The 71,445-nt window shown below is 36.8% G+C and overlaps 4 protein-coding genes and 3 long non-coding RNA genes across 14 annotated transcripts in view; 4 read left to right on the top strand and 3 right to left on the bottom strand.

The window, feature by feature from the left end:
* Positions 1-4,017, top strand: part of LOC130734510 (uncharacterized) — a 12,684-nt gene extending 8,667 nt beyond the window's left edge. For 2 of the 6 annotated variants that reach the window (XR_009017982.1, XR_009017977.1), the window contains 4 exons: positions 1-1,929; positions 2,019-2,106; positions 2,384-2,493; positions 3,568-4,017. The exon at positions 1-1,929 is cut by the window's left edge and continues 4,152 nt beyond it. This is a non-coding gene — a long non-coding RNA (uncharacterized LOC130734510). The remainder of the gene's footprint in view (positions 1,930-2,018; positions 2,107-2,383; positions 2,494-3,567) is intronic. The other 4 variants (XR_009017979.1, XR_009017978.1, XR_009017981.1 and 1 more) reach the window with 3 other exon arrangements.
* A 2,747-nt stretch (positions 4,018-6,764) lies between these two features.
* LOC130734512 (uncharacterized) lies at positions 6,765-9,184 on the bottom strand. The gene is made up of 3 exons (XR_009017983.1): positions 8,364-9,184; positions 7,895-7,924; positions 6,765-7,161 (listed from the first exon to the last, which is right to left on the bottom strand). It is a non-coding gene; the product is annotated as an uncharacterized LOC130734512 (long non-coding RNA).
* An 8,146-nt stretch (positions 9,185-17,330) lies between these two features.
* LOC130734513 (uncharacterized) lies at positions 17,331-19,415 on the top strand. Its single transcript, XM_057586957.1, has 3 exons — positions 17,331-17,700; positions 17,989-18,043; positions 19,007-19,415. The coding sequence occupies exons 1-3, from the start codon at positions 17,391-17,393 to the stop codon at positions 19,143-19,145; spliced, it is 504 nt and encodes a 167-aa protein (XP_057442940.1). The 5' UTR covers positions 17,331-17,390; the 3' UTR covers positions 19,146-19,415.
* Positions 19,416-23,304: 3,889 nt separating this feature from the next.
* LOC130734514 (pantothenate kinase 2-like) lies at positions 23,305-49,849 on the top strand. Of its 3 annotated transcripts, none has more exons than XM_057586959.1 (23): positions 23,305-23,673; positions 23,993-24,347; positions 25,249-25,461; positions 35,816-35,868; positions 36,264-36,380; positions 36,880-36,999; positions 37,106-37,200; positions 37,288-37,381; positions 37,744-37,875; positions 39,099-39,211; positions 39,310-39,502; positions 40,266-40,477; positions 40,890-40,934; positions 41,017-41,065; positions 42,028-42,110; positions 43,062-43,178; positions 43,624-43,687; positions 44,313-44,459; positions 44,568-44,729; positions 45,035-45,118; positions 45,447-45,641; positions 48,970-49,041; positions 49,515-49,849. In XM_057586959.1, exons 2-23 carry the CDS (start codon positions 24,077-24,079, stop codon positions 49,605-49,607), a joined length of 2,724 nt encoding a protein of 907 aa, XP_057442942.1. In that variant the 5' UTR covers positions 23,305-23,673; positions 23,993-24,076; the 3' UTR covers positions 49,608-49,849. The 3 variants fall into 3 exon arrangements, with proteins under 3 accessions (XP_057442942.1, XP_057442944.1, XP_057442943.1); XM_057586960.1 differs by having other exon boundaries at positions 23,627-23,850; XM_057586961.1 differs by lacking the exon at positions 45,447-45,641.
* LOC130734515 (uncharacterized) lies at positions 45,648-48,963 on the top strand. Its single transcript, XM_057586962.1, has 2 exons — positions 45,648-47,446; positions 47,528-48,963. Exons 1-2 carry the CDS (start codon positions 45,993-45,995, stop codon positions 48,411-48,413), a joined length of 2,340 nt encoding a protein of 779 aa, XP_057442945.1. The 5' UTR covers positions 45,648-45,992; the 3' UTR covers positions 48,414-48,963.
* Positions 49,850-51,251: 1,402 nt separating the features above from the next.
* On the bottom strand, positions 51,252-52,915 carry LOC130734516 (uncharacterized). The gene is made up of 2 exons (XR_009017984.1): positions 52,279-52,915; positions 51,252-51,589 (listed from the first exon to the last, which is right to left on the bottom strand). It is a non-coding gene; the product is annotated as an uncharacterized LOC130734516 (long non-coding RNA).
* Positions 52,916-56,912: 3,997 nt separating this feature from the next.
* Positions 56,913-59,241, bottom strand: LOC130734517 (dof zinc finger protein DOF5.6). The gene is made up of 2 exons (XM_057586963.1): positions 58,929-59,241; positions 56,913-58,307 (listed from the first exon to the last, which is right to left on the bottom strand). Exons 1-2 carry the CDS (start codon positions 58,980-58,982, stop codon positions 57,330-57,332), a joined length of 1,032 nt encoding a protein of 343 aa, XP_057442946.1. The 5' UTR covers positions 58,983-59,241; the 3' UTR covers positions 56,913-57,329.
* Positions 59,242-71,445: the final 12,204 nt, after the last annotated feature.

The raw sequence follows: 71,445 nt of genomic DNA on the forward strand, positions 1-71,445 counted from the left end.
AAGATATTATCTCAAAAGAGAATCAAGAGATGCCATATCCTCAATGCCATCAACAGGTTAGAAATGAACTAAATTAATTGAGAAACGTATGTATAGCAAAACAATCAGTTTTGGTGAGATCTTGAATTAAAATTTTTAATAGCAAAATGCCCCTTGAAATTTTATTAGCAAAATGCCCCTTAAAAATAATTTATGCTGCTTTTGAAATTTTGTTTGTGGCTTAATTGGAAGGTGAAAATGGTACCTGAAAGAGTTACTTGGCTATCACCATCTCTATCCGGCTCCTCAGAGAACATCTTCCCTGTGTGATAACAGAAGTGAAGAGGACGCATGAATCAATCAGTCATGGAAACAGAGAACATATGCAATGCAACCTATAAACCTATAAACAGAAAAGGAGAACAAAAGGAAAACTTTTTTACTGATAAGTAAAAGAAGGTCAGAATAACCATCTGGCCAAAAGGGCACCAGCGAAATCACAGACAAAAGGGTAAAAGGAATTGAAAAGATTTTACATGAGAGACATATACTTAGCATAAATAAACACAATAGTAGTCTCTCCATACCTTTATGATAGTAAAAGATTCAAAGAAAAATGATAAGTCAGTGAGATCAACAGATTCAAAGAATATTAAGGGAGAAGTCTTGAGAGAATCTCAACCTGCGTATAGCTCTTCCTATGCTCAGTCTTCAATCATATTTTGTGATGTTCAAGTTCTCACATGGAATACCCTGAATGTTCTTCCCGTTCAGACACCTTAGTAAGCTGCTTCGATAATCAACACAGTCAAGAAAAGAAAAACAAAACCTCAGACTCAAAATAAACACTGATCTGAAAAATATAAATATAAAATATCAAATGTGCGAAGGACAATGCAGAAGTAGCAATATATATAGGCGCTTAGAAAGTAGAAACATAAATATGAACTAATTGATACCGATAATTACCTTTCTTAAATTTCCACTCAAGAAAGGAAACAATTGAAAGCGAATATAGTCAAGTAATCAATTAATGGGGGAAGTATTTTAGGGTCAAGAACAAATTTGAATTCAAAAACACTAATTTCTAAGAGAGGAATTACCGGGATTCCATTTTCAGCCGCAGTTCCAAAATTAGGGAAGAATATATGGGCTTGGCGGCTCAAAATTAGGGTTTGAAGTAGTTCTAATGGACCATGGGGTGAGAGCTCAGTGTGGCTGTGAGTAGCGGCTTCTGGATTGCATTTTTCAGTCTCCAATCTGTTCGAAAATAGGAAAGAACTCAAAATTATCAAAAGGAAGTAATCTGGATTATCAAATTGAAGCCGTAACCGCAATAGTAATATGTGTAGAGTGTAGACTCATACCTTGTCATCCACAATCGAAATCGGGGATTTGAAGGATTCTAATGGAGTTACTGGAGCAGAGCAAGGAGAAGCTCTGACGACGATGATTCTCTGTTACAGACTTTGCGAGGAGAGTTGGGTCGTCAACGTCGCACCGTGGGGAGAGCTGCGACTGGGATGGATGGTAATGGAGGGAGGAGATGAAAGCGAAGGAGGGGATGGTGATCTCAAGCGAGGGAGGAAACAGATTGATGTCGAGAGAGAGAACGCCGAAAATGAGAGAGAAAGAGAGAAACAAATCCTTTTTTTGAAACTGAGAAACGGATCCTAAAATAAAAGAGGATTTAATATGGGAGAAGAAGAAAGGAGGAGAAAGAAGAATGGAGGATGAAGTGACACATAGGATTCAGTAGAATATTAGCCAATCAGTGAATGCCACATCATGCATTTTGGGACTGAGATCTTTTCCTGAATGTATATACTATGGATTTAAACTGAATCATTGTACAACACAAATCAATAGTATGCAGTGTTTGACACCTTCCCTCCTCTGACTCTGGTTTTCACTCCAATTGTTTGACCAAAATACAAACCAAGTGCAATGGTAACAAGTTGTAATGGTAACATGTTCCCTTGATGCATGTCTATAAGATGATCCTTAAATGTTGGATTTTTTCTGTTACACATGTACAGGGTGTTGGGGATGACTCTTCAGGTTAGAAAGCTGAAAGAAATTGTGAGCGTTGAAGCCAAGTAAGGGAAGAAGGACCTAAATTCTAAGGTAAACTCTTATAATGTGATATGATGTTGTTAACTCTATAGATCACGTTGATGCTTATTTTGGTAATGCTTAATTTAGTGTTCTAATGGTGCTTATTTGTTCATACTTAAATATTTTTCGTTCTAGAATACAAATATGTGAGATTTTTAATGTGTTTGTTTGAACTCTTATAGTGCAAAATTGAATGAGGAGATAACTGTAAATTTTCCTAACTCATAACATTACCTTGCTGACCATTTCCCCTTTTAATAACTACTTGCATATGTTGTCCTTATAGGATGCATGTTTGAAACAAGTGATGTTGGTCTTGCTAGATAGTGGAGACCCCAAGTTATAGGTGCTCGGGGCTACTTGCTGATTTCCCTATCGCTTCAACTCAGATATTTGGTAACAAAGATCTCTTTTATGTTTAATTCTTCATTATATTGCTTTTCAAGTTGGTCATATGATGCTTGAAGCCTTTCTGTTTGAGTTTTGTAAAAACAAAGGACTTAATTTATCAATCTATTCCTGAGAGTTACATAGTTTACATCCACAGTAAAAACATGTTTAAATTGTATGCTATAAATAAGAAAGAGTGGCTACAAGTTAGAAGTTAGAACTCAATTGGGTGTGAGGTATGTACAATTAATTATTTGGCTGTTTGCTAAAATTAACAGGATGTGACCGAATATCCACATGAAATCCCAACCTGAAAATATTTGAGGATGAACTTATTTGTTATTAGTAAGTAAAACTTCAAATGCACAACAAGCTTCATAGCTGAAAGAGGAAAGGAGACCACCTTAATTTATACCTAACAGTTAGTTTATATGTATGCATTACTTGATGATGGGGTATCTGCCTTTTTATATTTACCCTTATGCAAAATGATATTCTTACAAAGTTTGAATGATGAGGATTTTATTGTTGTAGTCATCTTCGTCTTCATTTAACAATTCAGTTATAATGTCAGTTATAGGCGGTTACATGTACAACTGTAGCAACAACTTTCAGATAGATCAGTAGCTCTACTCTACACTCTGCTATAAATATAGAAGCTTTTCTACCTAAAGAAAAACAATGAAAGCTGAAACTTTTCACTGAAAGATCTCTCATCTCACTCAAAGCATATTAGTCAGAGCCGCTAAGACTTTCATATTGTTTTAGGCTATTAGGTCGCCTCTCGAGAATATAATAGAACTTACTGTACAACATTCCATGTCTATTCACTTGCCTTTCGGAAACACACTTCAATGTCATTATAATTATAATATGATTTCAGGTGTGAGTTACTGTTATATATGGTTCAGTTTATCACCTTTTTATTCTTAATTTTTATTTTCTTTCAGTTTTGTATTATTTTGATTTGGACAATTGATTATGTTTTTATGATTTGTCAAGTGATATGTAAAATTTAATATTTCCAAATATTCTTAAATTGAATGAGAGTAAATTTATGAGATAATGTTTATTCGACAGATTATGATATTGCTTTGAGGAAAAGTAATAGGATTTTACTGTAATTGCGGTTAAACTGGTCCAGGTTGAGGAATGAGGATAACCTACCATCCATGTAAAAGTTCTCTTGATCCTGTTTCAGGCACAAAGAAACAAGTTGGTGTAGTCATTCAATTTCATGCTTAGAGGAGCAACAAATCTGTGTTCATTTCCAAATTTCTGAAGTCTGAAAACTTCTAAGTTCTAATACCTCCATGTAAAATAATCTGCAAAGAATGTCTTATAATAATAACTACTGTAGCATATTTTTTGTTACCAATAGTCCAATATATTAATTCATTTTCTATGAGCTTTAGAAAAAAGTATTTGGATCTTCTATTTTAACCTTCCTTCTGTTCATATGATGTAATGTAGGGTGGGAGAAAGTCATTGAAATAAAAGAAAATAGCAAATAAAATGTATTTCAGATTATATTTTGTGGTGTTTGTATTATGTTCTGTCCTACTATATAGAAGCTAGCAACTCAAATTCCTGGAGTCTGCTGATATCTCCATCTAAAACGATATGTAAAGAGACTCTCAAAATATGCATTTCAAATAAAATTTCTTAACAATTTTGGTAAGGATGGTGAGTGAGTTTAGTTATTGCATTCATTTCTCAAGTAGCATGTTCTTTCTCCTATATTAGCAACATAGGCATGCGTTGGTCCCTGTTACAATAAGTAATTGCTTAAAAGGAGTCATAAGGCTTATCTTTATTATATAATTCACTTTTTAAACTAAATTTTCGAAACATATGCCTTTCTTCTACAAAGAAAGTAAATGGTTGAGTTGAGAAAACCCAATGAGACATGTAAGATTAGAACTATTTCAGCTAACAAATTATAGGTTTGCGGATCTCCCAACAAATGCTAACAATACTTTTAAATTATATTTGGTATTAATGAAAAATTGAAGACAAAGTTAGAAAGAAGTTCCATTCAAAGCTAAACTATACTTGGCTACAAACTCCCTTTAATTAATCTGTTTTTACACAGATTTTTTATACATTTTGGCTCTAATTTGAATGTTTTTTACTTAACAAAGTCTTCATGGACATATCTACATCTCTAAAGATTGTTTTCGGTAGAATTCGTTTGCAAGTATTTGATATAAAAGAAGGCTTTGGGCAATTCCCCTGTCAACACGCTAAGGGAAGATAGGGTTCAGGCACAAAGAAGCAGGTTGATGTTGTCATACAGTTTCATTTTAAAGTGAAGAAAGGAGTCAAGCACAAAGAAACAAGTTGGGTATGATCATTTTGTTTCATTCTCAAGTAAGAAAGGATTCATGCACAACAAAGCACGTTGGGTGTAGTCGTTCAGATTCCTTTTGTTTTTAGTCATGGTGGTAACAAACTCTTATGTTTACTTAAAAAAAATTAAAAGCTTATGTTCAAGCACAAAGAAGCTTTTTAATGTTTAGAGTTTACTCTTTTTCTACCCTACATTTCCCTTTTGTTTTTAGCTACATTAAACTGTGTATGATTTAGAGTTTCACCTGGTCTTTTAATAGTAAGAAGGATTACAATGGTGATGATTATTATCAAGTGAGGTCAATCATCCATTTGATGTTAAACTTTTAATAGAATGAGAACTTTAGATGATAAAAAAAAGGTTTGTTTGAACTGCCAGATTTTTCCATTCTTGAATACCCAAAATGTCCTTTGCTTTTAAGCTTTGTTCTTTCTTATTTGGCAAAAGTTTCTTGCAGTTTATTCATTTAATTTCAGGTTTACTATCTTAAAATAGACATCAGTTCTTATGTATGTTAGAATTAGCTTGAAATGTGATGCTAGGTTATCCTTATATCTTTATTTGATGGAATATATTTGTTGTTTTGACAATAAAATGGATATTTATGGAAGAGACAAGTTAAAATGGATTTCATTATCTTCATATATTTATCAGATTTATTAAATAAATTAATGTGTATCACCTTTATAAATATTTAATTTTGACCATATGTAATAGTTTTTTTTTTAACTTACCATATGTAATAGTTAAATCATGCCTTTGTTTATATTTCTCAATTTTATTTATACTAATCAAATTTTACAGATTCTTAAAACAAATATTATACCAAACAACTTTAATGTAAACAAAGTAAGAGATTAATTTCTATGCACCGACGATGTAAATAAGTTTTACACTATGATTCAATCACATCCCTCCATTTTATTAGCTTACAATTAATTTTAAATTTAAGAATATCTAAAAATAGGAAATGGAAGGTTATGATTGAATGATGGTGTAAAACTTTTTACACCGTCGGTGCATAGAAATTAATCTCAACAAAGTAAATAGAAATATTAATTAGTTAATAAATGAAATAATTGTTATTTAAAACAAGACATCACACACTGAACATTTCAACAAGTACCTTAGTACTTTTCATAAAAAAAAAAAACAAGTACCTTAGTAGGAATATCGTTCTAATCATTTTTTTTGAAAGTAACGAGCGATGATTTATTCACATAAACGGAAACAACATATGAAGAAGATAGAATGCCCTCGATATCCAGGGCATCTTCCATCTAGACCCCCAAAACAAAGAACGCATACTTAACCGATTGAAATCGTATTTAATACTAAAACAACATTATTTTCTTATGTAATGCGAAAAAAAGTAATAAAAGTTATAAAATATTTACTTTCTTCAACCGATGCAATGCGCGCAGGGCTACTGAACACGAGGAACCTTACTCTGTATATACAATTATTTTAGATCAAATTACACAGTATAAAGTGGTTAAGGAAAGATATATATTAAAAGTAATTTTAATTAATACAATTTCTATGTTTTTCCATAACTTTTTTTGAATTTTTATGTAAACAAGACTATAGAATAAAACTAGATGATAATTTCAAAATGAATTAGGGAATAATGCATTTAATGCAGAATTTGATGAGAATTATACTGTTTAACTATTTTATGCATTAAATGATAATTACTATTTCTAAAGGAAAATATGTCTTTTTTAATTGGCTTAAATGTACTTTTGGACCCCCAAGTTTATATTTTTTGCAATTGTTGACCCTGATCTTTTTTTTCTACGAATGAAGACCTTAATCTTTCAAAATGTTGCACCGTTTACCCTTCCGTCCAAATCCGTCAAAAACTTGACGGAACCTGTGACGACCAAACTCACACCCTACCTAACTATAAAATAAGAATATCTTCAGAGAAAAACACTTTTATTGATGAACTTTGAAGAAGTACAAGACCTTTTGGTCAGAATTCATCGATGTCCAATTGATAGTCTGAGAACGTCTCCAGGAAAGTTAGTCGCGCTAAGCGTCATTAAAAGCAATTCCTTTCCTTAGACAAGACGTCCCAAAGTCTCGCATGAACTCCTCTGAATCTTCCCCGACTACTTTGACTGCCTTGTTTACAACCAAAACCACAGCTTTCACACTTATTTTACAGTCTGATAGAGCACGAGTCCAGTCGTACACGTCCTCTTCCAGCAGCTGGTCTTTATTCTACTCGAACACTCCCGTATATTTACAACTATCTACAGCTCTTCCTGCCTCGACCACTTTTCACTCGAGTTCTTTCTCCTCGAACTCCGTCCCTAAGTTGTTCAATTAGAACAACCAATCAAAGCAAGAAAACCAGAGAACAAGAGGGGTGAGAAGCAGTTCAACACACTCAAACAGGAGAAACAGTGTAAAATAAATAAGCAAGTAAATCCAGTAAAAAGTAATATCGCATCCAACAAAATCATCCAAGATTCAACACACTCTAGACGAGGATGTTGATCACAACCAAATCCAATCATTAAAAATCCACCACACTATGATGAGGATGTGGGCCCAACATTCTCCAGGAAAGTCACCGAGAAGCCGCTCGGCAAGATGATCCTATGGGAGCCTGCAGTGTGATTAGGTTCCGGATGGGACAAACCTCAACTACTCCTGTTGATAGGTCCCACCTAACCACACCCCAAGGACCGCAACCCTTACGGTATCCCCTAGATCTCACAGCGTTACCCAATGGCACAGCCTGGCCTTGACTGTCCAGTTGGGGCCACTGACCTTTCCTGCTCATAGAGTATCTGCAAGCCATTAAAAATCTCTTGGAATTATTCTGAGAATTGATCAAATAATATTTTCTTTAAAAAATCGGGATGCCTCGAAAAATATGTTTAAGAAAAGATTCGGAGGCTCCTTCTTCGAGTCAATTCTCAGGAATAAATCCCGTTTTAAATAATCATTTTTAAAAACAAAGAGGGACCCAAGGGAGGTCCAACACCTATTAATTCACACTATACTCCCTCATGAGTTGAGCATTCTCCCCCCCCTTACCTTTCTTCGAAAAATCCTTCGATCGATTATCTGCAATAATAATGTCGTACATCACTTTAGTCACTTCTCACCTTAAGGTTATAAAATTCCATGTTATTCTTTAATATCCGGTTTTTTTTTAAATAATTAGGCGGCAAGGTCGTCCATCGTTCTATAGCTTTAAAATCAGGCGGCTTAGCCGACCATCATTATATAACTTATAAGGCGGCATAGCCGACCATATATTTTCGATAGGCGGCAGAGCCGACCATTGGTGGATAAGGCGGCAGAGCCGACCATAATATCCAGGAATTAATTATTTAATTATTATTTAGCTTAAACTTGAGAAATTAATAACTTCCATTCTAGATATCCAAAATTCATTCCGTTTCTTTCTAAATGTTCATTTTAATCCCATGAATCATAATCAAGTCTTATTTCGTATTAAGTCGTCACAATTAGTGAGTTATAAAACCGTAAAGTTACGTACCGTCTCCTTTTCCGAAACTATATCAAATCTCAGTGAAATTCAAAACCGATTGCGTATACGGACTCCTTATGATGCAAGGATTCAGGAAATATGATTTTTTCCAAGTTCTGGGAACTTTTCCGGTGAGCCCGCCGGAGAAGGTGGCGGTTGGCGGCGGAGATCCGGTGAAAAGTTAGAGTTGAGGGTGGAAAATGGTTGGAAAAGGATCCTCTCACTCCCAGGAACTCAATGGTACAAGTGGGTAGCTCAGAAGGTCTCTAAATTGGCCAAAACGACAAGCTCTTTGAAGCTTTCTCCGGTCAACAATGGCAGAATGAAAAATAGACCTCCAAGCTTCAAAATTCTTGCACAGATAGCTTCCTTATGAAATTATAAGCAGGATAGACACTTGAATCGACAAAATTGATGGAGAAATGAGTGAGAACGAAGAGCTCAAAGTTTCAGAGCTTTATGAGCTCGGTTGGGCTATTGCAGGGACAATTGAGCTCGGTTCTGGGTTGGTTCACACTCTAATGGACTCAAGGAAGCTAATGGAACAAAAATGGAGGGATGAATCGGTCTAGAAAGCAATTTCCAAAGTTTGGCCGTGAGCTACTATTTTGGCCGTTCACCACCGTCTTTGTGGCGGTTGTTGGTGGCTAAGGGTGGTGGCTGAGGCTTCAGGGGGTGGAGGAGAAGGTTTATGCCAAGTTTCAAGGCTTGGGTTGCTCTAATTTGAGCTGGTTTGAACTTGAACTTCGTGGTGGTATTTATAGACAAAACCAGGGACCTGAATTTGAATTAAAACTATTTCTGATGTCACAGTTAGGTCCCTATAGAATAGGTCGGTTATTAACTTTGGTCCTTCAGAGTTAAGTCAGTTTGCAGTTTAGTCCTTCCTGAAATAATTTTTTATTCTCATCTTTATCCTTTGAATTCTCTAGAACTTCTAGGACTTGATTATTTATTTTAATTATTTATAATAATAATATTAATAATAATAATACTAATAATAATACTAATAATAATACTAATTAAAATACTCCTATTATTTCTAGTTGAGGGAAAAATTTAGGTCGTTACATTGTTCCACTTACCTGGCCTTCCGACGGAAAGGTAAACGGTGCAACGTTTTGAAAGATTAGGGTCTCCATTCAAACTAAAAATAAGATCAGGGTCAATAATCGCAAAAAATGTAAACTTAAAGGTCCAAAAGTGCATTTAAGCCATTTTTTTAAAAATCCACCTTTTATCCACGTGGAAGGCCATATCAGCGTGTTCCGTCAAGTTTTTGACGGATTTGGACGGAAGGGTAAACGGTGCAGCGTTTTGAAAGAATATGGTTCCCATTCGTAGAAAAAAACGATAAAGGTTGACAATCGCAAAAAGTTAAAACATGAGGGTCCAAAGGTGCATTTAAGCCTTTTTAATTATACTGTTTGACTATTTTATGCATTAAATGGTAATTACTATTTCTAAAGGAAAATATGTCTTTTTTAATATGTAGATTAGATGATAATTTCAAAATTAGTTTTTTATATGTATTTATTTTACTTAAAATAAAGCATCATTATTTTTAAATTTTAATATTTTTGTAAATTATATTTTCTCCTTTAGATTTAATACAAAATTGTTGGATGAAAAATTAATTTTAATTTTTTTTAATTTCAATTTTTTTTTAATAAGGTATAATGCATAAATTGATTATAATTATTTTGGTTTGATTCCTTATTGAATTAATACCTTTGTATGCTTCTCTACTTCTCCCTGAAACTATATAAATGACCCATATGGTGAAAATTGAAGGCAGTCTGTTACTCGACATTGATAGTATATAAGGATGTGTCTTTGATTTTTGAAATGTGTTCCTCCTTACCACCCTCCTATTTGATTCATAATTATTTTGAAATAGAAGGATATAGCTGGATAATGGTGCTGATGGATGGTGATGTGAAAATGGTTTTAGAGGGTTGAAGAAGGTGATTAGATGGAGTTTAGAGAGGGTTGAAGAAGTGTGGTGTACCCATCCTCCCTCAAATAATTCTATTCTTTTTAATGTGTAAAAGGGGGAGCATGAATAGGTAGAGAGGAGCTTTTTTATTTTGTTTTTTAGGCATCATCACTCTCTTCTCCACCAAAGAACTCATTTAAGAATTAATAGAAAAATAAATTTTAATTAAATTTCTCAATTTTACAATTATATTTAAATGTACTACATAGTTATATAGTCTACTTTTGATTTTGTAGAAATTATATGATAAAAAGCTTCCACAGGGTGGAACATTTTATATGAAAATACTTTAATTTTAAAACTAATAGAAAAGTAACATTTTAAAATAAGCACAATGATTAGACCTAATTTCGTTTGGAATGCTACATGGGGGTTACTTGGTGATGGAATTTTGCATGAAAGAAGGAGAATACTTCAAATACCAGGTTGTTCAAAATATTAATTTTGTGGGTTTTTTATTATATTTTTTAACTTCAGTTATCTATTTAACAATTTTACTTTGACATTTTTTCAAAATCTACAAAATTTGTGTTTGGTTGAGATAGAAAAAATGCTCCAACGAAATGGCAAAGGATATCTGATATTTGATGTTGTGGAACAGTTTCAGAACAATTTCATAGTAGATGAGCTTAACTACAACAAAGAAGAAATGACAACTAAATATGCATCCTTTATAAATATGATGACAGCTGAATAGAAGGGTGCATATGACAACATAATGCAGTTAGTGTTGTTTGATAATGAGATTTTTCTTTTTATACTGGAAAAACTTTCGTCTGGAATATTTTATCTGCAACCATCCGTTCAATGGGTATGATTATTCTAAATGTAGTTTCAAGTGGTATTGCTTCATTGTTGTTGCTCGGCGGAAGAACAACACATTTCAAGTTTTCCATTCCTTTGCAAACCGATGAAATAATTACTTGCTACATCAAACAAGGTAGTTTAACGGAAAATTTACTTATGCGTGCCAAATTGATCATTTGGGATGAAGCTCTCATGTTAAATAAGAATTGTTTCGAGGCACTAGATAGGACTTTGTGAGATATCATGAGACAAGAAGATGAAAGCAATATAGACAAGCCATTTGGTGGTAAGGTTGTAGTTCTTGGTGGTTACTTCAGACAAATTCTTCCGATCATTCCAAAAGAAGGAAGGCAAGACATCGTATTTGCTGCAGTTAATTCTTCTGATCTTTGGAAACATTGTAAGGTTTTAAAGCACACCGGAAACATGAGATTAGGCACAATAGGATTACCAAAGCATGCATTATAAATAAAAGAATTTGTTGACTAGATTCTCAAAATCGGTGATATTGATTTCGATTCAAATGAGTTTGGCGAATCAAATATTGAATATTCAGCAGATCTTTTAATACATGATAGCTAAAATCCAATTCTCGATCAGGTTGATTTGCATTTCCCAATTTGGTGTAGAACATGAAGAATGACAAGTTTTTTGAGGAACGATGATATTGTGCCCTACCTTGGAATCTGTTGAGATGGTTAATGATTTTATCCTTGAATTACTTCCAGGTGATACAAAGGAGTACTTAAGCTCCGATAGCACTTGCAAATCTGATGAGGACACCGAACTAGAGTAAAAATGGTTTACTACTGAGTTCTTAAATGATATTACAGGCTCAAGAATACCGAATCACAAAATACCATTGAAGGTAGATGCTCCGATAATGCTTTTAAGAAATATAGATCATGCAGTCGGTTTATGCAATGGGACGCGACTAATTGTATTTGATCTTGGAACAAATGTTATACGTGCCGGTGTAATAACAAAAACCAACGGATGAAATTTTCATTCCAAGAATGGACATAAATAAATGATGTCAATTTCCGATCAGTATGTGCTTTGCAATGACTATAAATAAAAGTCAATGTTAGTCATTGTCCCACGTTGGCCTATACCTTACATGCCCAATCTTCACACATGGCCAATTTTATGTAGCTCTCTCAAGGGTAAGGTAAAGAAAGTGACTCAAATTATTAGTCCTGGATAAAGAAGGAAAAGTGACAAACAAAATGAAAAACGTAGTTTACAAAGAAGTGTTTGACAATATATGAGATTTGTAGTTGTTTTTAAAATTTATTAATCCAATTGTTAATTTTGAGCTAAATTATCAATTAGAAATTAGTTATACTCAATTTTTTTTACCATTTGTTGCCTAATTTTTAGACTTGCATTAATTAAAAGATTATTAGATTTGAACCTTTTGTAAATTGATTTTTTAATGAATAAAAAAAAAACGAAACCTTTGCTTATTAAAATTTAAAAAAATCATCAACATCGTATCTGCTGCAACTTATTGTTTGACAAAAAACTACATAGGCAGACATAAATTGACAGAATTTGTACTATAAGAACGTTACTCATTTTCCTTACCATCACACGTTCTTTTCATCTCATTTGAACACATACATCATGAATTCTTGCTTCAGCCATCTTGGCCAAATCAATCTGTCAACGCATGAGTGATCTTTTATTGTGAGAGTCCTTAAGGTTTGGTATTCTGAAGATGACGATGAAAGGCTCCATCATATGTCCTATAATTTGTTGCTGATGGATTCAAATATTTGTATCCATAGAGTCTGATACTATTATTAATAATTCAATATATTTTATTTTCCTTCATGATCAGGCAATGATTGGAACCTAATTGATTTATAGGGTCAAAAAATTCAAGAGGCTAGGAATGACATTGCAAATCGTTTTGAAGATATTATCACTGAAGGTTTAGTCTATTACGAACTTCGGCAATAAAAACTCATGAGCGAAACGGAGTAGTGGTAACGAAAATCAATGAAATTGATATCGAATCTCATGGTTAATTATAAGCCGAAAAAATATCTTATTTCAATTTTAAAATAAATAAACGTGTAAACTACTACACAAGCAGTTAAGTTATTCTTTGTTTTCGAAGGATAAAAATTAATGTGTGTTATTCGATGAATTTATCGACGAGTTGAACGCATTTCCAAGTACTAGCGATATCGAACATGTTGTTGTTGGCAAAAGTGATAGTTAATCAAGACACATTTACATTTTTTGCTCTACGTACTAAATCAACTTTTATTTATAATAACACATATATTTTATCTTTATAACACCCGACCATACAAAAAATCTTTAGTGAATATCAGCTAACTGCTGGGTTAAAATGAACCAAAGTTATGTTTAATCCTGCCATTCCAGAAGCGGTGTCTTTCATATGAATGTCTATTATAATTCATCTTCCTTGATTTATTTAATCTGCATAACACATATTCTATAGTTTACAAAAGACCTTAAAATCACACTGCCAACAAATTGTACTTAAATCACCATACTTTACAACATCAACTTGGCCAAGATTAACCTCTTTTTTTTTGACAAAAAACTCAATATTTTTTTAGATTTAATTTAACATATTAGGATTATTCACTGCAACCAAGACAAAATAAAACAACTTTGACGAAATACATAAAATTTACAAAACAATTAAAGAATAAACTACACAATTTTTTAAAAAAGCAATGAAACTTACATATAATTTTCAATTCCCCCGTGCAAGGCACGGGTCATATACTAGTACTCCCTCCGGTCCTATTTATAAGCATGAAAGAGAAGAAAAATCTTGGTCCTTTTTATAAGAACCAAATGAAAGTTTGAGCTATATTAATTATTTTTTTCCAATGATGCCCTTATTAATTCTAGCTTGTAAAATGTGTCTCATTAATTATTCTCTCTCTTTCCCACTTTCCAACACTAATAACAAAGGGTAATTTTGGAAGTTTATTTTGATTCAAGACATATTTAATGCATTTTATCTAGTTTAACTACATTTCTTAAACTATGTGATTTTTTTTTTGCTGCTTATAAATAGGACCGGAGGGAGTAGTATAAATAGATAGATAGATAAATAGATACTATTAACCTCAAAATTATTGTAAATGGTTTTATTATTATTGAATTCATTTGAGTTATGGAATGCCATAGAATAAAATTAATATAAAATATGATATCACTAAAGGAACATACATAGGGAATTTCATAGGACACATATTATTAGTTTAGATTTGTTGAAATATTAATCAACTAATAATTAATATTAATAAAAAACCTTAAACGTTAAAGGTGATTCAATAAAAAACTCCCCTAACCTTTCCTCTTGATCTTCCTTCATTAATGTCATTCTATGGACTTATACTATTAACTTTAAAATTATTTTAGAAAAACTTATTATTATTTATTTCATATGAGTTATGAAACTTATAAAGACAATCTTAATATTAAATAAGACTTTACTAAAAAAAGACTACTTATATCTGTCAAGTACAAAAAAAAAATTGTTATACAATTTCAAAAAAAAATTGTTATATAAAAAGAATTAATTCAAAGCATCAATTACAAATAGCACAAATAAAAAAATAAATACACTCATAAAAAAATCTACGACAATGAAAAATAACAAACACAATCAAAAACATAAATTAACATTTCAAATAAAAAAACATAATTATCACAAAAAAAATTCTCTCCTTTTCATACGAATAAATAATTTAAAAAACCATGAAAAAACACAATAAAAAATAAAAAAGAATTCTCTCGTGCAACGCACGGGTCAAAAGTACTAGTGTATATATATTATACAACTTATACTTATTTATAAAAATATTTAAATAAATATAGTTTCAACTAAAAATTCATTCAAATGGACTGACGAACGCATTGTCGCGGGTGCGTGTCAAAGTATTTTTGCTTTGAATGCAGTACAAGGTATTGAACACCAGGATCGATCTCACAAGGACTTGATAAATTATTAATTGATGTTAGAGTAAAACAAAAGCAAATAAAAAGGGGTTTTTTTGATTGATTTGATAGAAGATAACAAAGCAATAATTAAATAGATCAGACAGAAGAGAGAAAGCGTTAGTCATCGGATTATCACATTCAAGTGCAACAAACCTTCATTGGTTACAAAAAATTAATTCTTCCTTATCAATTCCCTAATTCGTGAGCACTAATTAACTAAGCAAAAATTAATACACAGTTTCCTAAACTAAGCGATTAAGAAACAATTACGAACTAACATGAACTAAGCGAACATGCATCAACTCTTATTTCTAAAACTACGGAATTAAGCAAACCCTAGATCAGAAATAGAGATGAAGAGAATTAATAAAGAAGGAATTTTCATTAAAAACAGAACCTCAAGTTTAGAAACACAAGAATATTAAAAATCCTAAGACTAACTATGGAGTTTAGCAACTCATAATAGAAAAGAGAGAGAAAGGAGGAGGAGGAGGTTATGGTGAGATGAGGTGGTGGTGAGGTCTAACAAAAGACTAAACCTCACTTATTTATACTAATAAATAAACTTGTTCATCAAGTAACAATCCTTGTTATCTAAATCTTTTCTAAATCTTCACAAAATCGGGCCCACATAAAAGAGTAATCTGCTGAACACTCAGGAATTCACGGGTCCCACAAGGAGTTTGAATCATCAATCACGGTAAACATGAGAATCTTAGCTATTTAAGTCAGCTTCGCGGGCCTTCAATCGGATCCTAATTCGGAGTTCTGTAGCCCGAGATATGATCATTTTAGTGCAGACTGTTCCGGACTCGCAGGATTAGCGACAGCAACTTTGCAAGGCAATTCTGACCAAGTTCAAGGCTGGTTCTCGAATTGTACTGCACATGAAAATTGTAGGGCTTCGAGTTAGCTTTTCAACGACATATTATTCGCCCTATTTGGATATTAGTAACTCCAGATGGAACCTGTTCTAGCAAAACAGTCACAGAAACTAAAAGTGAAAGAATTAAGCACTTTTCTATGAATAATCCAATTATGCACTAATGGTCAGAACATGACTAAGTCATAACAATTAAGCACAAAAATGTATAGAATGAAGCTTAGAGAGACACACGTAAAGTGCATCAATTATGCGCTTATCATGGACAAATATAGTCACACATTTAAAAAATATTATCTAATGTTGTAATTTACGCTATAAATTATTTGTCGGATTTATTCTGGTCATATTTATAAGAATCAAATTAGGGATTTACTTTAATGTTTTTTTTTATAAGAACCAACTTGACGTTTGTGATGCATAAATTATTTGTTTACAAGAATACTCTCATTTAATTCAAATTTGATTTCTCTTGCTTTTCTCTCTCCTAATTGTTAATGATGCATAGAAATTTAAAAAAAAATGAGTTAATAATAATTTTGGAAGTTCAATATTTATTGAGAAAAAAAATTAATGCACTTAACTAGGCTCTGTTTGGCATGCCTAGCTGATAAGCTAGCTGAAATCCGAAAGCTTATAGGTTAGTTGATATGTCCCCCAACTCCTACCATTTAACCTATCCTACGGGGACACTTATATAATTCATTTTCCATTTAACATTACTTTATATCCACATCACTACATATATGATATTTAAATATTAAAATAAATAGCACTTTAAATATTTTAACTTCGTTCAAATTATTTATTATCTAAAAAATAAAATTTTAATTTCTTTTCGTTTTTATATTTATATTAATTTAAATAGAATAAAAAACAAATCTATATTTTAATTTAATAAAGTAAGCTTATATTTTCTACATTAGTAAATATTTTTTTTATAATCTTATACTAACACTTGAATATAATTATTTCAAAATAAAAATAATTAGAGTTTAGTGTTTTAATAAATATAAAAATAGTTATAACATACTTTTATTAAAATGATAAGATAAAAATAAGAATAAGCTTTAGTTGTTATAAATATGATATGATTGGAATTTGGAAGTACTGAAGTAAATATTTTAATGAATTTATTTTTCTTGGGAAAATAGATATTTTAAATACAAGGGAAAACTAATTTGAGGTCCATGCTAAATTGGTAACCATCAATTAAGAAGAATCTCCTCTCGCCACGTATCTAAGCCAAACCAAACCGCCTTAAAGGGTCAAAGAAGAACCTATTTATTTTCTTCATCTCTTTCACTCTTGTCAATTTCATTTGATCAACCACAAAAAAAAAGCCAAAATGATGAGAATTGCAGCATCCGCGAAGAGAATCATCGGAACGGCGTCGTCGTCGTTGGAGGCGCCACACCCGGCGATTAGGGTTCTGCCGCGGCTCTACCACGAGAGGGTGGTGGACCACTACGACAACCCCCGGAATGTTGGATCCTTTGACAAGAACGACCCCAACGTTGGCACCGGTCTGGTCGGAGCACCCGCTTGTGGCGATGTCATGAAGCTTCAGATTAAGGTTGATGAGAAGACAGGGAAGATCGTCGATGCTTGCTTCAAGACCTTCGGTTGTGGATCCGCCATCGCTTCTTCCTCCGTCGGTAACTATGTTCATTCTATTTTGTTAACGAATAATAGCTAGGTTGTTTTTTTAAATCTTTTGTGATGTTGAAATTGTTTATTGCTTTCTTCAAATTGTTAGTATCATGATGATTGCGATTATGGTATTGTGTTCTTTTTTGTTTTTTGCTTTCTCTGTTTTTTGGTTTTGGGGTGAAATTCATAGGTTTGTGATGGTGGGGGAGATAAAGGGAGATGTAAACTATAGTTTTTTTTTTGGGTTTGCATAATGAATAATTGGCTCATTGAGGATGTTTCTATGTTTGCAGCTACTGAATGGGTGAAGGGAAAGCAAATGGAGGAAGTTCTGTCCATTAAAAACACGTAAGAACCTGCCTTAAATCTCTTGGAAAACATTTGCTGCAAGTGTGTTGGTGTAAATGATTTATGATCTTATTATCTTAATTATCTTCTTCTGACCTATAGTTGGGTGTATTGTAGTTATGGCTTATGCAAATATTGGAATTGGGTCGTCATAGAAATAATAATTAGTATATAAACCATAGGCAACGATATGGAGTAGGATCCTCTCAAGTTCACTTGACAACATTGTGTTATCTCTCCCTTCATAAATATTCATCCACCTATTCAAACATATGAAGAGAGATAGGCGCAAAATTTCAACTTAGGCAAGAGCTTACACTTTAGAGGATCTCCCAAGGAACTAGTTTCCGAGTTATGCAGCAAGTTTTTTCATATTTTTTCCCCTGCAGGGTTCAATTTTAAGCCCTTTGGTTCAGTTTTAATGTCTGAAATTGAAGGAAGTCATAGTTGGTTTCTGTAGAAGATGATTAGGTGTTCATTTGGTTCCGCATTTGACCCCCTTCAGAATTGCTTTTAACCTGTTAAATCATGTGTATATGTTTGGGATGCATCTGAGAATCGATTGTGGCAAGTAGAAATCAAGTTATCCTGAATTCAAATTAAAATAACAGTTGAGTCTGTCTGTTCAATTGGTTAGTTGTAGAAGACAACAAGACTGGTTAAATACAAAACTAACATTTTTGGTTGGTTTAATGTCTAATGCTAGAAGATGTGTTGTTCTTGTTCTCTTTCATAATTATCTTCTCATCTCCTTGTTAGATGATGATGAGTTGATGAATCTACTGGCTGCTGAAAAATATTTGCATCTTGTTTTGAACATTTTTGTTTGTTGATCATGTGCTATCTCTAGAAGTTTAATTCTACTTTTGTCATTCTAGCTTTGGTTATGGTTTCATGATCAATGAATAGGTTTGTTCTGTTTTAGTATTTGAAGTCACACTGACAATAATTAATTCCCTGCAGTGAGATTGCAAAGCATCTGTCACTCCCACCAGTGAAGCTTCACTGCAGCATGCTTGCTGAGGACGCTATAAAAGCAGCTGTTAAGGATTTAGAAGCTAAGCGTGGCCCAGCAACTGGAGAGAAAGCTGCCACTGCATGATTTGCTAACCTCTAGTATGATGAGGTGAACAACCATTAGTTTGACTCTCTAATGGTGTTAACTAGTCAATTGCGATCATTTCAACATCATGAGGCCAAACATTTCTTGGTTGGAGCTAGTTATTAGACTGTTCTGTCACACTCATAGGTGAAGTAAATATTTGTATCTCTTGCCATAGTTTATTATCTGCATGTTTGTAGGAGGGAAGTCATATATGTGTTAAAACTATGAACACAATAAAATAAAGCAGAATATTTACATATTGAAATATTTGTTGGTCCATGGGTTACCACAGCATATTTACACAATTTTGTTTTGGAATCATATGTTTGTTTATAACTCAACGCCCTGACTCTCTCATATTAAAGCAAGAATGCTTTTGTATTGATCGAGTTTAAAGAGAGAATGCTGTTGTTTTTGCGTTTTCTTCTTTGCAGATGAGGCTTCATTGCAAGAAGCATCAGAATTTCCTATAGCCATGTTAACAATGCTTGAAAACCGTGCAATATAATCTATACCAAGTATCAATAGTATATTCTTCCACAATGTGTGCAAACCTCACAATTTCCTCTTCCAAAACCTCAACCTCTACCATTACTTCTGCTTCTGCCTCTTCCAAATTGACGAAACTATTTCTTTTCTTCTTACACAATCAAAGTATTTTCTACCTACCACAACATTCACAATTATCTTGGACTCATCAACTGAGCTAATTTTTTTCTGCCTTTTTCCTGTTGTAGTATCATACATAATACTTTGTTTAATGCAAGTAAAGGATCTAAAAGAAGGATATGAGATCTTACGACAAAATATTGTTCTTGGAGTCCTTGCAAAAACTTTGGAACTTGATTTTACAATCTAAATGCCTTCATGTCAATCATGGCTTGGCAATTTCATTTCACTACACAAGTGCATCCACAAAATGGTCTATAATTCTCAAGCTCTTCCCACAGGAAGATTTGTCAAATACTCAGTGACATCCATTGTTCCTTGCAGCAGATTTGAAACTTGTAGTTCAAAGATTCTTACCAAGTTACCTTGAGAGAACCTTTCTCTCAAATCTTCCCATATCTATCTAATGTGCACTATCCATCTAGACTACACTTCTTGCAATTGCTGGTGGAATTTCTTGTAGCAACCCGGATAAAATCAATGTGTTACGATGCTCCCAAAAAGGAAACAACAGATCAAATGAATCTTGGCTTCTGAATTTTGCCATGATAGAACTTCATCTTGTTTTTTGATGTCAATGTCATTTTCATAGCTCTTGCCCATTCGTAGCAACTCTTGCCATCTAGAACTGGTGGAACCATAACCATCAATGGATTTTCACCAGGTGGACATAGTAAGGACTTGAGGAGTTGTGGCTAGGATCATCATTCTGGTATCTGCCCGATAATCCCAACAACATTTCCTCTAGCACATATCTACTTCACCATTAACGCAACAACTAGAAGCAAATCTTGGCTATCGAGATCTGATACCGCATCAAGCATGGTAGAACAAATTACAGGAGACAATTGACAAGAGAATCGTGAAGGGGAAAACTGAAAGAGTATAAATTCTCATTATTCACATACCAATACAAGTGAACTAAAATTATTATATACAATGTGAAGTAGTGTAAGAAACTTAACTATCTTCTAACAAACTAATTCCAGCCTAAAAGAATATAACTAATTATATTTCCTGCTAACAATTTAACAAGCTACTAACTTTTTCGCAAACTACAACTCAACTCAATTACTAACACACTACTTAAACTTAGAATCTAAAAGACTCATCATAGTTTGACTTGTCCATCAATTTCATAATTTCCTGTAACATTAGTGATTATTATGGGTCTGCTTTAATTTGTTGTTTTTTCCGTCAGCAGTATATGATAATGCAATCCTATCCCATATCATAACCTGTCTATCATGTGTGAAAGTTATCATGAGGGAGAATTAAGTTACAACTATCATGACAGGATAAGATAACAAGTTTTTATCCTTTTTAGTACCCTAACCCTAAATTCAATTATTTCAATATTTATATTTTATATAATTTAGAATAATATTAATTAATTAATATAAAAATATTAATTTTATGTAACAAAAAAATATAACAAAATTAATTTTAGTCATATATTGATTTTATTATTTAGCAATTTCTAGTTATTATTACTAAGTTAAATTATTTAGTACTCATAAATTTAATTAGAAAAGAACTAATTTATTAATAGTGAAAATATTGAATTTACTCATATAACATCTTGCTACTACTTTGTTAACATTAATTATTTATATTATAATAACAGTAAATAAAATAATTATTCATTAATAGTGAAATAGATTACTCACTTATAAATATTGATTTATTAATATTACTTTTTTAAAACTTGATTTATTAATTAATAGTAAATACATACTAGTTTTCTATTATCATTTGCTATTATTTAAAATTAGTCATCTACTTATATAATAATTTATAATTTTTTTCCAATAATAAATTTTAATTTAAATATAGAGTAGTTTTGAAAAGATAATAATTATAATAATATTATGTATTTTTTATTTAAAGAAAAATTTGATATATTTTTCATTGTTTATATTATTTACTATATTATTTTGTCTACCTTAAACGTCAGATATGATAAGAGTCTATCATGCTCTTATCCAATCATATATTTATCTAAGGGCTCGTTTGGTACACCGTATTAGGCATGATAGTATAAGCTTATACAACATATTATAGACTTATCCATTCTTTGGTGCTCACATTGTATTGTATAAGCTTATACATTAAAATGATGGATCATCTAATCCACCGTATAGATGATGGATAAGGCATGATAAGAGTGTGTTGTATAAACTACTTGAATATATTTAATCAACCGCCACCACCGCTGCCACCACTGCCGCCACATTGTCACCGCCACCACCGCCATCGTTGATACCGCCATCATTATCGCCACTACTACCACCACCATGTCGTCGTCGCCACCGCCCTCCACCAGCGTCGCCACCACTACCGTCATCGCCACCACCACCACCACCACTCCCACCATAGTTGATACCGTCATCGTTATCTTCACTATCACCACCACCATCGTTGATATTGTCATCGTTATCTTCACTACCACCGCCACCGCCACCACCACCGCCACCACCCTCCACCACAATTGTCACCACCACTCTCCACCGTCGTCGCCACCGCCACCATCATAACCTTCCAATACCACCACTATTGTTGCCACCAAATTATACAATGTATGACCAAACGTTGTATAATATTAAAATTTTATCAGGCTTTATCTTATCATGACTAATACAATCAGGCATTATACCATCATACCAAACGGACCCTAATTCTCTATCATATCATTCTCTTATACTATTATGACCACCAAACGGGCCCTAGAGGTACATCTCACATTCATACTTTGGTGGGCGTATTGACCACCACAAAATTTCATGGGAGTAAAAAATGCGCTAAAGTGGTTGTACGAGAGTGATATTATTGTTGATTTGACTCATCTAAAATATGAAAGATTAATTTAGAGGGTAAAATAAGTCAAATAGTGATTATTCACTTTAAAAATACTTTATTTTCTAAAATGTATTCATTGTAAGAGCATCTACATCCATCATACTCACTAAAATATCTACACTTCATTTTTTATAATTCCTCATATTGCCACATCATTTACACCACTTTACTAATTTTTTACTCCAACCCAACAAATTTTCTATAGTGGATCACACCTTCAACATCACATTTGTATATTTTATTATTTATCTCCATTTTAACTTAATTATATTAATTGTAAGTGCTTGTAATAAATACAAACTCACTTTTCAAGTCTATTGAAGAGTATCTATTCTCATATACTCATCTTTACCATGTTGGAATTGAATATGTACTCCAATGGTAATAGATACTCATAAGAGCAAGAGCATGTATTTAACATTAGATACTACTATTATTGAAGATGCTCTAAGGGTGTTCATGTAATTTGCACCTTGTGGGCTGCTGGACTATTCATGCCTAATCATAGGAAAGCAGTGGGCCCACTGTAAAAACTACCAAAAAGCAGCGGTGAATGAAATCCCCACGCTCTCTATCGTCGCGTATGCGCATACAGGGTGTAGGGTGTACTCCGACCAAACTAGGGGAATTTGGTTTGGCACCCCACCTATTGGGTTTCGCACCCCACTTTATTAAAAACGGGAATTTAAATTCCGATTTTAATACGAAAAAAACGGAAATTAAAAAACCGTTATGTATTTTAGCATATGTGGCACATTTTCAACCGTTCATTGCATATAAAAAACAAATCGGAATTTTAAATTCCGTTTTGAAAACGGAAATTAAATTTCCGTATTGAATACATGGGGTGCCAAACCCAATAGGTGGGGTGCCAAACCCAAATCCCCCAAACTAGTCATCATCGTATCGTATCTAAGCATAGCATAGCACCGTTCGAATCTCCACTCTCCACACGTTTCTCCGGTCGTTCTATCCTCACATCCTTCGAACTTCCAAGGTATGATCACCTTGTTCCTCTGAAATCTCACCCAATGAAATCAAAACCCATATCCGCGGTGTGTTAATGCAATATTTAATCCCCACCTTTCGTTTTATCATCATCAACCCAAGGTCCAATTTCCACTGACAAACTGTAAATGCCATCTTCGTTGTCCCATTTGTTGTTTATTTTTGGGTACACAACAAGCTATCTACTAGACTACTACCTTATAATTATTTATTTATTTTTGACTTATTATATAGTACCATGTGATATGAATGAATGGATAAAAAAGTTTGCTTGTTTGCGTGTGTGTGTTGTTTTGTTATGAATGTAGGAGGATAGGACCAGTTACCAAAGATAGGGGCAGTGAGGGAGGGTGGTGTTTGGTGGGGTTTGGGTGGTGTGGAATTCATATAAAATGGCTGGTTTGGTAGAACAAGAGGGTCAACAAATTCTTGGAATTGACGAAGAGGGTCAGAACAAGGTGACTGAGAATAAACGCACACATTTGGAAGGGGAAAGGGACATGATGGCTCCTGCAGCAGGAAGTTCAATTCACAGGTCTGGTTCAAGGCCTCAGCTTGATGTCAGCAAAGCTGAGATTCAAGGGAATGTGGAGGAGAAGTATCCCACCATTTTGTTGCCTAATCAATCTGATGATTTGTCTCACCTGGCTCTTGACATTGGAGGTATGTATTGTATATATGGTGATTGTTTACCAGGATTCTTTGTTAGTTTCAGGCTTATTGGTGATGTCATGTAAGAAGGGCAGATAATTCTCAAATTGAAAACACCAAAAGAGGACCTCATTCTTCTTGCCATATATATGCTTTGTGATGTTTGTTCCATTCTTTTTTGCTATGTGGTTTTTGTTGTTGTTATTATTAAATTTTTTTAAAGTTAGCATTTTTGGTTTAGTGCAAGTTTGGAAATTCTAGTACAATTGATTATAAAGTCAAAATCAATTATGGGGAGAAGCTTGTGTGAGTAGCTTATGGGTACATTGATTCTGAGGAAAAATAAGCTGATCCAACATGCTATTATATTTGGTATGAAGTACTACATGGAATTTCTAGAACAAACTTCCTTCTTTTGAGGAACTTTCCTTTTTAAACTCCAAAAGGTTCTTTTTTCTCGATTCTTCACATTTTATGTCATCTTTTAGGTCTGGTCTTTCTCCCTGATTTCTGGCATTTTGAACTTTCTCTTGTGGAGAAAAAAGTTATCAATCTCTTGTGGAGAAAAAAGTTATCAAACCTATGACAGTACTTATAGCAGTTTGACCTTTTTCCGTTTTAAGATTTTCACAGTTCTGTGTCATGTTCAAGGATTTGAATTTCTTGCAGTTGATTTTTTCTAAATTCACTACCGTCAGAACTCCATAGCTGTTGAACTTAGATCAGACGGCTCAGATTTGAAGATATGATTGTACACCTAAAATCAGACTTTTAAATATGAGCCTTCCAATTTTGATAAGACAGTTATGGAATTCTGACTTAGCGGCCAATTTCATAATGACTTGATTAGTGTTTTCAGGAAAACTAAAGATTCCTAGTATCTGAAACTCAATCTTGTTCCTCATATGGGCAGGATCTTTGATAAAGTTGGTGTACTTTTCTAGACATGAAGACCAATCAGCTGATGATAAAAGGAAAAAAAGTGTGAAGGAGCGACTGGGGCTTTCTAATGGTAACAGGAGAAGCTTCCCTATTCTTGGTGGAAGGCTTCACTTTGTGAAGTTTGAAACAAGAAATATCAATGAGTGCTTGGATTTCATTCATTCCAAGCAGCTTCACTGTGGCGGTATATAGTCTAGTTTAGTTTGCTACTTTTCTCAGTCTCTTCTCTACCATATTTGATTGCCCAAATAATACTATGTATTCAAGATCATTTTATATTTTACTGGTCCTAAGGGTTCATTCAACTATGTTCAGCATTTCTAAAAAAATTAGCACATGTGTTGAAAACTCTATTCTATGAATCTCATTCTCATTGATTTTCAAAGTTACTGAATACAAGAGTGAATACTGTTTATATAGTGAACACTCTAGCTTGTCAATCAAGCTAACCAATCTTAACAAACTCTAACAAATGCAGTTATGACAACTCAGCATGACAGCTAAGCAAAACTAACTTTGACAGCTAGCATAACTAACTCTAAGATTGACTGTATACACAGTCAGCAGCTACTTAATAGTAGCTTCTAGTACACGGTATATGATGTACTCTAATAGACCCCCTCAAACTCAAGGTGGGTGAGAAGGAACTTTCTCAATCACATTGAGTTTGGAACGAAGAAGTTCAAACCGGGTAGGAGAGAGGGCTTTAGTGAAGAGATCTGCTAGCTGATCCTCAGAAGGAATGTGATGAACAAAGAGTGACCTAGCAAGAACTTTCTCCCGCACAAAGAAGATATCAAGCTCCATATGCTTAGTTCTGGTGTGAAGAACTGGATTATGAGTAAGAGCAACAGCCCCCATATTATCACAGAACACTCTTGGAGGAGTAAAGGGAACCTGAAGTTCCTGTAACAAGGATTGAACCCAAAGTAACTCTGCTGAGGTATTGGCCAAGCTGCGGTATTCAGCCTCTGTGCTAGACCTAGCCACCAAGGTCTGCTTCTTGGAGCTCCAGGAGACTAGATTGGGACCAAAAAAGACACAAGTCCCGGAGGTTGATCTTCTGTCATCAGGATCTGATCCCCAGTCAGCATCACAAAAAGCAACAAGGGGAACAGAAGTATGCAAGGAACAAGGTCTAAGATGAAGACCATGATGTAAAGTGCCTTTAAGATACCTAAGTATGCGTTTCACTGCCTTCCAATGATCTTCCAAGGGCTGACTGAGAAACTGACACACTTTATTGACAGCAAAACTAATTTCTGGTCTTGTCAAAGTAGCATACTGCAGTGCACCAACAATTGATCTGTATAGAGTAGGATCTGCAAAATAGTCTGAGCCATATTTGCTTAGTTTGGCACCTCCAATCATGGGAGTAGAAATGCCTCTAGCATCCCCCATTTCAGCTCTGTCAAGTAAATCAGTGATGTACTTTGTTTGAGTTAAAAGTAAAGACTGATCCTTCAAGTGATGAACTTGTACTCCCAAGAAATAATCATGCTGCCCCAATTGCTTCAAAGAGAACTCTGAATCAAGATTCTGAACCACTTGCTGAACCTGAGGCAGTGAATTGCCAGTGATGATAATGTCATCTACATAAACAAGAATGTAGATGCAGCACCCTTTAGTGTAAAATGTGAACAAAGAAGGGTCACATTTGCTAGGAGCAAAACCATACTTTACTAGGGCTGCTCGCAGCCTCTCAAACCAAGCCCTTGGAGCTTGTTTGAGGCCATAGAGGGCTTTGTGCAGCTTGCACACAAGAGACCTATCTGCACATTGAAAACCAGAGGGTTGAGTCATATAGACTTCCTCTTGAAGTGCCCCATTGAGAAATGCATTATTCACATCAAGCTGATGAATGTGCCACTTCTTAGTGATGGCCAATGTGAGGATAATGCGAATAGTTATAGGCTTTACTACTGGAGAAAAGGTTTCAGAGTAGTCAAAACCTTTCACTTGATGATAACCCTTGGCTACCAACCTTGCCTTGTATCTATTGATGGTCCCATCTAGATTCTCTTTAATCCTGAATACCCATTTACAGCCAATAGGCTTCCTATCCTTAGGAAGAGGGACCAAAGTCCAGGTATCATTAGCCATTAAAGCATCATATTCTGCCTGCATAGCAGCTTTCCACTTAGGATCCTTAAGAGCTTGAGTAGAGGTTGTAGGTTCTGCCTGTGTGAGAAGTAAAGTAGGAAACAACCTTGGCATAACAATGCCAGACTTTGCCCTTGTTTGCATGGGATGAACATTCCCAATAGGCTGAGGAATAGCTCCAGCAGAAGACTCTGAGTGATTGTCCACTTGGTTGGCTGAACCAAAAGGTGAGGCAGGCATAGAAAAGGGACTAAGCTGCTGCTGTACTGAAGGGTCACTATGATGACTAGCCTCTGAAGATGAGGCAGAAGCTGCAGGAGGGTGTGAAACAGTAGCAGCAGGTTGCTCAGCAGTCACAGTAGGAGGAACAATAGGAATAACTGAAGAAACACCTTGGTCAGAACCAACAGCCTCAGAAGAGGGAAACATATGTGAGTATGGGAAGTTGAACTCATCAAAGACCACATCTCTTGAGACATAGATCTTACCCTCATTGTCCATACACTTGTAACCTTGATGTTGTGAAGAATATCCCAAGAACACACACAGCTTAGACCGGAGAGACAGCTTAGAGTGTGTATAAGGCCTTAAATGTGGATAACAAGCACAACCAAAAACCTTAAGCAGGTTGTAGTCAGGGTGTGTGTTAAAAAGCTTGAAATGTGGACTCATGTTGCCTAAAACTGAGGTAGGTAATCTGTTAATAATAAAACAGCTGCTAGAAAAGCATGATCCCAAAACTGATATGGCAAATGAGCATGTGCTAGCAAGGAAAGACCAGTCTCAACAATATGGCGATGCTTTCGTTCTACACTACCATTTTGATGGTGTGTATAGGGACAAGTTAGTCTATGAACAATCCCTAATTTTGTAAAATAGGGTGTGAGTGGTTTGAACTCTGTGCCATTATCAGTTTGTACAGACTTAAGTTTCAAGTTAAATTTCAATTCAACCATAGCTTGAAACTGGAGAAAAACAGAACATGTATCAGACTTCTTTCTCATTGGAAAAATCCAAGTGAAACGAGAGAAGGCATCCACACAAGTGAGAAAGTAAGAGAAACCACAAGAAGACTCAATAGAAGCAGGCCCCCATAGGTCAGCAAAAACCAGTTCCAAAGGTAAAGTATAGACAGTATTAGAAGAATGTGAAGGCAATCTATGTGACTTTGAAAGACAACATGCTGAACAAACAGTGAACTTTGTTTTATTAGGTACTGGAATATTACAAGAAGTTAAAGCTGAATGTAAAGCCTCATGATGAGGATGACCTAGTCTAGAGTGCCATAAACCATAAGAGGTTGGGCTTACAATAGTAGATGACTTGTTACTAGAACTAGGTATAGTAGAACTAGGTAAAACAGCTGACAAGGCAGAAACTGAATCTGAAACAGCAACTGGAGGCAAGGAATTTGGAACTTGAACAGAAGAACTCTTGGAAAGAGAAGGAGTGTGCATGCCTTCAAAGGCATACAAGCCATCTGGACCAACAAGACCTTTAAGAAGGACCCTAGAGGTGACCTGACATTTCACAACACAAAAAGAGGAGTGAAACTCAAAGTAAACATGATTATCTCTTGCAAATTTACTCACACTAACCAGATTTTTGGTTATATCAGGAACTAAAAGCAGATTTTTGAGAGTGAGTGTGGTGTTAGGAAGATAGGGAGAGGGAAAAGAAGCAGATCCTATAGAGAGGATTGGCAAACCTTGTCCATTCCCCATGAAGATGTGATCATTACCAGCAAGAGAAACACTATCTGAGACAACTGATGCATCATTAGTCACATGGTGAGTGGCACCAGAATCAGGGAACCAAGTGCTCAGATTTGCTGAAGCAGAAGAGCCTCCTGCTTGTGATGGACCAGTAATCATAGCTTGAGGTGGTCTTGCATTGTAATTCCCAGATCTGTGCCCTCCACTTGTGAACTGAGAAGAGGATGAATTATTCCAAGGTGTACCAGCATATTAGAGTAATATAGTTACTGCTATGTTAGTGTTACTGTTTAGTGTTATTAGGTAAATGCTGACTGCTATGTTAGTGTTACTGTTTAGTGTTATTAGGTAAATGCTGACTGTGTTCTGTTCAGTTAGTTATGCCTAGCTGGCAGGTTTGTTAGAGAGTTAGTTACATGCTTAGCTGTCAAAGCTTAGCTGTCAAGGTTAGTTAGAGTTAGCTTCTTCTGCAAGCTAACAAATCTCATAGTATAAATACTGTAATCTCTCTTGTATTCATCATCTTTTCAATCAATGAAATTCAGTTGAAGATTTTCAACATGGTATCAGAGCTGGTCTGATCCAAGCCATGACTTCCGCTTCCCAAAAAAAAAAAAAAAAAAAAAAAAACGAAAAAAAAAAAGTAAAAATCCGAGAAAAAAAAAAAAGCAAAAATGGCAGTCCCATTTGCGCAAGCCAAGGCCTCAGACTCAGACGAAGGAGCACAAGTCCAAGGAACTCCGATGCTCCCACTAGAGTACTAGCCCAGACAAAGAAAGTCGAAAGGCAGACTCAGACGAAGGAGCACAAGTCCGACGACCACTGATGTTCCCGCTGGAGTGCAAGGCACAGGCAACAAAAAAAAAAAAAAAAAAAAATGGAGTCCCAATTGAGGGGGAGTAATAGAGATAATGAAGTGGTAACTCAAAGAAGTCCCACATTGCCAAGATTAGCAAGTGCACAAGTGCATATATAATAAAGAACACACACACCCATTGCCAGGTTTGCAAGAAGTATGGGCATGATGCTAGTGTTTGCTATCATCGCGGTTCATCATCTGGTTCTACTGGTTCTACTGGCATGTTTGGCATGCAGCCAACTGGTTTTGGTATGCCACTACCTATGCATTCTCAGATGATGCCTCAGTTTGGATTCTCTCCCTTTTGTGGTGTTCCACAGTTTGGTGTACCTTCTCAGTTTGGTACATCACAGTATGGAGGCTTTCCAAACATGTTTGGTCAATTTCCTCAAGGTTTAGGCATGGGAAATTTTGCTCAGCAGTTTGGTTTCCAACCATCTGGAGGTTCACAGTGGAACTCTTCTCAGTTTTCTGGTGGATCAAGACCTGGAAATCCTCCAGTTAGAGCTCCACAGGCTATGCTTACTGGACCTACTTCATCTACTACTGGTTCTCACACTCCTGCTGCAGCGAATCTTAGCTCATGGTTTCCAGATTCTGGAGCTACACATCATGTTACCAATGATGCCTCAGTTGTTTCTGACAGTGTTTCCCTAAATGGTAATGATCATATCTACATGGGAAATGGACAAGGTTTGCCTATTATTTCTGTTGGACATGCCTCTTTTCCATCTCCTTATCATAAACACACCACACTCACTATGAATAATTTGCTTCTAGTTCCTAACATCACAAAGAACTTAGTTAGTGTAAGCAAGTTTGCTCGAGATAATCATGTCTTTTTTGAGTTTCACTCATCCTACTGTGTTGTCAAATGTCAGGAAACTTCTAGGGTTTTGCTCAAAGGAACTGTTGGTCCTGATGGTTTATACAATTTTGAAGGGATGCATGTTCCAACCCTTCCTCCAGCTTCATCTGTTTCATCTACATCTGTTTCACCAGTAGCTGCTCCATCTGTCTTCTCTGTTTCAGTTCCTTTGTCAAATGTATCTAGTGCTAGTTCATCTTCAAGTGTACCTAGTGCTAGTTCATTTTCTCTTGTGTCTTCTGTTAATAATGTAGATCCTACTGCCTATGATTTGTGGCATTGTAGGCTAGGTCATCCTCATCATGAGGCTTTACATTCTGCTTTGTCCAAATGTAATATATCCTTGTCTAATAAAGCAAAATTTTCTAAATGTTCAGCTTGTTGTGTAGCAAAGTCTCACAAGTTACCCTCTTCCTCTTCTACTACTGTTTATGCTACACCTTTAGAGCTTGTTTTTGCTGACTTATGGGGCCCTTCCTCCATTGAGTCTTCTTGTGGTTACTCTTACTTTTTAACTTGTGTTGATGCTTACTCTCGTTTCACATGGATTTATCCACTTAGGCACAAATCTGAAACTTCCTCTGTTTTTCTTCAGTTCCAAGCTATGGTAGAGTTAAGATTTAATCTGAAAATTAAGGCTGTCCAAACAGATAATGGCACTGAATTTAAACCTTTACAATCTCATTTTGCTAAGCTTGGCATAGTGCATAGATTGACTTGCCCCTACACACACCATCAAAATGGTAGTGTTGAAAGGAAGCATCGCCATATCATAGAAACTGGCCTTTCATTACTTGCCTTTGCTAAAATGCCTTCTCAATATTGGGATCATGCATTCCTGGCTGCAGTTTTTCTTATTAATCGTCTTCCTACTACTGTTTTGGCCAATGAGAGTCCTTATTTCAAGTTGTTCAAGACTCTTCCTGATTACAAGATACTTAGGGTGTTTGGTTGTGCTTGTTACCCTCACTTAAGGCCTTATACACACTCTAAGCTGTCACTCAGGTCCAAGGAATGTGTGTTTGTTGGTTACTCATCATCTCATCAAGGGTACAAATGCATGGATGGTGATGGTAGGATTTTTGTGTCAAGGGATGTTATTTTTGATGAAGTTAAATTCCCCTATCCTACCCTGTTTTCCTCTGCTGGGTCTGATTCATCTGCACATGGAATCACTTCAGAAATTCCTGTTTTAGCTTCTCAAGTTCCTGTTCAGCACCAGCAGCCCTTTCAAGGTCAAGACTCGGTTGCAGCCTCTTCTTCTGGGAATTCTTCTCAGGCTGAAGCTTCTGTTCAGCAACAATCTCCACCTACACCAGCAGCTACTGCCACTGAAGTAGCTTCAACTGGTTCTTCCTCTTCTGCTCCTCTTCCTCAGCCAGTGGGAAATACTCACCCTATGCAGACAAGAGCAAAATCTGGCATAGTCATGCCCAGATTATTTCCAACTTTACTGCTTACTCACGCTGAACCAGCTACCACCAAGCAAGCACTCAAAGATCCTAAGTGGTTAGCTGCAATGAAGGCTGAATATGATGCATTGCTTGCTAACAATACATGGACATTGGTTCCACTTCCCAGGGATAGGAAGCCAATTGGTTGTAAATGGGTTTTTAGGGTGAAGGAAAATGCAGATGGCACCATCAATAGGTATAAGGCCAGACTTGTGGCCAAAGGTTACCATCAAGTCAAGGGGTTTGATTATTCAGAAACCTTTTCCCCTGTGGTGAAGCCTATAACTATTAGGCTCATTCTTTCCCTGGCCATTACTAAGAGGTGGCATATTCATCAACTTGATGTGAATAATGCCTTTTTAAATGGAGCTCTTCAAGAGGAGGTATACATGCAGCAACCAAGTGGATTTCAGCATGAAGACAAATCTCTTGTTTGCAGACTTAACAAAGCTCTTTATGGCCTTAAACAGGCCCCAAGAGCTTGGTTTGACAGATTGAAGTCAGCCCTTGTGAAGTATGGTTTTAAACCAAGTAGATGTGATCCATCTCTCTTCACTTTCTACACTCCAACTTGCTGCATCTACATACTAGTCTATGTAGATGATATTATCATTACAGGCAATTCCTTGCCTCTGGTTCAGAAAGTAGTGCAGAACCTCAACTCTGAATTTTCCTTGAAGCAATTAGGCCAACTTGACTACTTTCTTGGTGTTCAGGTGCATCATCTTCAGGACAGGTCCTTGCTTTTGACACAAACTAAATATATAACTGACCTTCTTGAAAGGGCAGAAATGGGAGAGGCCAAGGGGATCTCTACTCCCATGGTTAGTGGAGCAAAACTCAGCAAATATGGAGCAGATTACTTTGCTAACCCAACTCTCTATAGATCAATAGTTGGTGCTCTCCAATATGCAACTTTAACAAGACCTGAGATCAGCTTTGCAGTTAACAAGGTCTGTCAGTTTCTAAGTCAGCCTCTAGAAGAGCATTGGAAGGCTGTTAAAAGAATCCTAAGATACCTTAAGGGTACTCTCTTTCATGGCCTGCACCTCAAGCCTTGTAGTTTGCACACTCCAGTCCCTCTTGTGGCCTTTTGTGATGCAGATTGGGGATCAGATCCTGATGACAGGAGATCCACCTCAGGCTCTTGTGTCTTTTTTGGTCCAAACCTTGTCTCTTGGAGCTCCAAGAAGCAAACCCTGGTGGCTAGATCGAGTACTGAAGCCGAATACAGGAGCCTAGCTAATACCTCTGCTGAACTGTTGTGGGTTCAGTCTCTTTTGCAGGAGTTGCAGATTCCTTTTTCTCCTCCTAGGGTGTTTTGTGATAACATGGGTGCAGTGGCTTTGACTCATAACCCAGTTCTTCACACTCGCACTAAACATATGGAACTTGACATCTTCTTTGTGAGGGAAAAAGTTCTCAACAAGTCTCTTTTTGTGCATCACATTCCTTCTGTTGATCAGCTGGCAGATTTGTTTACCAAGGCTCTATCACCACTTCGTTTTGAAACTCTTCGTGACAAACTCAATGTGATTGAGAAATCACTTTCTCCCCCACCTTGAGTTTGAGGGGGCCTATTAGAGTAATATAGTTACTGCTATGTTAGTGTTACTGTTTAGTGTTATTAGGTAAATGCTGACTGCTATGTTAGTGTTACTGTTTAGTGTTATTAGGTAAATGCTGACTGTGTTCTGTTCAGTTAGTTATGCCTAGCTGGCAGGTTTGTTAGAGAGTTAGTTACATGCTTAGCTGTCAAAGCTTAGCTGTCAAGGTTAGTTAGAGTTAGCTTCTTCTGCAAGCTAACAAATCTCATAGTATAAATACTGTAATCTCTCTTGTATTCATCATCTTTTCAATCAATGAAATTCAGTTGAAGATTTTCAACACAGCAAAAGGATGAAAACCAAACTGCTGAGGACCAAAAGGAAATCCTGGAAAAGAAGAACCAGGTCCAGAATATTGCTGTTGTCCAAACTGAGTTGGATTTCCAAACTGAGGAGAACCACAGTAAGGAGAGAAACCAAACTGAGGCATAGAAACCATAGGGAAATTAGGAAATTGCATTCCATAGCCTGAGTTCATGCCAAACATGCCAAAAGAAGGAGTGGAAGAAGCACGATGATAGCAGATACTGGCATCATGACCATACTTCTTGCAGATCTGACATTGCACACTGCGATTGTTGCCTCTGCCTCCGCCACGTCCATTGTAGCCACCGCGAGAGTTGTTGCCTCCACCACGTCCATTGTAACCACCACGACCACGCGAATCAGAGAAACCACTGCGTTCATCACCGCGCTCATCAAACGAGCGCTCCTCATAGGAAGAATCAACGGAGCTGGAAGCATAATTTGCCTCAGAAGCCACCGGCGACGGCGTCGACGGTGGAGGTTGCGTCGCTGGCGGTGGCGAAGCCTGCGTCAGTAGCGCCGATGGAGGATTCGCATTCAACTGACGAGATCGAGCGCGATCCAAACGCGCTTCATGTGCGATAATCATCGCCTCAACTTGCGTAACAGGAGTCGGAGCTTCACGATTATACACGATCGTCATGAGAGGACTATAGTCATCGGGAAGTCCATCGAAGACAGCTTCAAGGTGCTCGCGATAGGTGACGGGATCACCGATGGTGATCAACGCATTCACGATCGATTTGATGCGTTTGAGATATTCCGACGTGCTCTTCGATCCTTTGGTTATGGATCGCAACTCAGATCTGAGTTGCGTGCTCTGCGCCAGTGAGTGCGCTTGGAAGAAATCGAGCACCGCCTCCCAGATCTGCCACGACTGAGTGCAATTGACCACCGTAGGAAGCACCGATGGCGAGAGCGAGGAGAGAAGCCATGTGAATAGAGCAGAATCTTGCTGCTCCCAAGCAAGATACGCAGGATTCTCAATGGCGTTCATGCGATCAACTTCATTGAGAAAGCGAGGTGGAATATCGGGACTGTTGAGGAAGTGCTGCAATCGATGAGTGCGAGCAATGCCTTCAACGTGTTGCTTCCATGAAAGGAAGTTAGTGTCATCAAGCTTCAGAGTAAGCTTGTGAGTCAGAGAAGAAGCACTCGCAGCAACAGAAACTGGAACTGGAGTTGCAGGAATCGCAGTTTCCTGAGCAGGTTCTTCATCAGCCATGGTGATGAAGAAGAAGAAGAGAAAAAATGAGAGAAAAATCGCAGGGATCGTACTGAGCTCTTGATACCATGTTGAAAACTCTATTCTATGAATCTCATTCTCATTGATTTTCAAAGTTACTGAATACAAGAGTGAATACTGTTTATATAGTGAACACTCTAGCTTGTCAATCAAGCTAACCAATCTTAACAAACTCTAACAAATGCAGTTATGACAACTCAGCATGACAGCTAAGCAAAACTAACTTTGACAGCTAGCATAACTAACTCTAAGATTGACTGTATACACAGTCAGCAGCTACTTAATAGTAGCTTCTAGTACACGGTATATGATGTACTCTAATAACATGATTGCAACTTAATGGATTTTTATGATTATGGACTTCTTTTTCTTGCTTATAGGGCTGGAGTCACGTTTCTCTGATGATGTGGCTGACCAGAATGGCATAATCAAGGTAAGTTTGAATTTATCTTTTTTTTTGGCTTATTGAGATGCTGCATTGTATCATAATTTTTTAGTGTGGATTATATCCTTTATTAAGGCTTAAATCAATTATAATTTATATTAGATTGCACGGATGAACCTATAGCCTATTAGTTTTTGCAACTTATCACAGGTACAAGTAGTTATTGGAGAATGATAACTGAGCTGCTTTGCCTTCTAGCATAAAAACCAAAGTCAAGGAGTTTTCTCTTCGTGTCTTTTTTTGTTGGTATTTTTGTTAGTAAGTTTTAACATTATCTGTTTTAGAAAGCCATGCATATGGATAATTTTCAGTACTTTTCTGCTTGTCTTCTGCTTTGATGCTATTGAAGTTCTAGACCATAATTCATTTATTTTGTGATAAAGGCTACTGGTGGTGGAGCATACAAGTATGCTGACCTTTTCAAAGAAAGACTGGGGGTTAGTCTCGACAAAGAAGACGAAATGGATTGTCTTGTGGCCGGAGCAAATTTCTTGCTTAAGGTGGAACCCTGTTTCAAATTATTTGTTTCATTTACATTTATTTGAAATACAGAATAAGAAATAAATGATTAAAAAGGAAAAAACTGTCGTCTGTCAGACTTTCCTTTTTTATTGTTTGTGTCAATTATTGTCTTCCCGCCCCTTGTTTTAAAGGTGAAAGGGCCAGTCATTTGGCAAGACTTGAGTGTCAATATATTTTCAAGGTCGGTTGAAGCAACATGCTTACAGTTTTATGTGTAAATATTGATGTAGATATAGCTGGCTATTGCTCTTTACTGTGTTTTCCTTGTCATTACATGTTTCTTGCTACGGACGGAGATCTGATAGAGAACTATGTGGACCCTTTTCTGTTATTATAAAACAATTTCTGTCATTTAGTTTGGAGCGTGTGAACAGTACGTTCTATGATATTAATTCATTTCTTGTTGATTGATCTATAGTTTTTCTTTTGCTTTGCCCCTGTAATATTCTGATCAGAGGTTCTACTACTTCTTAGTAGGCAATTCGTCATGAAGCTTTCACACACATGGAGGGCCAAAAAGAGTTTGTTCAAATTGACCCTAATGATATGTTCCCTTATCTTCTGGTTAATATTGGATCTGGTGTTAGTATGATTAAGGTACATTTTTTTTCTTGCTTACTTCATTACAGTTTTGATGTCTTCGGATTATGTTTGATAGAAGCTAGCATGTTTTGATCTATACTCTTAATTTTTGTTGACATAGGTTGACGGGGATGGGAAATTTGAGAGGGTCAGTGGTACTAATGTTGGTGGTGGTACTTATTGGGGTTTGGGAAGACTGTTAACAAAGTGCAAGAGGTCATTTTCACATGACTTAGTATTTTTTATCTACTTCTAATTCTATGTTTGAACTACTGACATGGTGCTTGTTTAAATAAATTCCAGCTTTGATGAGTTACTTGAGCTGAGCCAGAAAGGAGATAATAGAACTATTGACATGCTTGTTGGGGACATTTATGGTGGTTTGGACTATTCTAAGGTAAATTTTGCAGGTGATCCATAAAAATAAGTCTTGGATATGCTTTTCATCTCTGTAATTTTGATATTTTTTTAAATTAGTCCCTCTTTAACTTTGATTTTATTCCTTAAAAAGAAAATACAAAAACCATGCACTTTTAGTCTCTCAAAGTAACTGAGGGATTAAAAGATGTTATTTTTGTTAAATATAGGGACAGAAAAAGATAGAGGGACTAGTCCGAAAAACATCATATTCTCAGGGGTTAAAAATATGTTTAAGACAATAAATATATAAAGAAAAAATTGTTCCAATTAACTTTAAATATGGGACATTTTTTTTCCAACCAACATGACTGAGTATTCCCTGGTATTGAATAATTCTAGATTGGCCTATCAGCTTCCACTATTGCTTCAAGTTTTGGAAAAACTATATCAGAAAAAAAGGAGCTTGAAGACTACAGACCTGAAGATATATCACTCTCTCTTCTAAGGATGATTTCATACAATATTGGCCAGGTGAGCTGCCAATTATATGTAAATTTTTATATATGTATAATCAAATATGAGCTGCCAAATATATGCAGATCTTGAAATTGTCGGTCAAATTTACACTGTTTCATTCTTCTTATCCAGTTAATCAAATCATTTTTTACAGTCTCAACTTTTATAAGTTAGACATATTACAAGACTAATTATTTGTATTTATTGAGTTGAATATCAAGGCCAACTCTCTTGTAGACTTTAGTTGTAAGGTGGGGGCTAGTGAATGGTTCTATATCTCTGAATACACCCGCCAAGTAAGAGCTTTTGGGTACGAAATATGGACAATACACAAGCCTATCTGATGCAAACCTTACTACAACTAAGGCCAGGTTTGGTAAGGTATATGGCAGGAGGCCCAATGATATGTCAACTGGCCTGTAAATGAATCCTTCTAGAAGTTAGGACCACTAGGTGAGGTGTGCCACCTGTCACCTGATGGGGACCACTCAATCATCATAGGGAATATATGTTAGTTATGGGGAGAGAAATGGTTAGGCAGAAATTGGACTAGGAACTAGGAGAGCAGAGCACTCTCGAATTGCTCTTATCCCACTACTGTATTCTACTTGTAATTTCCCTAATTCACTGCTTCTGGTTGTTAATCCCAGAGGATTCAGTGTTCTTGTATAATTCAGTTACTCTTCCTATTGATTTTCTCTGGTACCTAACACTATCCTATCTTGTTTTGAAAGTTGACCAAATAGAGGCTGTGGGATCATGTCAAGGACCTACCCTCCTAACCTTAAGTTGTTAGGAAGAGGCTCATGAATGGCTTTATATCTCCAAGACTAACAACATTTATATAATGGAAAAATAAATATTCTTGTATTTATTAGAAGCTTGTAAATATGTACAAAAAAGTTATTCCTTTAATAGCTAATTAATTTACATTGATAGAAGTTTATACCAGTCCTTCCAAAATTTGTGAACCTTAATCTAAGCGATAAGACATTTAAATTTATTTTCCCTTCAAAGATTTGCCCAAAATAGTTTCCTTTGATCTAAATACAATCTAAAGAAAGAATAGAGACACCTCTAATCTGTGAAGATGATCTATGGCACTGGTTCTGGATGATGCATGGTAGCATTATCAGGAAACTACCTTCAGTAATTTCAATGTTCTATTCCATATCCATTTTCTGTTGTTTTTCCAGTAAGTACCTGACCAATCCTGTGTTCTTTTCATATTTTTGTAGGTAGCTTACTTGAATGCACTGCGATTTAAGTTGAAGCGAATCTTTTTTGGAGGATTTTTTATAAGGGGTCATGCTTACACCATGGACACTATTTCTTTTGCTGTTCATTTCTGGTACATAAAATGCCTATGACTTGATGTAAATGGTCATTTTTATCCTCTGAATTAAATTACTACATTGACTTACTATTTATATTATTTTATTCAATTAGGTCTAATGGTGGAGCTCAAGCAATGTTCTTGCGACATGAAGGCTTTCTGGGAGCCTTAGGTGCATTTATGAGCTATGAAAAGCATGGTTTAGATGACCTCATGGTGCATCAGTTAGTTGAAAGGTTTCCAATGGGTGCTCCGTACACAGGAGGCAAGATTCATGGCCCACCACTAGGAGACTTGAATGAGAAGGCAAGTGGTCAGAGTTGAAAAATCTTATCTGTGTGCTGGTTGCCTGCTTGAAATGAACGGATACTCTTTAGATGTTCTGTTTAACTTCTCCTTATGGAGTTAGTATGCTTCATTTTGCTTGTTTTTCCCCCAAAACAGCTTTTCAACAAAAGCTTATCCTAACATCCATAACTCTGAAGTCAATTTAATAAGAGTGTGTTTTTCTAGTGGGCATCAGTTCCATTACCATTAAAGGTCCCAATTTTTTTGCCAGAGGTTTCTCTTGAAGTTGCAATAATAAAATCACTGAAATATAACTGCCTACCAACTTGGATTACATAGCTACTAAAGGCAGAAAGGCCGGAATGTAGAAAAGTTGCCTCTAACTATTTTGCATCAAATTTTAAACTGAAGAGGAAGAAGTAAATGTTGTTATTTTTATGCAGTGCACCTGTTTCCTGTACTATGATTTCTGTAAAATGAAAGTAGAAGTCAATTATAAATGTTCACATACTTGAAATTAGAATTTATAGCTGAGGGAATGGTGGTCACGTTGTACCTGACGGCTGACAATAGTATGCATATGTGGCAAATGAGCGTGTCTGCTAAAGCTTAGTTATTGGTTTGAATTCTAGGTGGATTGATTTATTATTTCTTGTAAATTCTTCTGGATGGTTGGTGACTCTGATATGCCTCAGAGAATTGTTTGTTTAGTTCTTTTTCATAAGTTTATAAGTGGCTCAATCTATTAGAAAAATTTGTGATTTTAGAGGTTCCATTGCAGATTTCGTGGATGGAAAAGTTTTTGCAAAAGGGAACTGAGATTACTGCACCTGTGCCAATGACTCCTCTTGCTGGAACTACTGGACTTGGGGGTTTTGATGTTCCTTTGTCAAAGGGAAGTACTCTGCGGTCTGATGCGAGTGCTCTAAATGTTGGTGTTCTCCATCTTGTACCAACTTTGGAGGTGTTTCCATTGTTAGCAGACCCAAAATCGTAAGCATGATTTATAAATGTGCTGGCTGCTCCATGATGATACATTTTCCATATTTTAGGCTGCTCTTGTGTTAAATTGTTGATATGTTCTCGTAAATTTAAATTGCCAAAGAAGATGGCAATATATATTCATCTATATATATATATAAATATGTATCTATGTATTTATAGTGGTTAATTAGTTGTAAGCAGAGCAAATCCTAACCATTAGATTATTTTACAATAATTTCTAATATTAATCATCTATGTAAGATTTAATGGTCAAAATTTGATCCTCTGATTTTCATAATAAACCACTTGTGTCACTTGATATACTCATTTTATTATTGGGTATAATTTGCTTTATTACATTTTTCAAAGATCAGCTTTATAAGGCGATATCAGTAATTAATATCAAATTGTATCTCTACAGGTATGAGCCCAATACAATCGATCTCGCAGATCCCAGTGAATTAGAGTAAGCAAATTACTGTTTTTGCTTAGGGCTTCGTCGTTTCAAGTGTTTCTTCAGTAGCTAACACAGTTTGTATCTGATGTAGATATTGGTTCACTATTTTGTCAGAGCACTTGCCAGATCTCGTGGACAAGGTAATTATGCCACAAACACAATGAAGTTGGACACGTTCTTTCACATAAGAAACTAAAACACCAAAGATAATTCTAAGTTCTACTTGCAATAAAGATAATCTCTGGCAGTAACAAAAATGATCATATAATAAACTGAATAAGCCTATGGCTATATTCTTTTTTCACTTATGCCAATAAATTTTTTATATTAAAAAAATAAAAGAAATACTAGAGAAGACAATAAGACCTTCCTTAAAGAAACCAAGAAACACAAACACCAAGGAAAACTAGAAAAAAATATGTCAACTGATAAAACTTGATAGTTTGTCTGCATGTCCATCATTAAAAATTAAAAACCCTTCATAGAGCCTAAAAACTATTACCTGAGCACCATAGTGGCCAAAAAGATCACAGTATCCCATAAAAGAGGAAGAACACATTTTACTTTAATAGTTTAATTTTATAAAACACAGTCTATCTCTGCAGGTATATGCATCAAATATCTGTACATTCCAAATTGTCAATGAGATTTTCTCTTATTGCAGGCCGTAAACCTTAATCTGAAATAATGTATATATTGCTTATTCAGCAAAAGTTCCTAAGAGCCCTTTTCTTAATTATCTCGCATCTGGACAGTGTTAAAAAAGAATGCCAGTCTCAGAATCAGATAGAAGTTTAACAAGAACATTAGGAGAGGCTTTTGTGTGTGGTCTGTAAACCTAAGAGTTGTGCAATGATTGGCATTTATTGTTGTTAAGTATTGGTGCTTACATTTTGGCTTTCATAATTTTTCTTGCAATCGGTTGGGGCACGTACTGTAGTTTCTCTTCTGAAAATCTTGTATGCATTGAGCTTGTTGAAGGGTTGTATCCACTTAGTTTATTGTTTGGTTGTATTGTGTTGACCATCTAATTGGAAGTAATATGTGAAAAGACAAGTTGTTAGGCATTTATGATTGTGACATTCACACGTTAATATGATAGGCTGTTGCAAGCGAAGGTGGAACCGATGATGCCAAACGAAGGGGTGATGCTTTTGCTCGTGCATTTTCTGCTCTCTTGTCAAGGTAATGTTTACATAAAATTCCTGTTTTGATGTCTTACCATCATCATTGTAGCATTGGCATGTTTCTACTTAAACTTGTTTTAGAACTTTGAGATTAGTTTTATGTTTTAGTATTAGATTTTATAGCGGGTTAAGCGCTCCTGCAGTGTTTTTCATGGTTTTTGAGAAAGTGATCAACAATAAGAAGAAAAAAAAAGAAAGGCCCATGCATATGTGATGAACTGATGATGAGTTAATAAAGTTGTTTTTGATTGAAATTAACTTCAGAACCAAGAGGGAAGGGAAAGTGTTCTTAACACAATTCTTTGATACAAAAGTCATTTGAAGATTTCAACCAAGTTGAAGAAATATGGTTCCAAATTTGCAAGTAAATCCGAAAACAATTTCCCAACAGTAGACAATGCTGAACAAATAAATTGTATTCTGTGTGTTAAAGTGAGTGAGGGGATCAAAGATAATTCAAACCAAAATTATTATGGTTTGGCGAAAACCTGTGACATCTCTGCTCTACAAGTTAAGCTTGAGAACATTATCTAATCTTGCTACTAGTATGCAGGCAAGCTCCAAGTGCTTGAATTGCTCCACCAATTGTGTTTTTCAGAAGAACACAATGAAGAAACTTCCCCCATTTCAATCCCTAAAACTGAATTTCTATATTTTAGTATGAAAAATATTTAAGGATGTCTCCTACGCTTTCTCTTTCACTGTCTACATCATGAATTCCGCGAGGTAATAGAAAATAATTGCTCAAACGGAACTACATTATGTATCTGCTGAAGGTTGTTTCATTTGCATATATGCTGAAACATGTTCTTGAGTGTCAGTCCTTTGAATCAGTTTTATGGCCTTATTGGTTTCACTGTATTTGTGAAGTTTAATAATGTTTTAAAATTCATTGATTTTACTTGGCCTAAATTTTTCCCACTAATCAGCTTCGTCACTAACTGAATAGGTTGATGGAGGAGCCTTCTGCATACGGGAAGATAGGCCTGGCCAATCTTTTGGAAATGAGAGAAGAGTGCTTGAGGGAATTCCAGTTTGTTGATGCCTATAGAAGCATAAAGCAGAGGTAATTTATTTATTTTTTGCTTATAACCTTTACTTGAGTCTATGTAATTGCCTTCTGAGCCCCTTGTACATGTGCAAAATTTCAAAATTTAGTTCTTATATCTTTAGGATATAAGCTAATGTGGAATTTGAATCTGAAAACAAATTAAAGAGAAGCTTAGATGTGGCTTCCTCCAGAGTTCTTGGGTCAATCAGATGTACACAGCTTGATGCTTACCCGTATAAGCAGCTTATGTGCTCTCGTGAACACATGACCAATAGATCAGAAGACATTGATTTCACTGTTGTGCCAAGGGTGACACCAGTATTGAAATGAAAAAAATATTCTCTAAAATAGAAATTCCTGCTGTCAGTGAAAACATAATTTGTTTTTTTGTCATTTTCACACCTATATTCTCCTGATATTTCCTTTAATTTTTTAACAATTGTTTATTTGTGCATAACAGGGAAAATGAGGCATCACTTGCTGTTTTACCTGACTTGTTCGCGGAACTTGACAGCATGGATGAGGTATGCCTGACTGATACTATAGTCCTCCAAATTTAACATGTTAGGAGGAGGGTTCCATAGTCATTCTCTGATGAGTAGAAGTAAGACTGGTTTATCTAACTGTGTGCTACTCATTTTTTCAAAAAATGTGTACATGCACCCATTATTTCGGTTAAAATAATATTGGGTCCGTTTGTTTCTGCTTAAAAAGTAATTGATTTTAGAGTTAATTAAAAATGGAAGATTTTTTGAAAAACAGAAATTAACTTTGTTTACAAATGTAAAAATTGCTTCACGTTAAAAAGTTACTAGAAATAATTTATTATTCCCAAAGCTACTAGAAATACCTTAAATTAATAATCAGATTTTTGCCTTTTCTCAAATTCTGCTTTTTATTAAAAGCGTATACAAACAGTTCAAAAAATACATAAGTGATTATTTTTTCAAAAACAAGTGTTTATTTCACAAAATAAGGAGAGACAAACAGGCCCAATAACTGCACGAGTTAGGTTATTCATGAGGCTATCCTAACTCATTCATGTAAAAATATGTTAGTCGTCTTTTTGTGTCTGCTGAGGGCTCAAGTCACCGTAGCTTCTCATAAATCATGTTGCTGCTACCAATCTGAAACTCTTCTTTGTTTTAGGAAACCAGGTTGCTTACCCTAATTGAAGGTGTACTTGCTGCGAACATTTTTGACTGGGGATCTCGTGCATGTGTGGATCTCTATCATAAAGGAACTATTATTGAAATTTACAGAATGAGTCGCAATAAAATGCATAGACCTTGGCGGGTAGGTGGAATTAAACATATCTGTAGATGAGGGCACTTGATTTCTGAATTTATTCATCATAATTGATAGTTGAATCTTGAATACTAAGATAACTTTATTCTCATCTAGGTGGATGATTTTGATGTCTTCAAAGAGAGAATGTTTCGACAGACTGGGGACAAGAAAACGTCCCCTCATAGAAGGGCTTTACTTTTTGTAGATAATTCAGGTGCTGATATTGTTCTAGGAATGCTTCCGCTTGCAAGGGAGCTCCTCCGTCGTGGAACTGAAGTAAGTACACCCTTCGTATATTGGGAAATTTAAACTTTCTTAACAAAATAATTAATTTGATTTGAATTCAAACTATTACTAAATTTAATAAATGTTAAATGTATTGGTAGCTGACAATATTCAATGTGATTTATGCCTTCTTGCCCAAAATCCCCCCCTTCAGTATGGTTTCTTGTGGATTTTATGATTTTGAACATGTAAATTTATGATTGATATCTGTCAGTTTGGCTGCTATAAAGTCATTTTGGCCACAATACCTATAAATTGTTTTATTTTCAGGATTATTAATGGACATTTTCTTGCAGGTAGTTCTCGTTGCAAACTCGCTTCCTGCATTAAATGATGTGACTGCGATGGAGCTTCCTGATATTGTAGCTGAAGCTGCCAAGGTTTTTATATTTTTCAACTTGAATTTGCTCCGTCCACACTATTTTTATTTTATTTTTAAACCTTATTAAATTGCTGATGAAATGGAATATAAGTGGTTGTAGTTTCTTTTCTTGCTAGGTAGATTCCTCTTATATATTGGACTAAATTGGAATAACATTCATTGATATTTCAAAAAGAATGATTAGGGGTCATTTTTGCAATGTCAAGTATCTCAAATAGGACTAGAACTTTCCAAGATTATTGACCTTATAATCGATATACATTGTTGATTTTTACTATGACCATGTAAATGTAATCCTTCTTTGCAACTAATTTATCTCGTTACAGCACTGTGACATTCTAAGGCGAGCTGCCGAAGCTGGAGGCTTGCTCGTGGATGCAATGATTAATACTTCAGAGAGCTCTAAAGAAAATTCTTCTTCTGTCCCCTTAATGGTTGTTGAGAATGGGTGTGGTAGTCCATGTATAGACTTTAGACAGGTCAGCTCTGAGCTCGCTGCTGCCGCAAAAGATGCTGATTTGGTAAGAGGCTCATTGATAGGAATGCAGGGTTAGTTAGGAATTGTTAGTTGTTAGGAAGTTAGTTAGACAGTTATAAGGCATGTTGCCTATAAATAAGAGAGGATAGTGAACATTAGGGGTATCTTTGTATTCTGTTAGGAATTGGGTTTAGAGAGAGAAGTGGTTCTCTTTCTAGGGTTAGAGAGGGTGTTTGGCATCTCTCTCATGTATCTTTCCCCTAATCCCCAATTGGGAATTAGGGTTCTATCAATAAACTACTGCTAAATTTCTGAGTTCTATCATTGGTATCAGAGCACCATCCTGGTGCCTGAACCACGACAATCCTAGGCTGCGCAAGAGGAAAGGAGAAGAATGGCAAGTTCAGAAGTTGTTCAGGAAAACCAAGAATTGAGAGCGAGGATGGAGTCAGTGGAGGCTATCACCGGGAAGAACGAGTTCGACCTAGCAGGGGTGGCGAAGAAAATGGGGGTGCGACTTGTTACAAATCCTGATCTTGTGAAAGAAATCTCAAGATTGGAGAACAAATTGCGAGATCTTGAAGAGAGGAGAAAACAGAGGGAACAAGAAAGGAGAGAAGCAGAGGCTGCGCAGAGAGAATCAGAGGCTGCAATCGAAGCGGGGCGAACAGCGGCAGCGACGACGTTGTTGAGAGGAATGAAGACGATGGCGGAAGAAGAAAGATACGCTACGGTGGGTGAGCAACCATCAGAAGTAGAGGAAGATTTGACTTCTGAGGAGACGCTGGAACCCAATGTTGAAGCGGCGGAGGAAGATCGAGTAGCGGCGGAGGCAATGCGAAAGGAATCAAAGTTCGCTTCAGATGTGGAGAAAAACCTAACTTTTGCGATGAAGGGCTTCAATCTTGCATCAGAGGTAGCAATGCCGCAATTGGAGATGAAGAGTGGCAAGATCCTGCATGTCCAAAATGGTGATGTGTTGGGCACGATGTTTCGAGTTGCTGCGGAGGCCACGTTGACGGAAACCACCATGCAGCCACCATGGAAGCGACCACACACATTTGTTGGTGGGCCGGAGAAGACAAAACGTTCGCTGGTGAAACCACCAAACACGCTTGTTTGCATGCCGGAGATGATAAATCGTCCACCGGCGAAACCGCCTAATATAGGGGCTTTGTGGGCGTCGACGTCGGCGGAGTTTATCGTCGCAAGTCGTGCACCAATGGGGAAGAGAGATGACAGATTGAAGATGAGTCTTCTCCAATGTCGCAAGGAGGATCTGCCTCCATCATTGGATCCGTCAGAGCACAGTACTCCTGCAAAGTTCGCTACTTCGCAAACGGCAAGAGAGGTGTCGACGAGAGCAATTCCACAAGCGAAGGAGATGAAGGCAGCAAGCATGCAGGTACAGTTTCTGCCACTAAATTCATCGAAATCAACTATTTGTGTGGTGAACAAAGGGAAAGTGGAAGATAAGAGACAAGCTAAACTGATCACTGTAACCATGCGTGAGTGGTACTGTTTCTGTAATGATCTCAAAACAGAGACGAGGCCAGCAAGGATTGGGTCTGAGTTGAACATTTTTTCTAAGCGAATGGGACAATCCCAAAACACTAAAAGGGGGGATTGGGCCTTACAACAGAATAGGGGAGTCAAATTAATAGATTGGGCCAACTTATCAGCTTTTGGGTCAAAACCCAATTTGCCCATGTACTTGAAGCAGGGAACCAGAACTCATTTCAAAGAGTTACAGAGAACTATGCTGTTGACTACAAGTGTAGACATTGAAGAGGATGGGATTGCTGTGTCAAAATTATACTTCAGCTTTGATTGTGAGTTGCAACACAGGTATGCATATAAATTTTTTGGTAGATAGGAACAAGGCCATGGTAGTACAAACAAATTGATTGTTGAAACTTTTACTACTAGTTTTGGCCATCTTGGTACTGGACAGGAGCAAGACAGTATTTTGGGGTTATTAATTGATCCGGGTGGACACAATATGAGAATGGGGGGAGGAAGTCGAAGAACAGTGGGGGCTAAGAACAAGTATTTAAGTGATTTGTTCTATATTGTCATTTTGGGGAGTATAGAATATTGGGGTAAACTTGAGTTCTTGGTCCAAAGAGTTGATAATGAGGTTTATAAGCCTTGTGGTTATTTCCCTGCTGAGTTCAAGTATCAACTATTCAGCAATCTAGGGACCCATGATGATGAGTCAATTTTCACAGCCACCATGGCAAGGAATTGGGGAGATTATGCTATTTGTATCCATGACATGGCTAAAGTAATGACAGTGACTAAAATGAAGGACAGGAACAAGCAATCTTCCAATTTCATATTGCTCCCTTGCCACCTTGATCACACTAGAGTACCTTTGATAATTTGGCATTCATTAGATCCCTATATTCTGGTTTTCACTACTGTTGAGGGTGATGCTATGCTAAAGATGGGTCATGCCCAGGTTCGAAGGTGGGCTCAAGAGGTGGAAATTAGAGCTGTGCATGAAATGGGCTTGGATTCAGCTGAGTTAGCTGCTGGTTTTTACAGCTTGGGTTCTCAAAGTGCTGAGTTATATAGTTTGGGGAGGCTAGTTTTTGAAGGTTCTGCTACCTTGCTTCTTCAACCTGTTGGCAACCGCTTGGTCTTCTACACATTGTTTTTCCAGAATGGGAACCTTGGCAACAGTTATTTGAGTTGGCCTATGAAGATGATATCCAATTCTTATGTGGCTGGGAATATTTGCTTTCTGCAATGGGATCCAGGTGGAAGTTGTGCTTGTCCCATTTGGATTCTTGAGATAGTTGTTCCATGATGTAGCTTGTCATTTGTCTTCACCTTGAGGACAAGGTGAATTTTCAGGGGGGGAGTATTGATAGGAATGCAGGGTTAGTTAGGAATTGTTAGTTGTTAGGAAGTTAGTTAGACAGTTATAAGGCATGTTGCCTATAAATAAGAGAGGTTAGTGAACATTAGGGGTATCTTTGTATTCTGTTAGGAATTGGGTTTAGAGAGAGAAGTGGTTCTCTTTCTAGGGTTAGAGAGGGTGTTTGGCATCTCTCTCATGTATCTTTCCCCTAATCCCCAATTGGGAATTAGGGTTCTATCAATAAACTACTGCTAAATTTCTGAGTTCTATCACTCATTTTATAGTGCATGTTTGAAAACTCGTTTGGAAACCACGGTGAAGTCAAAATTATGATGGACACTCGTTTGAAAAACTCATTTGCAACTTACCTTAGTTTTTGCTTTAGTCCATAATTTTGGATTCACTGTAGTTTTCGAACGAGTTTCCAAACATGCGCAGATGGTCACTTGATTTAAGAATATCAAGGAGAAAGTTATTCTAATTGAGCTTTTGTTATCTGCAGATAATTTTGGAAGGCATGGGTCGATCTCTTCATACTAACCTCTATGCTCGGTTTAAGTGTGATGCTTTGAAGGTAATATTATCTGGTTTATAGCTAATGGTTATTGTCACTATCTAATGACTTTTTCATACTTTATTTTGCTCTTTTTTTTTATGATGATTACCTTTTGTTGAAGATTCTATTACTTTGTGTTCTTACATGGTTTTATGAACAGATTGGGATTCTTCATATGAATTTTCTTTCTCAGCATTCAACCACATTTTGAATTATACATATTTTGGTTATTTTTAGCAGCATGTTAGGTTTAGCTGTTTAGAAAGCTCTGGTGTGTTTTTATGCAAAAGCTTATTCATCATTAGGATCGTCGATTTGAGGAGATAAACTGAGCATGCAATAACTGCTAATGACATTTGAATCTTTTCACACTGCATTTGTACATGTCATTCTGTTGATGTGAGATGATAACTTTAAGTGGTTGGCTTGTCACACTTTTAGCCCCCTTCTTCATATTTGTTTATTTATTTATTTTTCAATAATTTTTACAGCTTGCAATGGTGAAAAACCAGAGATTGGCTGAGAAGTTGGTTAAAGGGAACATATACGATTGTATTTGCAAATATGAACCTGCTGCATGCTGATTGTCTAATTTAACGAGCACAAGTGAAGGGGTATATTTAAGAAACTTGTAGGAAATAAATGTTTGTTCAAATTTAAATTTGTATTTTTTTCCCCCAAGTGTAACAAAATAAAAATTGTACTTTTTGTTTGTGTACAGTGAACTGTCATTTTTTCCCCATTTTCAACTTTGATGAACTTGTGCTCATATGTAACATGTAACTTTTTTGTGCATTAGTACAATATTTAGTTTTCTATAATTAAATACTAGATAGCTGAAATATTTTATTCTATAGAATCATTGCTGGCGCTGCATACGGTCCGGTTGAGCCAGGTTTGGGCAGATAATGGAACCAAATTGATCAAATGGGAATGGGTTGGTTTGGTTTTGGTATTTTTATTCTAAATTTGAACCGATCAAACCCGATCACAAAGAGGTTGGGTATGATCAGGTTGTCGGGCCACGATTACAATAAAATGTCGTATGCAAGATGAAAAGAATATTTCAAACCACAAATCACAAAGTGACAAAAAAAACCACAAATCACAAAGATGGTGGAAGATGAGATAACTCGTCATAATAAGAAAAGGGAACCTGAATCAATTACAGTTGGGGGACATTAACGTGAAAAACATGTGTTGTTGATTTGCACATCAATAGGGGGCTTCAATCTTAAAAAGGAAAAAATGTGAAATCTCTAGTAAAAGGAGTTTTCATCCCTACTGCAAATTCTCAATTTAGGGAAATCCCAGCTGAAGATTGCATTGATGATTGTATCCGTGCGAGAAATGAGGTTATTCTATGCAAAAACCAAATGGCGAATGCGAGCATAAAAGAAAGGGCTAGAGGATTTAGATGAAGACACAATCAGTTAGCTGAGTTGAAGAATCAACTCCAATCTAGTTGTTCTCTTCTTGAGTAACAGTTTTCAAACAATGGTAGAGGTAAAGTGGAAATAAATGCATAAGGGCATGGTCCAATGTTAGGAAAGTTTTAGGAATATTCATGTGGTGGGATTTGTTTTGGATAATCTTGAAGGGTTATTTTGATTGAGTATGCTCAAATTTTATAGGGTGTTTTGAGTTGTCTCTCATCTATCGATTGTGGGTTCAAGCCGCTGCTTCATGTTTTTGAGATTGCTTGGGGTTTATTGGTGTGTTATGAGTTATCTGCAACACTATTTTTCATGGCCTGCACATGCTAAGATGATTATCAGTGTTAATATAGAGAGACTAGAATTGTAATCTACATAGTGCTAAGTTGGTGATGACATATTGATGTATGGGTGTCTTACTTGTGTGAAGGAGACCGGTATTGATGTTTGATGTGTGGTTGATTAAATTGTTAGTCTCAGGTTGTTTTTGGATGTTTTATTCGTATTGAACTTGGAAGGAGGCCCAAAATGTTCCTTTAGTTTGAGTGAGTTTAATGGTCCGGAGGAGTGAGTGTGGCATGTGGTTCAAAAATCTTAAGATTATTGGACTTCCAATATTTCTAGCGTATGGTATTAACACCTCCAACACCACAACCTCACTTCCAAAATGTCATATGTTTCATTCTTAGCAGTATCTAAAATTTGGTCCATCAAAAAGCAAAATTGTGAAACCTAATATTTTGTGTTAATATTACCGGGTTTTAGAACCCGATATTGTGTAACAATTCCGAATTTTAGAACCTGGTAATGTTAACTCGGTGCAATTTCCTTTTTTTTTTTGTTTACAAGCTCATAATATCCTAAGATCATAATATTACATCATAACATTTACCAATCATTGAATCCAAAATATCATCCAAAACATCATAAAAAAACTATGAAGTGGAGGTGGATGAGGTAGAAACCTTCCTCTTCCTCTGATATATGTCATGTCGGCATGTGTACTCTGTGCAATGAAGTCCAAGGCCATATGTATATAGCGCCTCGCCTCGCTCTGTGCCCTGCGCAGGTCCTCCACGCTCTTCTTCTAGACCCTTTGTTAGCCATTCTTGGATTCGTATGTGCCCAACCTAAATAAAGCATAATTTCATATCAGATAATAATGAAAGTACCATAGATGAAAAATTGTTAGATGAAAGTAAGTTGTACAAACAAACTAGGCTTAAATAAGTTTTTGGTCCCTAACCTTTACTAAATGTTTGGTTTTCGTCCCTCGCCGGAGCAAAGGTGGGTTTTAGTCCCTAACATTTGTCAAAAGGTTTGGTTTTGGTCCCTCCGGAGCTCTGGGTCAACGCCGGAGCTCCGGTGGCCCATGTGGCATGGCCATGTGGGATTAATGAGGCCAGGTGGATTTTTTTTTTTCATTTTTCATTTAAATTATAAAATAGATATTAACTAAATCTTAAATTATAAAACATATATTAACTAATCATCCAAGGATTCTTTTATTCTTTATCTTAATATTCTAAAGCTTCATCACCGTTCAGTATCACCAACATCAAGCAGCAACTCAAGGTGTGATTAAAAAACACGTTTGAACGGCGTTCACCATCACCAACATCTTCTTCTCCCCATGAAAGTTTGAAACCACAAACTTCTCGTAACCAATCCCAACCAATTTTTCTGAAGCTTCGTTTTCACTCAATCATTTCAATACCCTTGGGTGATTAATCCCTCTACAACTAAGCCACCACCCATAGACCAACCCTCATCCCAGCAAACCCAAAAATCCCCACCCAAATCCTTTGAAGTAACTCACCACAACAGAAGAAAAAGAGTGGAAACTGCAGATCGCAGGAGAAAGGGGCGATTGCGACGGTGATGGTGGCGAATTGCAGATCGAAGGAGAAAGATGCGATGGTGTTGGCGGCGCGACACCTCTGGTGGTCACGCGACGACGGCTATGCTTGGATCGTGAAGGTTCTGGCTCCAGGACGGTGGTCTCGTGTTGGAGCGATGGAGGTTCTGGATCGCGAAGGTCGTACCTCGATGACGACGCCGCAGGCCATGGGTATTTGATATCGCGACGGAGCGGGTTTGGAGCCCCAGCGCGGCCACCAGATCGAAGCTTTCAGCCACATGGTCAAAGCTTCCAGCCATCGGATTGATGCTTTCCGTTACATGCACAATCCTGCTTAGAAGTGCAAACCCCCATTGTTGAACGACCACGAAAGCTTCACTATTGAATCATAGTTGAACCCATTTGGGATTTTTTTTCTGGGTCTTGCAATTCTTCTGCTAAAGATTCGAACTTTGCAGAGAAATTTAGTGGGTCGAACGAAATAGAGAAAGAGAGAGAGAGAACTAGGGTGGGTGAGTGGGTTTGTGTAGGTATGTGAAAGAGAAGATGAAGAAGAAGAAGAAGAAGGAAGAGATGGATGAAGAACAAAATCTGGGTTTTGATGTGGGTAATTAGGTGAGGGATAATTTAAATGAAAAACGAAAAAAAAATCCACCTGGCCTCATTAATCCCACGTGGCCATGTCACATGGGCCACCGGAGCTCCGGCGTTGACCCAGAGCTCCGGAGGGACCAAAATCAAACCTTTTGACAAATGTTAGGGACTAAAACCCACCTTTGCTCCGGCGAGGGACGAAAAACAAGCATTTAGTAAAGGTTAGGGACCAAAAACTTATTTAAGCCAACAAACTAATCACCACCGCATAAACACTATAAATTAAAGCTCTCATTAACTCGGAGTTACCATTAGAAGGTCTAAGATCCAGCGATACAATGCCATGTACTCGGGCCGCACTTTGTTGGAAATAGAGCACAAACCTCTCTGGTTGATGGGTCGTATGATGTGTGAACACCAAATGTACGCCGAGTAAAATTAGATGGGCTAGAATTGGTGATGCTCAACATATGGCTGCCAAGTGATGGTGTTCGTAGCCATGTACGTAATCGAAAACAAGTCGCCTCTTGTACACCATATCACCATGGGCTTCTCCTTCATGTAATATGCTTTAACACCACTGTAGAAAATGCATTGTGGGAAATGCTCATAGATTCAGACCTTTAATATGAACATACAAATGAATAAGACAAAAGGCATGTAATAAAATAATAAGTTTGAAGTTCGAACTGAGAATCATACCTTCAAGAGAGTCGTGTAACCCGCTATATGTTTTTTCCCTTTCAAGCTAGTCATACAAATATGCAAGGGCGACTATGCCCCATGCATTCATCCCAAAATTGTCTAGATCCACAAACAATGAAAGATAGACGATATTTCTATATCTCTGGCTCTTCTCAACAAAAAGGGTGCAACCGACAAGGTGGAGAAGAAAGGCTCTAGTTGCGGCCTCGCATCAATTGATCACTAGAAGCATGAAAACCTCCCAATGATAAAGATATGAAGCAATGATGACACATCATCTAAGGTGATGGTCATCCCCAAACTGGAGGTGGAAAGAAGACGTCTCCTTGTGCCACCTCTTAGCAAAGGTTGTGACTAAGCCCTTGTTTGCCATGTGGTGTGATCAATAACAGAGGGTAGAGACCTGATCTCAGCACAACGTCAAGCACAAATAAGTGGTCTTCAAATTTCAACTTGTCAAGCTTGTATGTGTTGTTGTCGACCACTAGTTATGCACGATCCTGTGAATTTGTTCAAACAAGAATAAGAAAACGTCGAGAAAAGCACACTAATAAGGGAAATAACTAAAGCATCTTATGTGTACCTCTAGGAAATGGTGGCTCCTACTGTGGTGGTGATAGTGGCACAGGGTTAGCTCAAGTGGTAAGAGTTAAGGGACATAACGGTTGGGGGAATGAAGGGTGAAGGGTCCAGGGTTCGAACCCTAAGAATGAACTAATTTACTAACAACTAACATTTGCCTAAAAAAAATTGAACTTGGAAGCATAGGCTTCTTCTTTTTTTGTTCTAGGTAAAGAATATGCTTCTTCTTTTTTTTTGTCAAGGAAAGCATAGGCTCAAAATGTTCATTCAGTTTAGGTGAGTGTAATAGGCTAGAGTGCGTGCGCCATGTGGTCAAAAACCTAAAATTATTGGACTTCCGACATTCCTTTATAAACTATATTTTTTTCTTGATCCAATACATGTGAGACTTCTTTTAATTTTTAACAATTTTAATTTAAATGTTTATAATTGGTTAAGGTGTGTTTTTCAAAAAATAATTGGTTATAGTGTTAATGATTTTTAGTATCTACTTGATGTTTTATCTCACTTTTTACTCTTTACTTTTTTACCAATACAAGGGAGGTAGAACTAAATTGTAATTAAAATTTGGTAATTTTTATTTGTTAATGGATATTTATCCCCCTCCCTCATTTTTTAACTGTATAAGGACGAATTTCAGGGACTGGGGAACACATGTGGATTATAAAGCTAGGGGCAGATCAAATAACAATTCTAATATCATATAACCATTCTAAGTTATTTTTTTTTGAAATAGAAATATATTATATATATAAGTAGAAAATGTTGAGAAACAACCCCTCTCAACATGGGTACAGTTACCAAGCCAACAAAAGCTCGCATAAACTCATGCACTACAACAAAAACTCTCCAAAAACCTCTAAAAACCACCCATAAAATGCCAAACCAAATAAAACTAGGAGAGGTCTCCATTAAAGTCGAAAACAACTATAGGCTCAACCAAACGGGTCCTACCAGTCGCACGACACCTGCAAGATAAGGAAACAACCCAAATGTGCAAAGCACAAAACCCAACCGCAACATCCAACAACTTCCATAGAGCCGAGACCCGAAGTCTAAAGAACCTGAAACAATAAAGATAAAAAGAAAATTAAACGTCGGGACTAGACGAGTAGAGCACTGGCAAAAAACTCCAACACAGCCTCTAAAGCCTCAAGACCCAAGCAGCAACCACCACAGACAACGACAACCAAAACCTGCAAGAACGCTTGGGTCGTACGAGAATCGTCGCCTCAACGATCTTTGAGAGGAAAGGGGAGCAACCAGCATAGAAGAAGCGCATACCACTTCCGCAATTACCAAGAACAACACCTCAACCAACGAACACCATTTTCGCTGTCGAAAACGACGACAGGGAACCAACAACAACAACTCACCAGCCAAAACCACGAAACAAACATCGTGGCAGTGCGCCAAGAAGCTCACCCCAAGCATAGATCTGAGAAGGAATATTGATCTGTTGGGTAAGCGAAGGGTTGCTGAGAGGAGTCATTACTGAAAGGAATGGGAAGAGCACGACGACACGATGAGTTGCGAAGCTGAAGGGAAGAAGCTGCCACACCTGAACCGGAAGAGATCAGAGGAGAAGGAGAAGGAGAAAGGCTTCTTCTTTCTAAGACATCAGAACCCGACCTCCTCGCCAACCAAAAAGCCACCACGAGAACGAGAACATATATGGCCTCAACAGGCTAGCACAGATCTGGGCAAGCCAAGGGCAAGGTTTACTTGCGATGGCTCAGTGGCAAGGCAAGGAACCATAGGTCGTGGTTCACTAGCAGCACTAGAGAGTCCTCAGATGCAAGCTACAGGTCAAAAAGGAGAGGAAGGACCGAAAGGAAGGGGGTTGTCGCCGCGCCGAACGGCTGCCTGACGACCACCCAGTCAAACAGAGTTGTGAATCCACGAACAAGAAGAGAAAAGAAACAGGGGCGAGAAGGGTAAAGGTAACAGGGGAAAGGGAAAGGAGAGGCGACAAAGGGAGAGGAAGGGGGTTGACGTCGCGCACGAAGGCAGTGCAGCAGCCACCCTAGTCAAGAACCTTAAAAGTTGAATCAGAAGTTTCAGAATCCACTAAAAAAAATCATTCCGAGTTTTTATAGAATGGAAAATGTTTTATCACCACATACATCTGCACTTAATTAATACACCAACACTTTTTTTTGGAAAAGCCAAAAGAATGCATTATAAAGGAGTACAAGGGGTACTCCTACCTATAATACAAGAGAAAGAGAAGAGAGAAAAAAAGAAAAAAGAAGGAGGCAAGTTAATTAAGTTTACAACAGCAAAAAGAAAAGGGAGCAAGGATTAAGTTACTGCTACAACTTCGGGTATAGGACTGACAGCAGCATATTAAACCTAGACACAAGCCACATGCCATCTTAGACACAGCATATAAAAAAATTAATACACCAACACTTGGATAGAGAGATATAAGAATAAAAGAAAGAGATTGTGAGAGTTTGATGAGTTATATATGATAGAAACCTAAAAAATAGGTAAGAACAAAAGATAGATGAAAATGAGATATAAGAAAAAATGGATGTGAATATGTCATTATAGAATATATTCGGTGTTCTGAATCCGGTCTCTCAATAACTGAACATCCACTCTATGTAAACATCTGGTCCCTTGAGAAAAATTACTTAAATTGTCTAATGAGGGGAAAGCTGACGGAGGTGAGAAGAACTCTATTGAATTAAGGACACAAATAATAGCCCCACAAGCATAGAGACAAAGTGTTCCACTATAAAGATAATATAGTACTACTGCATATTTTCTTTAACTGGAAAAAGAAACTACCATATCTTCCTCGATGTTACATCATCATACATTGTCGATCATACATAAATCCTAAAGCTTTCATGACGTGTCGCACACCAAGACACAGCATATAAAAAAACCAAAAAGGTAAAGCACCAAGGCAGTAGATTTGGACTCTGAAGCTTCTCATTCACACTCTCTTGGTTAAGTAATAGTACTAGGACCACAAGGACTACATAGGAAACTACAAGGAACCCTCACATAAAAAGGCTTTTATGTATATATAATATAATTATATTATATAATTAGATGGTGAATTGATTAGGTTGATTAATTGATCAAATTAACCAAGCTGAGAGGTTTGCCTTTTAGATCAAAGGGTTTGTGGAGGATCCATAGCCGTTCATCATGCCACCAGTCCATGATCCTGGACCGTTGAGATACCCATATGATTCTTTTCCAGCATCAGAGCAACCCTGGTCTTGCCATTCAAGGGATAATAGTCTAGGGTTTGGCTTCACATCAATTGAAGCCTCATTATGATCCTGATCATTGGCATGATCATAGGGCAGCATAAGCCTCTGGCAAGAGTCCATTAAGTAAGCTCCATTGTTGTTATTGTGGCTGCCAACCCCATCAAAGGACATGCCACCAAATGAAGGAGAGCAAAGACCATGAAAATTTGGTGGCATCCCATTTTGAGTACCACTCATATGATGATCTCCCAGCCCAACAGCCATGCCCATATCATGATGACTATTTCCAAAAAAATCAAAATTCCTAGAACCACTACTCCCAATTATGCCTTCCAACTTACTCTCCATGAAATCAATAGGCCTAGGGTTATCAAGCATGCCAATGTTTCCATACTTGCTCTCCATGAAATTAGGGTTTCCTAATGCTCCAGCATTAGCCCCAAGCAAGTTACTCAGGTGGGAAAATTGCACATCAGCTGGGAAAGAGAGTTGAAGATCTTTAGGGTTGTGATGATGGTAGGAGGGTACTCCTGGTTGGGATTGGTTTTGATTATTGTTAGACAAATGAGGGTCATTGGATTTCTTGTTTGAAACTTTCTTGTTCTTTCTGCATCCTCCGCCGACGGGGATGTTTCTGAGAGTTCCTCCCTTGGTCCAATACCTTCTGCAAGTCTTGCAGAAGTACCTGGGCTGAGAGAGGCTGTAGTTGTTGTAGTAGCAGAACTTGGTGTGGGCAGAGTCACACCTTGGGCACTTGAGAGCTTGGTCAAGTGGGGGTCTCAGCCTCCTCTCCATCATGGGCCTTGAGCATGTAAGCATGTCACCCGAAGGTGAGGAAGAATCCATTCCAGACTCATCGTGAATTGTGCCCTGTCATTTTGAATAAAAGAAACAAAAGCAGTCATGAAAATGTACATATGATTAAAGGAAAATGTGTTAGGGGCTGTAAAATTTGTCTTGTTGGATTATACATGTCGTTTTCTTTTTCATTCTTTTTGTTCTCTTTCTAGCTCCTCTCCTAATTTTCTTTTCCTAGGCCTTCTCTTACTTTTCCTTTTTTGCTTAGATTCAGCATGCTAAAATCAAGAGAGCTGTTTGCCGAGTGCAAATATATATCTATAGCCATTGAACTAATTAAATTGCAATTTGCAATGTAAGTATATCCATATATATATTGAAAAACCTTAAGCAAAAACTCTATTACCAAACTTCTATAGTACTAAACTGATTAATGTTCAACAGTGTGAGAAATGAGAAGAATTAAGAATTAGTGCATATAAGTTTAGATACACATTGAAGTTAAAATCGGTATGGACAGAACCAATTTTCATTAATTTTTGTGATGGTCCATCACCATTTTAACCTCACTGTAATTATCACCATGTATCCAAACATTTTGCCTCTCATGAACACCATACTCTCCATACAAGCATGAGAAAGAAAATTAGAGGCAAATAATAGAGTACAGTTTGATGTGCATGGTATATATACCTGTAACCAATGCTCTGCTGTGTCCATGCAAACGTGAAGAGAAGACAAACCCATTCAAAAGCAAAGCTCAGCAATGAACCTATAGCTAGAACTTGTTTTCTTCAATTCTGATCAAGCAATCAATGTAGTTTGATAAACTAAAGTGCCACTAACTACTTACAGTTTGTGAAATGCATTTGCAGGGAGAAAGAAGAGGAAGTGTTAGAAGAATGTGATAAAATGAGGTGTTAAGTGAGAGGAGAAGTTGGGAATGAATGAGAAGAGTAGTGGACATGTGTTTGTGTGAGTGGTTGCTACATGGGACGGGACAGTGAATAAGAAGGAAGAAAAAGGTAACTCTCTACTCACTAGTGAGAGAGAGAAGAGAGAGAGATTGCCATGCCATGTTGTCCCTATGCTACAAACCCCGTCGGTGACAGCAATGGTGGGCCTCATGCTGTCTCACTAATGCCATGGCTTATCTCAGCTTGACCAAATCTTCAGTGACAAAAAAATGGACGGCTGTGATTTGGTGTTGTTGAGTTGGAAGAAATGGGAGCCGTTGATGATTGTAGTGGTGATATCTGACGTGACAGAAGCTAGGTGGTGAGAGAGAGAGAATATTTGGGTCCCCGATAAAGAACGCGCGCATACCGAAAGAGCACTCTACTTCTTCGATCTCAGTCCCCACACACACAGTCACCATTTGGATTATTGGACCCACTCAACCTCCTCCAACAAGCAAGGGATATATTCGATCTCATTCTCACAATCACACTCGATGATCATGTCCTTCCCTCCCTCCATGCTTCTCATGTGCCCTGTGCTGGGACTTTCCTTCTTTACCTAGACAACTCATCTCCCATATCAAACCCCTTCATTTTCCATTTCAATTTTGAACACCCACACAACAATGTTCACACTTTATATCTCTATAACACATTTTTCTCCCGCCTCTTACCTTAGTGTAAATGTAGTTATACAATTGGAAAACGTTTGATTTTTTTGTTTGATTTTTTTATAGGTTTAAATACTCTAGAGATCCCTAAAATTGTTCCCCGTACAAAATAAGTCACTGGAATTTTTTTTTTCTGATTCTGAATCCTTGGAAAAAATTTTTAATCATAATAGGTCCCTACTCGTGTTTCCAGCTTATGTGGCTTAATTTTTGCTGAGTCAAATATTCCACGTGGCTTTTATATTTTTTTTAAATACATATGGATTAAAAAAAAAAAATTAAACATTTAAATTTAAAATTAAAATCTTATTAACCTAATTAACCCTAAATCCCTAAATCTAAGGGTTTAATTTTAAATTTAAATGTTTAATTTTAAATTTTAAATCTAATTAGGGATTTAGGTTAATTAGATTAAGGGTTTAATTTTAAATTTTAATGTTTAATTTTAATTTTTTAATCCATGTGTATTTAAAAAAAAATCTAAAAGTCACTTGTAATCAATGACTCAGCAAAAATTAAGTCACATAAGCTGGAAACACGAGTAGGGACCTATTCTGATTAAAAAAAATGTACAGGGATCCGGAATCGGAAAAAAAAAATTGCAGGGACTTATTTTCATACGGGGAACAATTTTAGGGACTTCTAGAGTATTTAAGCCTTTTTTATATGCAAAAAGATGTATTCAAATATAACACAATGGGTGCCAAACCCGAATACAAGAGTTAATGACAAGAAAAAAGAAACATAAAAGATTGCAATTACAAGGCTTGTGTTATGGTGTTTGATAGAAAGGAAGAGAACAAAAAGACATGTGTTTTGATATAAAAAAAAAGTGAAAAATAAAAGAAATATTAGATGTTCGAATAGGTGTTTATATTGTTGGTGGTTTATGTACCATAACAATTCTTTAATTTTGTATTGGGTTGAAGTACCCATTGTACTGCATTTTAATATATCTCTTGGCTTATAAAAAAAAAATGCACCATAACGGTATACAATTCTATTCTATCATAATTCATGAGTTGTGTAAATTAATATGTGGATAACTTTAGTCAAGTCTGATTGGTCAATTAGACTAGAGTAAAATTACTCGAATAGATGATATAGACAAAATCTACATTGGTAGGATTAGAAGTTTATTTATTTTGAAGTTCAGTAGAAACTTTTTCGAGAGTAGTAACCATTTATTATACATTGAGTTTCAGCGAATTTTTTGCTTGGAAATAATATTGTAAAACTAATTTTTAAAATATTGATGAAAATAATATTTTTTTTTTCTCCATCGGAAAACTTGAAAATAATATTCTATCATATTATATTTTGACAAAATTATTTACTACTATTTCATTTCATTTAACTCAATTTTTACCTTTTCCATTAACTTAAACTGTTGGATTGGTTGTTCGCATGCCCAAAATACTGCTAGAGGTCGAGAAGAGTGTTCTAAATATGGTGTGGTGTGATCCAAAATGCTTTAAGATTTTTAATTAAGTTCTAACGACCACACTATATATAAACCGTTGAATTACTCTCCAATTGAGTAATGTTGGACTTCTTTTCATATTTTCATCATAAACAATGACTAATTAACTTCACTGTAGTTTACCCCAAATCGTGATTTTCCATAATCTCAACATAATGATTACATCTATATGTCTCTTTGTTCCTGATTCAAAATTATATAGGTTACCAGTGTTAAATTCAAACTTTGAACATATATTCCACAACTAGGCGGGTTGGTTGGTACGTAGAGGAGAGATGGTATTACAAACAAGGGAATAAACTGAAAAGCTTTCTTCAGAAGGGTGACACCCAAAAGAGAAACGGTGATGCTAACTTTATCCACTTATAACTAGAAGATGAATAAGATCGTAATAGGATATAGTTGGCGTGACCAACACACCCCCACTCAATAGGACCCAAAGTACAACATCCAGTGTCAGGTGAATAAAGGGACTGAGTGTGTGCCCACCTGATTGCCTCCACCACCTGACTTCGTAGCTAACTTCATGTCATGATGGTTGTTAGACTCTCAAATTAATTAGAGATGTGGTTAATCAAGCGCTTATAAATGGTAGTGCAAATCTCAACTCTTGAGCTAGCTTTTGGGTTGAGTTAGGTCTCCTTAATTCTAATATGGTATCACAGTCTATCCTAGATTTATTTATTGACTCCCCATATTTGGGTCACCCGTTTCATTCCTCGCTCCATATGTCCAACCCTGGGCGTGAGGGGTGTGTTAGAGTCTCACATTGACTAGAGATGTGGTCAATCAGGCGCTTATAAATGATAGTGCAAACCTCAATTTTTGAGCTAGCTTTTGGATTGAGTTAGACATCCCTAATTCGAATAATTGTATATATGGAAGTCTCTCTGAAAAATCAGATTCACAAGTTATCTTTGCAATCTTTAGCACATAAAAAATATATTGTAAATAATATATGTTAATTCTTATTTGTAAAAACATAGTTCGTAAGTAAATTAAATTAGTTTAATTTTTAACATGATCCACTGTAGAATTGCCTAAAAAGAACTATAGATCAGATCTCTTTCTCTTCTGATTGGGTGGTCATTTTTTGTCATCTGCTTTATTACAAAGATATGGATGGATTATTATTTCAACAATCATAAGCATACATGCTATCATTGCTACTCAGTGCTTGTCTTCCTTCTAGGTACTTGTTACATGTTAACTTCTGCTGTGGTAGTGTAATTGCAAATTGCAATCATGCATGCATGGAATGCATGTTATATCTTTTGGTATAATGAGTCACGTAAAGATCTTACAGCTAGAACCAAAAACGCCAATTGGAATATGGAGGACAAGTTATTATTATTTTCGATGTGTACGTACACTCATTCAGGAAGGACAAGTTATTAATTACTATTTCCTATGTGTACGCTCATTCAAGATGATTTTTCCAGTGTTCAAACTGTATCATGCCATATGCACTACTGCTAAAGATTTTTGAAAGTATGATTACAAACTCAATAATGCTGGAATTTACGTTCTTCACTTTTTTTTGTTATATGTATACCTACGCACATGCCTTTGTACAGCGATAGGTATCTTGTAAATTAACAAGAAGTATCACCTTTTGAGATAGAAAAATTAGCTTGAAACTGCGAACACATACTTCATTCTCAAGCTACGTGTTTTCACCTCCTACACTTACTTTCTTGGATCATCTTTTGTTCTTTCTTTCTTTTTCTTAAAGAAACCAAATCAAAGTTCAGAAAAGGCCAAGTAACAACACCACACAAATTTAAAAGCTGGAATTTTTCTCCAAAATATTGAAAGCGGGAAAAATTTTAGGATAATTTTTTTCTGGATGAAAAATTTGTTATTTTTTGTACTTAGAATTAGATACTTGATCTTCTTTATATTTTTATTTTCTCCCTTTCCTGTCGGTATCAATTAAATGTATTATATACACGTATGTACAAATGTTAACGCACTTTTTTGCTTTAATTTCTAAATTTCCATATTGTCTTCAGACATGTATGTATGAAGCCACTATATAAATTTATTTATTATATAGTATATGCGATTTAAAAGCACACCTTCCACCACGCATACAATAGATATCATTACATTAGGCTTCTAATTGTAATCCTCCCTTAGTATTAATGCGTTATATATGTGTGTGTATGTGGTCCGCGTTATAATGTTGGTCAAAAATTCGAGCACTCATATACCTCGTTATGGCTGCAGTCAACTTGGTTCTTTAGGTCCAACACAAGCTATGATCAGCCCCCACCATGAGAGTTTCTTTTCTAACTATAACCAAGTTTTCCTTTCGATCACATGTATAGCAATGATGCACATTATATAAAACCAAATTAAGAAGCCCCTATACCAACCTGAGGAGACCAATATTCATTATGAATCATAATTGCTTAAAAAAGTTTCAATTATAGCACACATAGTTCACCTATTATGCACATGAAATTAATGTTTGTGCAGCACCACCATCCCTTTCGACTCCTTATAAGTGTGTTTTTAAAGTACACTTTGGGCCATATTTATCGTAAATTATACGGGACCTAAAAATTTTATAGTAAAATACACTCCTCTTTCTTGAGGGTTATCAAAATGACACTCAGCCTCATTCATAACCAAAATCTACACTCCATCCCACACTCTCAAACAAGTTAATTACATGGTAAGAGATGCTAACAAAATATTCTTTTAATTTTAAACTAATAAATTTAAATATTTAAATAATAATAAAAAAACTTAAAATTTCTTTTATTGTTTTTTATTTGAAGAAGTTTAAGATATTTACAGTTAATTATTTTCACAAAATTTTATTTAAAACAAAATCAATAACATTTAAGTTTACAAATATAAATTTAGACTAAACAAATACTTCTATTTTTCTTTTAAATTATTTTAATGATTAATTTTACCATCAAAAATTCAAGATCAATTAGATGGCATTTACGCTTAATTATTAAAAAAAATTAGATGGCATTTATTCCAACGAAAAGTCTCAATATTCTTTTATAATTATCATGGTCACCTTCTTAGTTAGTATATTATTAGCTTCATGCAGTTTTATCTTAGTAAATAAAATGAGAAATTCAACAAACAAACGATGATTATTCTTCTACCCGAGGTGCTTGGTCTGCATGGTAGAATAACTAAATAAGGTATAGTTTCATATTTCAAAATAATAAATTAAAATTCTTAATCATCTCAATCACATGATGTTGTAATCGTTATTAAACATGATTGAATGATAATTAGAGAGTACAATAGAAAAATTAAAATATAATTCATATATATATCTTGAAATTATATAGTCTAAGATGAATTTTTTTTTCAAAAGCAAAAGATATAAATATATATAAATGATGGAATTGGCAAGAATACACAACCCTTCTTAAAAGGGGCTGGGAAAACCATCCAAAAGCCAGCAAACTCAAAGAGAACCTAAAAGAAAAGAAACAAACACAACATAGAGAAAAAACATTCCCCAAATCCATAGAAAAGCACCCAAAGAAACAGCAGCCCAACACAACAAGAAAAAAGCTCATAGAAAATAAAACCCCAAGAGACCCAACCCAAAACAAATACAGCCCAATCGACTTCCAAGCCAAAAAGAGCACCTACTATCTCCTATCTCCCACGAGCATAAATCTGAGCTGTAATTTGGTTAAGAGCAATAGCATCTGAGCAATCATACACCATGCCCAGATATTTACCCATCGAAAGCGCACTCTGCACCCCAGTCATCACACCCATGGGGTCCGAAAAATTCGCCGGCAAAAGCATCAGCTCCTTCTCTTCAGATCCAATATCTACACCCACCACCTATGTAGCCTCAACCCCACTAAGAACCATAGCCCGATCTTTCAACTTCTACCTCTGGTCTCCACTTTCTTAGGTCTTCTTCCTACCTCTAGTCTTATAATATTAGAAGGGTTGTTGTTGAATTATTATAAGTCATGAGATGTTATTTAAGGTTGTAGAAGGGTGCGGTTTTCGTAGAATGATGAATCGATTAGAACCCAGATTTACTTTACCATCTAGGGTTATAATTGCAAGGAAATGTTACCAGTTACTTTTAGATGAATAGAAGTTATTAAATCACTACAAAAAAACTTGCCATATAATGACAGTTGTAAGTTGTCGGTAAAGGGTCAAAAACCGTCGGTACAGGCTATAAAAACTTAAACCTATGAAAATATTTTTCATGGTTTTTACTTCGCTATACCGACAGTTTTTTCGCTGCCACTATAGCTTATAGTGACGGTAATACAACGGTAAGCTTAGCTCAATATGATGTACCTACGGTTTCTTCTCCATCGGTATAGGTATTTATGACAAACTGTGGTTGCACTATACCCACAGATAAATTACCGACGCTATAACCTTTAGTAACGGGCAATCTTCGTTGGAATATTACTTTAGCATATACCAACGACAATATTTTTGTCAGTATAGGTTTTAGTGGCAAGTAGTTTTTTTTTTACCTACGGTTAAGATGCCATTACTATAGGGTTTAGTGACGGTAGTAAATACTACTAAATGAATACCAAAATGTATATCATCAAATTTTATATTTTTATAAATTTTAATGACTCACTAGAAGTTGCAATTACCAAAATTATAACTTGATTGTTATGGGTTTCAATATCATAACATTTTTACTAATTAAAAAATATATATATATATATATATAAAGGATTATACACCTTAATATTTTTAAAAGATAAAAGTAGTTATACACATGCGTCTCACATTAAAAAGTGAAGGCACATGAAGTGACATTAACATGGTTGTCCTATCTTACATGAAGTGCTCATACCCCATCTCTTTCCTTTCCATCTTTTCATTTTCAATTTCTGTCCAAATTTTGAGTCAGTTTTCTTTCCTCCAAATGATAAGAATCTAAAAGCATAGATTCAGATTTTGGATCTTTCTAGGATTGGAATGTAACTCAGGCTACAGAACTCGGAATTAAGTGATTCCAAAAGAAGGTGAAAGATGACTTTCTTAACTTCAATTTAGACACAAATATCACTGAAAGTGATGAGAATATGAGGGAAACTCGAGATATGAGGGAACAATTTTCAATTCTCCAGTTTTGGGTCTGTTTTGTTTCCCTCATATCTCGAGTTGTACCTAAATATGAGGAAGGTGATGAGAATGCTTAGAGAGAGAAGCTCTAACCGCTTAGAGAGAGAAAATGTAACTGAATTTCGATGCTATTATTATTCCGAATGGGCTGAGAGTCCCTTACAATTGGTATTTCCCTCCTATTTATAGAGGTGGCGTTGGGCTTTGGCGCCTTTATCCTGCAGAAATGGGCCAGTTGGGCCTCGGGAAGGGCGGCCCAATGTTATGGTGCGTTCCCCGCCCAAGGTCAAGTTTCCTGGGGGAGGGACCCTGGGGTCTCGCCCAGTCCACAAGTCCACAAGACACCGAGCTCGAAGCATGAGAGCTAAGTGTGTCTTTAAGCAAGAAACAAGGCGAAATCCCCGAGAATACTGACTAAGACCTAAGAAAAAACCTTAAAAATCTAAAAGTGAAGAACAATGGCCATGCCCCAAATCACGACGTTTTGTCACATGTTGCATCCTTTCCACACGTCGCGCCTTGAAACAATGTTTGGATTAGTAAATCCACAGGACCCCAACAGCCACCTTTAAAGCGCTTTTTCGAATTATGTCAACATCTCGTCACTTTCAAATTTGAACCAACCAGCTTCAACCGTCACGGCTTTCCACTTAATGCGCTGCCCCTACTCTCCGGAACCCACGTCACACTTTTGCGTGTGGGCCCCCCTTTACCATGATGATTTACCGCGACGAGGCACGATTTTCTAGTCTTTAACACACCCAACACCTGAGTTCTCTTCCCTCACATCATTCATCATCTTCTACTAACTGCTCCCATATTTGCCCCCGACTCTTGCTCCAGTCTCCTTTGCTGATTTCACGAATCCCCACTCCGGCTCTTGCTCTTCTCCTCACGGTTCCCCTCCTGGTTAGTCTTCATCCTTTCCCTTTCCCCTTTCTCTCTTTACTTTCTTTGATGACGTCAACAGGGGCCTTGTCTTCTGTTGAGGAGATCAAAGCCCATCGCTTGACGACCTTCGCCACTCTGCCTTCCCCTACTTCAGAAGCCCCTGACCAAGGAGTTCTTGATCAACCACCAGAACTGTCAACTAGCGAATCTATCTTTGACCTTGCTCGCAAGGTCAGCGGGCTCTACCACTCTCCATTATTAGAGGGCCTTCTCCGAACCACTGGATGTCGGGAACAAGACCGCCCCTGGCAGCATCGTAGACTTAATGACCCTAAATATTCCCACATTTTCTTCGTTTACGAATACCTGTTTCTTGATCTGAGCATTAAGCTTCCTTTTCTCCCCCTTTCTTACTCAAATGTTGCGCAATATGAACGTTTCGCCTTGTCAACTCCATCCCCGCTCCTGGGCCTATCTGCGGTGTTTTGAGATTCTTTGCCATGGCGTTGACGTAACGCCCTCTGATGCCCTTTTTTCCTTCTTCTTTGAAACAGATTCTCAAACCCAAGGATCTCGCGGCTGGGTCTCTCTGGTGCCCCGGTCAGGACGAGAACGATTTGCCCCTTACCAAGTGGGCCCGGAATCTTACTTGCCTCGCCGGTACTTCAGGGTCATCGTCCACCCTTCTTACCCTTCCTTATTTACACAGAAGGACGGGAAGGCCCTTTTCCCTCTTTACTGGACATTGTCCCCCAGATCCTTATCCAGCCTCCCAAAAATATCTTTTTCCCCCCAGAGAAAACTTCGTTATTGAGGTCTTATCCCGACTTCCACCCTTTAGTTGCACTGAACTGCTTGATGTCCCCCCAGGATCTAAATTGCTCCCCCGACTAGGTCCTTTTTCTTGTTCCTTTGTCGCACCCTTCGTTTTATACGTCTTTTATTTCTAATGGCTGCTTTCTCTTTTTCTTTTCAGGAAAAATGAACTTCTCTTCCAACGAACTATTGAAGGCTTTCCTCTCTGGTGGCGTTAAAACCCCTTCTTTTGCTCCTACTGGGGAGAAAAGACAAAGCTCGCCGTCGGGCGACGGTGCTTCGAAGAAGAGAAAACTGGACGAGCTGAAGTCACCTCTCACTTCGTCAACCATCTCTGGCGAGGAGGACGAGGAGGGCACTGCCTCTGGCACTCCCGCCCCGGTTGGTGTGGGCGACCCCTCTAAACCTACTCACCAGGGCGAGGCGAGCATTGCCCAGGTTGAAAGCCTTTCTCGCCCCCCGGTGTCACCGGCAGCGCAGTCCTCGCCATCTGTCGTTCACCTCTCAACTTCTGCCTCTGACTTACCAACTCATGCTTCTCCCAAGGCTGTTGGCGTGGAGAAAGACCCCCCACTGAATCGTCCACAGGAACCTACTGGCGAATCAAGCTTCGATCCCTTCTCCTTCCTATTTTCTCATCCCTTCCTTGAGAAACTAAGGGAAACGTCCAACCAGAACCCGCAAGACGTTGCTCAAGAAGCTGTGTCCAACCTACTCCGAGCGGGCTGCCTGTTCGCCCAAGTGGCTTGGGAAGCCCGCCCCCTTTCCGGGATTGCTGGACTCTGGCAGGAGGTGGAGAAACTGCGCACGACCAACCTCCAAATTAATGAAAATTGCTCCAAGCTGTCCAAACAGTTGTCCTCGGAAACGGAAAAAACGGCGAAGATGCAGAAGAAACTCGCTGAGCCGAAGTTTGCGAAGGCTGCAGCAGACAAGAAAGAGGAACAGCTTGAAAGCCAAATTGAAGGGCTCCGCAAAACTCTTGGCACTCGGGAGGCTACTCTTGCTTCTCAGAAGGAAGATCTTTCGGCCAAGAATGAGGAAATCGCCAAGTTGCGCCGGGACCTGGCGGACAGGAGTAAAACTCTTGCCGACGCCCGCTTTGATTTGGAGTCGAAACGCAAACTCTTGGACGAGAAAGACGCCCAGGCCCTCGCCTTGGAGGAGAGGATAAGGGGCGATGCTGCTCAACCGGTGGCCAATGAGCGTATCCGCGGCTTCCTGATCGCCAAGGCTCAAGTCAAACATCTCCATCCGAACATCGACCTTGGTCCCTTAGGAGTTTTTAAGAAGATTACACCCGCCGGGCTGGAGGGTGTCGAAGATCCACTGGGAGTCGCCAATGTTGACCTTGGGGATGCTGTGGAGAAAAAATGAATAAACATATAGAATAATGTTTACTTCTTATTTTTATATTGGATTATTGTAATGTTAGTACTATTTTGTTTTACTCGTCGTATCTTAGTTTAAGCCAGCCGTTTTCGGTTTTCAATATTATATTATTTCTCTCGCACGTTTTAGCGCTTTTCGATTTTATCTCTCGCGTCCTTCATCATTTCTCTGTTTCTGAATTACGTCTGACGACATTGATGGTGTGCTGGGTTCAACTAGGACTTGTTGCTCGGTTTTTGAACCGAGGCTTTTGTTCGCACCTAGTAGGTGCGGCCCCTCAAGCCTTATTAGGTAAGGACTTACAATTGCTCAGTGCCCAATGGCCATATGGGTTTACCCGAGACTTTCGAGCCTAGTTGAAAAATGCTCGCCCATATTTCGAGGAGATTACTGGGATAAGAAGCTTATCCGCACACATCGCCGACGAGTGACGGCGAGCTGCGTCGGCTTTTCCGGAGCAATCCCCAGACATCAAGGTCGTGTTGGGATTGCCACCTTCAGGGAATTTTTCCCACCGAGCTCTCGCCGCAATTCAGTGTGATTGAAATTGCTGGATACAATTTTTGTATTTTCAGTCAGGCGTGATAGCCAACAAACTCCCGAGATGGAGAACAAGAACGTGTCTTTGTTTTTACCATTTTCGGGCGCTTTTGGCCAATGACTTCTTGGGATAAGTACAAAAGTATGTTTCTGCATTTTGCATTTTACTCCGCAGCCTACGTGGGGTGCACTATCTTCCTTCGCCTCAGATCCAGCTCGCTCTCGCCTTATCAGCTGTAATAGTACTTCAGGTTTGCTGCGTTCCAAGACCGTGGCACCCGTTTCCCATCTAAGCTCTCCAGGTGATACGCTCCTCTTCCCAAAGCTTTTAAGATCCTGTAGGGCCCCTCCCAGATTGGGCTTAATTTGTTTCCGGTGACTCCTGTTCGCTTTTTGAGCACCAAATCCCTTTCCTGCATCTCCCTCGGTTTTACTTTTGAATCAAAACTGGCCGCAGCTCGCTGCTTCATCGCGGCCTCCCTGAGGCGGGCCTCATTGTGTGTCTCCGACAACAAGTGTGTTTTTAAAGTACACTTTGGGCCATATTTATCGTAAATTATACGGGGACCTAAAAATTTTATAGTAAAATACACTTCTCTTTCTTGAGGGTTATCAAAATGACACTCAGCCTCATTCATAACCAAAATCTACACTCCATCCCACACTCTCAAACAAGTTAACTACATGTTAAGAGATGCTAACAAAATATTCTTTTAATTTTAAACTAATAAATTTAAATATTTAAATAATAATAAAAAAACTTAAAATTTCTTTTATTGTTTTTTATTTGAAGAAGTTTAAGATATTTACAGTTAATTATTTTCACAAAATTTTATTTAAAACAAAATCAATAACATTTAAGTTTACAAATATAAATTTAGACTAAACAAATACTTCTATTTTTCTTTTAAATTATTTTAATGATTAATTTTACCATCAAAAATTAAAGATCAATTAGATGGCATTTACGCTTAATTATTAAAAAAAAAAATTAGATGGCATTTATTCCAACGAAAAGTCTCAATATTCTTTTATAATTATCATGGTCACCTTCTCAGTTAGTATATTATTAGCTTCATGCAGTTTTATCTTAGTAAATAAAATGGGAAATTCAACAAACAAACGATGATTATTCTTCTACCCGAGGTGCTTGGTCTGCATGGTAAAATAACTAAATAAGGTATAGTTTCATATTTCAAAATAATAAATTAAAATTCTTAATCATCTCAATCACATGATGTTGTAATCGTTATTAAACATGATTGAATGATAATTAGAGAGTACAATAGAAAAATTAAAATATAATTCATATATATATCTTGAAATTATATAGTCTAAGATGAAATTTTTTT

This window comes from Lotus japonicus, chromosome 1, assembly GCF_012489685.1.
Source record: "Lotus japonicus ecotype B-129 chromosome 1, LjGifu_v1.2".
NCBI lineage: Eukaryota > Viridiplantae > Streptophyta > Magnoliopsida > Fabales > Fabaceae > Lotus > Lotus japonicus.

What these genes read in the sequence shown, in the direction of transcription:
- LOC130734513 (XM_057586957.1), top strand. Translation starts at nt 17,391, where the DNA reads ATGATGAGAATTGCAGCATCCGCGAAGAGAATCATCGGAACGGCGTCG. An exon ending in CATCGCTTCTTCCTCCGTCG is followed by an intron (nt 17,701 to 17,988) that starts GTAACTATGTTC and finishes CTATGTTTGCAG; the next exon opens with CTACTGAATGGGTGAAGGGA. An exon ending in GTTCTGTCCATTAAAAACAC is followed by an intron (nt 18,044 to 19,006) that starts GTAAGAACCTGC and finishes AATTCCCTGCAG; the next exon opens with TGAGATTGCAAAGCATCTGT.
- LOC130734514 (XM_057586959.1), top strand. Translation starts at nt 24,077, where the DNA reads ATGGCTGGTTTGGTAGAACAAGAGGGTCAACAAATTCTTGGAATTGAC. An exon ending in TCCTCCGTCGTGGAACTGAA is followed by an intron (nt 44,730 to 45,034) that starts GTAAGTACACCC and finishes ATTTTCTTGCAG; the next exon opens with GTAGTTCTCGTTGCAAACTC. An exon ending in TTAAGTGTGATGCTTTGAAG is followed by an intron (nt 49,042 to 49,514) that starts GTAATATTATCT and finishes TAATTTTTACAG; the next exon opens with CTTGCAATGGTGAAAAACCA.
- LOC130734515 (XM_057586962.1), top strand. Translation starts at nt 45,993, where the DNA reads ATGGCAAGTTCAGAAGTTGTTCAGGAAAACCAAGAATTGAGAGCGAGG. An exon ending in GATTGTGAGTTGCAACACAG is followed by an intron (nt 47,447 to 47,527) that starts GTATGCATATAA and finishes TTTTACTACTAG; the next exon opens with TTTTGGCCATCTTGGTACTG.
- LOC130734517 (XM_057586963.1), bottom strand. Translation starts at nt 58,982, where the DNA reads ATGGGTTTGTCTTCTCTTCACGTTTGCATGGACACAGCAGAGCATTGG. An exon ending in CAGCAGAGCATTGGTTACAG is followed by an intron (nt 58,308 to 58,928) that starts GTATATATACCA and finishes TCAAAATGACAG; the next exon opens with GGCACAATTCACGATGAGTC.